At 41.2% G+C, this 72,089-nt stretch overlaps 3 protein-coding genes across 3 annotated transcripts in view; all 3 read left to right on the top strand.

Annotated features, from left to right (window-relative positions):
* Nucleotides 1-16,948: 16,948 nt before the first annotated feature.
* On the top strand, nt 16,949-18,184 carry LOC111961096 (transmembrane protein 250-like). The gene is made up of 2 exons (XM_023983215.2): nt 16,949-17,272; nt 17,570-18,184. The coding sequence occupies exon 2, from the start codon at nt 17,765-17,767 to the stop codon at nt 18,182-18,184; it is 420 nt and encodes a 139-aa protein (XP_023838983.1). The 5' UTR covers nt 16,949-17,272; nt 17,570-17,764.
* Nucleotides 18,185-48,385: 30,201 nt separating this feature from the next.
* On the top strand, nt 48,386-63,701 carry LOC111961586 (nucleus accumbens-associated protein 2). Its single transcript, XM_023983978.2, has 5 exons — nt 48,386-49,244; nt 52,973-53,149; nt 53,733-53,838; nt 54,172-54,269; nt 54,674-63,701. Exons 1-5 carry the CDS (start codon nt 48,386-48,388, stop codon nt 55,192-55,194), a joined length of 1,761 nt encoding a protein of 586 aa, XP_023839746.1. The 3' UTR covers nt 55,195-63,701.
* A 5,606-nt stretch (nt 63,702-69,307) lies between these two features.
* Nucleotides 69,308-72,089, top strand: part of nup214 (nucleoporin 214) — a 99,187-nt gene continuing 96,405 nt past the window's right edge. The window contains exon 1 of the mRNA XM_070443266.1: nt 69,308-69,478. Within this exon, the coding sequence (XP_070299367.1) occupies nt 69,437-69,478 (42 nt within the window). The 5' untranslated portion in view covers nt 69,308-69,436. The remainder of the gene's footprint in view (nt 69,479-72,089) is intronic.

Raw genomic sequence — 72,089 nt, 5'->3', positions numbered from 1 at the left:
AGTGACAGAGCGGAGTGCTCGGGTTGAGGTGTAGGGTTTGAGCATAGCCTAAAGGTTGGTGTGGGGGCATAATGAAAAAGCACCATGGTCTTGTAGCGGATGCAAGCTTTGACTGGAAGCCAGTGGAGTGTGCAGAGGAGCGAGGTGACATGGGAAGGTTGAAACCAGGCAGGCTGCAGCATTCTGGATAAGTTTCAATGGTTTGATGGCACAAGCAGGGAGCCCAGCCAACAGCGAGTTGCAGTAGTCCAGACGGGAGACAACAAGTGCCTGGATTAAGGTCTGCACCTGCAGGAACTAGTCACTGCTTTGTTGTTTGCAGAGAATGACAGGGTGTTGTCCAGGGTCACCCCAAGATTAATTTTCACTCTGGGAGGGCAACACTGTGGAGTTATCAATCGTGATGGAGAGGTCTTTGAGCGGGCAGGCCTTCCCTGGAGGAAGAGCAGCTCTGTCTTGTCGAAGTTGAGCTTGAGGTAGTGGGCCGAAATCCAAGCTGAGATATCTGTCAGGCACGCAGAGATGCGTGTCACCATCTGGGTGTCAGAAGGGGGAAGGYGAAAAGTAGTTGAGTGTCATCCGCATAGCAATGATAGGAGAGACCATGTGAGGATATGACGGAGCTGAGTGACTTGGTGTATAGAGAGAAGAGGAGAGAGCCTAGAGCCGAGCACTGGGGGACACCAGTAGTGAAGGTACGTGGTGCAGACACAGATCCTCGTCACCTGGTAGGAGCAGCATGTGGAATTATAAACAAGTTGTTGGTGTGTCAAGACTTGGCCCCTCACTGGCCGATCAGAACATGCTCCATTGCTAAATATGTGGTTGCTTCAGGTTGTGTATTTACGGTCTTTTATGTATACCGTTGTCATCAACTCCATTTTGATTGTTAGTCCGTTATAGCCTAGTTCAAAACAACAACTTGATTTAAATAGGCTATGTCTAAATATAGTTACAGACAGACACCATAATTGCTCCCAGTGGGCATATAATACAGATAGGGCAACATACAGTTGAAGTCAGAAGTTTACATACACTTAGGTTGGAGTCATTAAAACTTGTTTTTCAACCACTCCACAAATTTCTTGTTAACAAACTATAGTTTTGGCAAGTCGGTTAGGACATCTACATTATGCATGACACAAGTATTTTTCAACAATTGTTTACAGATTATTTGACTTACAACTCACTGTATCACAATTCCAGTGGATCAGAAGTTTACATACACTAAGTTGACTGTGCCTTTAAACAGCTTGGAAAATTCCAGAAAATTATGTCATGGCTTTAGAAGCTTCTGATAGGCTAATTGACATAATTTGAGTCAATTGGAGGTGTACCTGTGGATGTTTTTCAATGCCTACCTTCAAACTCAGTGCCTCTTGGCTTGACATCATGGGAAAATCAAAAGAAATCAGCCAAGACCTCAGAAAAAATTGTAGACCGCTACAAGTCTGGTTCATCCCCAGGAGCAATTTCCAAARGCCTGAAGGTACCACGTTCATCTGTACAAACAATAGTACACATGCATAAACACCATGGGACTTCGCAGACGCCATACCGCTCAGGAAGGAGACTTATTCCGACTCCTAGAGATTATCGTACTTTGGTGCGAAAAGTGAAAATCAATCCCAGAACAACAAGTGAAGATGTGAAGATGCTGGAGGAAACAGGTACAAAAGTATCTATATCCACAGTAAAACGAGTCCTATATTGACATAAACTAAAAGGCCGCTCAGCAAGGAAGAAGCCACTGCTCCAAAACCGCCATAAAAAAGACAGACTACGGTTTGCAACTGCACATGGGGACAAAGATGGTACTTTTTGGAGAAATGTCCTCTGGTCTGATGAAACACAAATAGAACTGTTTGGCCATAACGACCATCGTTATGTTTGGAGGAAAAAGGGGGAGGCTTGCAAGCCGAAGAACACCATCCCAACCGTGAAGCACTGGGGTGGCAGCATCATGCTGTGGGGGTGCTTTGCTGACTGGTGCACTTCACAAATAGATGGCATCATGAGGGAGGAAAATTATGTGAATATATAAAGCTTGGTCACAAATGGGTCATCCAAATGGACAATGACCCCAAGCATACTTCCAAAGTTGTGGCAAAATGGCTTACGGAAAACAAAGTCAAGGTATTGGAGTGGCCATTACAAAGCATTGACCTCAATCCTATAGAAYYTTTGTGGGCAGAACTGAAAAAGCATGTGCGAGCAAGGAGACCTGACTCAGTTACATCACCTCMGTCAGGAGGAATGGGCCAAAATTCACCCAACTTATTGTGGGAAGCTTGTGGAAGGCTACCCGAAATGTTAGACCCAAGTTGAACAATTTAAAGGCAATGCTACCAAATACTGATTGATTGTATGTAAACTTCTGACCCACTGGGAATGTGATGAAAGAAATAAAAGCTGAAATCAAATCAAATCAAGTTTATTTTATATAGCCCTTCGTACATCAGCTAATATCTCGAAGTGCTGTACAGAAATAAATCGTTCTCTCTACTATTATTCTGACATTTCACATTCTTAAAATAAAGTGGTGATCCTAACTGACCTAAGACAGGGAATTTTTATTAGGATGAAATGTCAGGAATTTAAATGTATTTGGCTAAGGTGTATGTAAACTTCCGACTTCAACTGTAGACAATGGAGGGTTTTACGTACGTCCAAACTTCTCACAGGAACTGGATAAAGATCCAATATAAAGAAAAAGGGGGAATGTCCACTCACCATTATACTGCTTGCAAATATAATGTTTTACAAACATCATGGAACCGTCTTACAGATCATATTTTCCCTTCTCCAGAAATAACAGACAAAATGTAATTGCATTCGAGCCATGTACGTTCTTACCATAAACCCATGGATGGTCAATCTTTTTAATACGTTGGGTTTTTTAATCAAATTAAATGAAAAAGTTACTGTTTTTTAAACTAACAACAATATTTCTAAATAGGATCGGGTTAGAAGCATAATATCATAAATCACTTCTCGTTCCATGGTCTAAATGTCTTTATACATAACATTCGCACATCTATACAAAATACTAGGCTCCTGTCAATTGTGTTGTTGCCTATATGCGAGGCAGATTCTCAAAATAATCTGATGTTTATACGGCATTATAAGAGGACTGTAYTTTATATTTATATTTTATTATAGTTTGGATGAGCAGGTCTTTGGTAATCAGATGAAGGGCACTGTTTGAAAATGGGAATGGATAGCTTGCTTGAACAAGCGAAATGCAGGTATGTGAATTGTGAATAATGAAAAAGCATGAGGGCAAAAACCTCCATGGGCACTGTGTGTCATGGATGGTTAGGCTGCGCTTCTGCTCTGAAAATCSATGTCATTTTGTGAGTCTTAAAATATCCTATTTGTGCTGCATGAAATTGTCCTTAAAAGCAAGTGCAAAATGGACACACCTCAAATATAGCCATCCCTCCCACCTCAGCGCATGCGAGATGATTTTGACAGGTAAATTGCAGAATCTGGCGTTAGGCTGGGAAAATGCCAGTGTGACAGTTTTTACATGACAAAGTTGCAAACTAACGTGCGTTGGAAAATTGTGCCTCCATAGCGGCAGCCGAACAGAGCCATATATGGAAACTGTGCAGTTTCATGTTGGGCAAAGATACTGAGTATTGTCTAAAAAACAAACAACACAAAAGCATCACTTTCACAATGCAAAAACAATCATATATCTGCAGTGCAGGTTGGGTTGGATTCCAGCCCTTTATATGAGGAAAACAAGGACCCACAGGACCAGCATGAAGTTGACACCAGGACTTGAAAGCCTCCACTCCACAGGTCATCTCCTGCCTGCGGGATGTGGAGGGAGCACTAGTTGGCGAGTGGTGGAATAAGGCTGGTAGGGTGTACTGTAAATCCCAGTGATTTGGGTTAGYGGAGGTGGTGGTGGAGGAGGAGCTGTGTGGCTGCAGGCTGGAGGCTTGGGAGGAGGATTAGCCACTGTAAGCTGCACACTAAGTTTACTGATCTGTCTTCTCTTCCTGAGCCCTCCAGCCTGGCAGGCGACGTGTCAGAGGCGACTTTAAGCTGTCCAAGTGTGGGACCAGCTGCGCAGGTTATGATGTTGTGTCGTGTGTGTGTGTGTGTGTGTGTGTGTGTGTGTGTGTGTGTGTTCCCACATGTATGTGAATATGCGTGTGTGGTGCATCAGCCCCACTGCAGACACTCACACACAACTGCAACGCACCACCCACCCACAGCCTCCTCACCACTCTCTCACGAATGTCTCTTCCCTCGTCCCCCCCATCCTTCTTCGCTGACATCCACCTAATGGTCCCAAAGCTGGCTTTACTCATCATCACACGCACCAAAACAAAAAACCTTTCTCTCTCTCCACCAACTGTGTGTCTGTGTTGCTGCATGCCAAGAGAGCCTTCTCCGGCTATACAGACTATGTCAACAGCAATAAATTGCACATCTTTTCCAAACAGAGCAATTTCTCTGCCATCTGCTCCGCAACGTAAATCAGGTCTTGTGGATGCAAACCTACAACGGCAGCCAAAGTCTAATCCCCATGTCCCCCCTGGCTTCTAAATCATCCTGAGATATGAATGGCTCTGTATATTATCTAGAAAATATGAATATGTGCTAAATGCTACACTAGCGCCTGCGGTGTGGTCTCAGTATAAACCAGCAGTTTCTAATTAATCAATTGTGGATATTGTGTTCTTAGCAAATGGTCCTACTTCAAATGGTGTATTTTGTATGTAAATTGGATTGTGTTCTGAGAGTGGGGGCTAGTGATTATGTCCAGACTATTATTGTGGGACTGGATTAAGCAAACAAAAAGTCTGGATGTGGTACACATTGATCATCTTTTGAACTAATATTTTGAAGAACAATATTTTTTTTATGTTCTCCGTTACCTACTAATGTAGGTGAATACAGGTTACCATACCAGGTGAAATTAAGGTAAAAAAAAGTTTTTCAAAATAATTAACAATGACATTCTGAAGGTACACCTCAATAACAATCCATAGACTGTACAGAGATCTTTCTCTTAATAAACAAAGACTCACGGGGATCCATCATAGCTTAGAAATATGTTTTGTGTCATTTTGTTTTTCTTCAGATTCAATATAGTAAAACTATGATTATTTAAAAGCCCAAATAAAGATTTATGAATTTTAATAAAATTGCATGCAAGGGCAGTCATTTACTCTGTCACTTTCATACCACTTTCATTACTATTTTCATACAAAAACCGAACCTGCAAAATACAATACATTGCACCCCCATTTTAAATATGCATAAATATATTTATTGATTATTGCATTAAAATACTGAAAGTATTATAACAAATATTGACATGTCAAGCTCAACAGGTCAAATGTCAAAGATATCCAGCTGCCCCCCACCCCCTACCACACACACACACACACACACACACACACACACACACACACACACACACACACACACACACACACACACACACACACACACACACACACACACACACACACACACACACACACAACACACACACACACTTTGACCATGTGAACTGCCAAGCAGGTTGTTGAATGAATACAGAAATAGATCCAGGCTGTAATTCCTGACGATATAGACATCCCCAATATAATTGACATCCTAGGAAATCCAGGATATCTTGGGCTCAAGCCCCCCCCTTCCTGTCACATCATAGCCCCAACATCCACACAGACACACCCCTGCTCCCCCCAGGCCCTCTCCCTGCTAATCCAGCCGCCATACAGATGTTACCACATCAGCTTCTAATCTAGCCAAGGCCCCTTATGCCAGGGATTAACACCAGGCCCAATCTGGTTGATCCAAGGGGACAGAAATGGAGAGAGGAGTCAGAGAGGAGAGGAGGGAGGGGTTGTGTCTCTGCACCCGTTCGCCCCAAACCAAGGCTGTTCTTGTCCAAAAAAACAAAGAAAAGATAGATTTTCTTTTAACAACTTGACATCTATCTTGTTTTCTACTCAAATGAAAAGTGGGTAGAAAAATAAAGCAAGTAGGCCTACAATGTATTATTTCTCATTAATCAATTACACAGGATATTTGCAGGAAAAAGGAATTAATTCAATCATGAATAATGTATTTACCCCTAAACACATATTACTTATTGCATAACTTTTTTGGTGCTATAACACTGTTCTGAAAATTGCCAAAATTTGATCACACATGAAAACAATTTCACATAGTGTACATTTTTCATTTAAGCTACACAGCTCCATTATATGCTAAAAAAAAAACATGCAGCATTTAAAAAGATTGGCTGATATAATAGCAATGAATAACATCTGGAGATGAGAACAGAGAGTCTTATTTCCAGTAGTGCCATGCAGGTTTTAATGACAACAGATGGTGTTGTGAGTGTGTGAGTGATTGAGTGAGTGATTGAGTGAGTGAGAGAAAGAGTGAGAGAGGGCGTAATAATTGGTGAGGGACAGGCATGCTGGATTTAGGACTCAGTGCTCTATAATATCAAGATATTCCTGATTGTGTCCCCAAAAAATCCAATATGTCATGGGTAGGCAGAGCTACACACGGAAGAGCAATTCAAATTCCTGCAACAACAAAAAAAGATCAGTGTGTTTTTAACCTATTCCCAGCTCCTAATTCCATGGACAACCACCAGCCAAGATTGTGGGATAGTAGAGGAAAGGAGGCAACATTAAATCTTTCAAAGGGAAATTACGTTTTTTTTGTTTAAACAAATGGTAAATTAATTTGTTTTTTTGCCCAAACTAATTGTTCCCCACACACACACACACACACACACACACACACACACACACACACACACACACACACACACACACACACACACACACACACACACACACACACACACACACACACACACATCACTCTGCAAAGCCCTCACTATGGATTTATTCACTACAAAACGGTAAGACGTGTTTTTTATTCTGGTGCCACTCTGCACACACAAGCTTGTTAGCTAGCTAGCTCAAAGGACATTCAAAGTTCCTCCATAGAAGCCACTCCTCCAAGGTATAATTCTGTGGACCTAATTCAGATAATGCATGTCATAACAAGATGCCCAGTGCTTCAAGCCTCATCTCCAACCTTCTTTTGCTCTCTCCCCAAATACAACATTTCAGTCACATCTTGCGCCATAGGCTATACTTGTCTGTCCATCACACATGTGAACAACTATACTGAACAAAAATATAAATGCAACATCTAATGTGTTGGTCCAATGTCTCATGAGCTGAAATAAAAGATCCCAGAAATGTTCCATATGCACAAAAAGCTTATTTCTCAAAAATGTTTGTTTACAACCATGTTAGTGAGAATTTCTCCGTTGCCAAGATAATCCATCAACCTGACAGGAGTAGCATGTCAAGAAGCTGATTTACACGGCATGATCATTACACAGGTGCACTTTGTGCTGGAGACAAAAGGCTACTCTAAAATGTGCAGTTTTGTCACACAACACAATGCCACAGATGTCTTAAGTTGTGAGGGAGCGTGCAATTGGCATGCTGACTGCAGGAATGTCCACCAGAGCTATTGCCAGAGAATGTAATGTTCATATTTCTACCATAAGCCGCCTCAATTCTCATTTTAGAGAATTTGTCGGTACGTCCAACCGGCCTCACAACCGCAGACCACGTGTAACCAAGTCAACCAAGGACCCCCCATCTGGCGTCTTCACCTGCGGGATCAACTGAGACCAGCCACCCGGACAGCTGATGAAACTGTGGGTTTGTACAACCAAAGAATCTTTGCACAAACTGTCAGAAACCATCACAGGGAAGCTCATCTGCATGCTCGATTTCCTCATTGACCTGACTGCAGTTTGTCGTCATAACCAACTTCAGTGGGCAAATGCTCACCTTCGATGGCCACTGGCATGCTGGAGAATTGTGCTCTTCACAGATGAATCCCGGTTTCAACTGTACCGGGCAGATGGCGTCATGWGGGCGAGAGATTTGCTGATGTCAATATTGTGAACAGAGCGCCCCATAGTGGCAGTGGGATTATGGTATGGGCAGGCATAAGCTACAGATAACAAACACAATTGCATTTTATCGATGTCAATTTGAATCCACAATGATACCGTGACGAGATCCTGAGGCCCATTGTCATGCCATTCATCCACAGCCATCACCTCATGTTTCAGCATGATAATGCACGGCCCCATTTCGCAAGGATCTGTACACAATTCCTGGAAGCTGAAAATGTCCCAGTTCTTCCACGGCCTACATACTCACCAGACGTCACCCATTGAGCATGTTTGGGATGCTCTGGATCGACATGTACAATAGCATGTTCCAGTTCCCTCCAATATCCAGCAACTTCGCACAGCCATGGAAGAGGAGTGGGACAACATTCCACAGGCCACAATCAACAGCCTGATCAACTCTATGCAAATTAGATGTGTCGTGCTGCATGAGACAAATGGTGGTCACACCAGATACTGACTGGTTATCTGATCCACGCCCCTACCTTTTTTTTAAGGTATCTGTGACCAACAGATACATATTTATATTCCCAGTCATGTGAAATCCATAGATTAGGGCCTAAAGATTTTATTTATTTAAATTGACTGATTTGCTTATATGAACTGTAACTCAGTAAAATGTTAGAAATMGTTTTTATTTTTGTGTAGTGTAGCTTGTTCTATCCACACTGATTTGTGAAGTCATTGAAAAAAATGGCTGATTTCACAGGTTCAAAAAGGAACAGAAAGGAACGATATAAACCAGTACTTTTTTTTTTAGTTTGAACTGGTCAGAACTTTATTTTCTAAACAAATAGTGGTTCTGTTTAGAAAAAAATATTTCAGTTCCAACCCCTGAGACACTCTTCACATCTTTACACTATAACAAACTAACAAAGCAAACTCAACACAAAACTCAAAACAATTTGACAAAAACTGAAAACACAAATACAAATTCCACTTAAGACCACACCCAGGTTTCTAAGGAGACAGCCAATACACCTATACACAGAACAGTAGATGGCCTCATGGTTCTTTAGAGGGAGATGCATCTAGAGGGAGCAACTAGCTCATAGCACCACATCCCCAAACACACTTTTAATTAAACTTCCTCTAATTAAAGTCTCTCTTCTAATTAGGCCATCCTAATTGATTTAATTTGTCTTTCCTCAACTATTGGCTTTGACCTCTACTTAGTTAATTAATTAATTGATTTACCCCAAGTGTATTTGGGCTTTCTAAGAGGATTCTGACATCTTAACCCTTTAATCTTATGCATGTGGTCACTCTGGGGCTGGACAGCGATGTATTGGGAAATTCCGCTGGGATTTTGCTGCAGATTTAGGCCAACAGTGCTCAACGTACAAGGCCATATTCTCAGGCCTTTCACACAACTGCAAACTTCGCATCAGGAAAAGTAAAGATATCAGCAATATAAATATAAACGTATTTGTATGTGATTCGGGGTTGAAATCGGAGTGTTGTGAATGTGAACAACTTCAATCCCAAAGAAAACGCAGTAGATGGAGGCCTATAACTTTGGAAAGAGGCAGTAGCCAGCAGAGAACAGGGAACAAAATGTGACGCTCTAATAATTCGATAATTAATGTCTAGGATCAGAACACCTCCGTATGAAGAGCTTGGGAAACCCAAATCACCAACACTGGTTTATGGAAGTCCTTTTTCTTGATAACAGTGTGGCCACTGGACTTCCACAGCTAAATGAAGTTGCTGTAGAAGGAGAGGACATCAACTCTTGGCACCATTTTAGTACTGTTTGCCTTAAAGAGGTAGAAACTCTAATGGTTGCTGAATCTGATCAATTATCAAAGGAGATGTTGTTACTACTGTATAAACTGGACATTGTTCAAATTTGCCCTCTAACATGAACGAAGGCAGTTTGCTGCCATGACCTTAGAAGAACTCTTTACCATTGACCCAAGTATGTGTGGGTGCATTCGTTTGTACGTGAATTAGTGTGTGTCTGTAAGTTAGTGTGTGCATGGATGGGAATGTTTTAATTGTAGGCTAATTAAATAAGTTATGTTATTCCAAAAACAGACCAGAAAGCAAAATGTGAAATATGCTACACATAGAAGCAGTGAGTTATAATGTCCATTCGTATAAAAATAAGAAAGTGGAGCTCACCATAAGTCTCTCACTGCACATCAACGTCACATTCTACTCACTGAAAGAGATCAGTGGACAGAAAACCTGGACAAATAGCTCTCTCTAGTGGTGAAAGTACACACAGACAGGGTGTTGTTTCTCTTTTTCCAGGTGTGTGCTCCTCCTATGGGGAAAAGAGCAGAAAATCAACAACCCATACTGCACAATACACAACCCACGATGTAGATGTATCACACAAGGCCTTAGAATGAACATGTTAAGGGCCTTCAGGCAGGCTAAACTGGTATACTGTAGGTACAGCTACAGGGCAATGTCAGACTAAGCAAATGCAGCAGGCCTTCAYGCTATAAAGTTTGTAGGTGGTGTATGGGGGTGAACTATTCCATTACTCTATCTATACTCTCCACATAAGATTATCTTCATAGAATGTGTAAATGCCAACATGTGACCACAACACTTGCTAAATTATCTGTATGAACCTAGTTGGCCATAGCTTTTCGATGAGACAATGCCTAGCTGTTAGGACTATAAATGTCCAGACCCAATGTTGCTTACATATAGTTTCAGTAGAAGAGCAGTCACATTGATTTTACAGCATGCCTTTGTCGCTCTCTTAGGCCTAAATCTGGGGTGTATTCGTTTAGATCAAGACCATAGCAAACAGTTGCAAACATTTGTTTTTATTGGACAAATTCAGGTAGATCCCTCCCCATTTCGTTCTGTTTGCTTCTGTTGGCTTCCGTTTGGTTTGTTTGGTTCTTAGTGAATACACCCCTGATGCATCAGATAAAAGTAGCCTACTAGAAATGTAGACCTAAAAAATAGTTGTTCTCTTCTTTACTTTCATACTTTGTGGAGAAACCCACAGCTGTCCAAATTATCGGTAGCTGCAGCAACGGGTTAGCACCTGCGGCATTGTTTATTTTGCTTATTTGTAGAAGTTTAGTTCATTAAACAGTTAGCAACTCTTGATATTTATTCCTGTTTGTAATACATTCATTTATTTTTTCTAACATTAGGCTACCATTAACTTGCATTTTCTCTCCAGGACAGAGTGGTGATTGGTGAATAAAGGGAACTGTTGGGGTAGGGGCGCAGCTAATTTAGCATATTTCTTCTGCGCAGCTGCTACTCTGTCCTTGGAGACGGAATGGTATTTTTTGGGTATCTGTACTTTAGTTTACTATTTATATTTTTGACAATTTTTACTTTTACTCCACTACATTCTGAAATAAAATAATGTACTTTTTACTCCATATATTTTCTCTGACACACAGAAGTACTCCTTACATTACATTTCCTTACAAATAATCCCTACATTTAGCAGGACAGGAAAATGGTCCAATTCACACACTTATCAAGAGAACATCCCTGTTTATCCCTACTGCCTCTGATCTGGCGGACTCACTAAGCACAAATGCTTAGTTTGTAAATTATTGTGTTGGAGTGTGCCCCTGGCTATCCGTAAAAAAAAWTGTTCTGATTTATTGAATATAAGAAATGTGAAATTATTTATACTTTTACTTTTGATACTTAAGCATATTTGAAACCAAATACTTTTACACTTTTACTCAAGTAGTATTTTACTTCAGTCATTTTCTATTAAGGTATCTTTATTTTTATTCAAGTATAACAATTAGGTACTTTTTCCACCACTGCTTTGGTAACTTCCAGGTATCGGCAGGGATACTTAAGCAACTATCTGGCATGGACACAGATTCATTGTGGCAGAAGTAGACGAGAAGTGGAGAGGGAAGATGGCAGAAAACGGATGTTCTGTTTGAAACTGATTGRGGGTCGGGTGAAGATGAGAGTACAGAGAGTGAGAATGAGCCAGCTACAGTCATGAAAAAGAAAGGAAACAAAATAAGTAAAGTTGTGATGAAACTAAGAAATCCCTAGATTAGATTATAGTCGGAGTAAGGGTTTTGGATCAATGTTACCCGGGGGTTCCATTTGAAGTCACGAGGAGTGAGGTGGCGTCAGTGAGAGTCACAAGAGCTGGTCATATTCAGATCTTTTGATGTGTCTGCGGAACAGAAGAAGCATTTTTTTTCATGTATATTTAATTTTACCTTTATTTAACTAGGCAAGTCAGTTAAGAACAAATTCTTATTTACAATGACGACCTACCCTGGCCAAACCCTAACACGGACGACGCTGGGCCAATTGTGCGCCGCCCTATGGGACTCCCAATCACGGCCAGTTGTGATACAGCCTGGAATCAAACCAGGGTCTATAGTGACGCCTCTAGCACTGAGATGCAGTGCCTTAGACCACTGCGCCACTCGGGAGCCCAATAATATTTGATGTAATGTTGTGTATGGATTTCCGAAGCAGGGTGCCTGTCAAGAGGGTTATTTCTGGGGTTGCGCATGATGTGGATGCAGATTATATACCTGAGGAAGTAGGTSAAGTGATTGGTGCAAGTCAACTGACCTGTATGGTGGATTGAGTAAGGAAATCCACTTCATCCATATTGTTGTTTTTTGACGAGTCTCTCCTTTCTCATTTAAAGCTAGGCTTTATGAGACACTGTAACTTGTAAGAGCCTTTGTGCACAAGCCCCTCCAGTGTTATAAATGCAAAGGATTTGGGCATGTATCAAGTGTATGGAGACAGGAAGAATATTGTATGCCAGCTGAAGTTATATGCTGCAACTGTGGTGGCGAACATGCACCTGAGCACCTGGATTGCCCTGTTAGGATGAAGAAGGCCGAGGTAGCAAAAATAAGGGATGTCCAGCGTGTCTCCTACCTGGAGGCGGTGAGAAGAGTGGAAGGAGCGAGTGGCGTTGAAGATGCAATGGTAAATAAGACTGCACCAGGGAATGTTGCTCGGCAATCAAGGGAACCTGATATGTTACATGTGAAAAATATGGACTTTGTAGCATTTATTGCAATGATCATAAACTGCACAGCACAAACAAAGAAGAAATCTGAGAAAATGTTAATTATTGTGAGTGCAGCAGAACGCTTTTTGGGACTCAGTGAGTTTACAGCCAAGGCATTGCAAGAAATCCTGTCAAAGGATGTTCTGGCATCACAGGCCCCTGAGCCTGTGTAGGGATGTGACTGAAGGAGTGGGATTCATTTTTTTACATGTCTATTTTTGTCTTTTGTATTATGTTGGTCTTTCCCCCTTTTTTCCTACAATGGATATTTTTTCTATAGTTTACCACCCGTACAGTAGGTGGTGGCATGCACCTCTAACAGATTGACAGACAGGTTAACACTTTTTGGATTGGCTAGCTAGCTAGCTGGCTAATGTTTTTGTTTGAAAAATGAATCTGGACACAGTACCAGCTTTTTTGTTTCACCTGTCTGCCAATTCCTAATCTTCTAAGAACATAATTTGAGGAGTTGCCTGACYCGTGAGAGGAATGGGAGAGAGAGGAATACAGCAGTGCTGAGACAGAGTGTTCCTAGTGAAGATGACAAARTCAAGCAATGACCCTCTCTATCTTCTGAGGATGCAGCTTTAAAAGAATTGGCATCTATTGGTTGACCTGTCATGATATATTGCTTGTTTGTTAGTTTTTTTGCCCTTGAAACGCTTTGAGATTCTATGAAAAACACTATAGAAATGTTAGAAATGATTATTAACGCTTGCTTGCAGACCGCCATAATACCATAGAAGAAGACAGATTCAGAATCTGATTATTGTTGAAGTAGTTTGACTACAGAGCCAACAGGCCAGTGTTCCCCTGTGTTCATAACCAAGTGAGAAGGTGGTATTTACCACATACGGCTGGGAAAAATCCACTTGAACGCCCCTCGAACTAGTGGGCAACTTTAGTGGGCAACTATCATCCCTGAGCTCCGATTTCTTCCACATGCTGACCTCTTACGTCACCTACTAAAGGATAACAGTATTTTCGTCAGTTAAATGCAACAACAAAACATTATCTATAAAAAGCTATTTATTAATATGGTTTTTGAACACTATAATTTGTTTGCGAGCATGATAGCTGTACTTTTAGTTTATGGCTGATGCAGCTTGTTTGCCATTAACCAATCAGCATTTCTGAACAAGTTCAAAGCATGTGAATGTGTCCAAGTGAATGCAGGCTTATTGTAGGCCTACTGCAAGGTTATAATTGTCATTATTTAAACCAGCCGTTTACTTAGATTTTCTTTTTGTGCAAATACTTTATTCATTTACTAAAGTTCCTGCAAGACTTTAGCCTTTTTCTCTTTGGAGTCCTACAAGAAAAAAATTAACTAAACTTGGATTCCTGGTGCCGCGACTCCCTCCTTCCACTCCACCACCAATTTAATATATTAAAATATATGATATAAAAGCAGCCGCTTTTATCCAAAGTGACTTACAGTCATGTGTGTACATATGGGTGGTCCCAGGAATTGAACCCACACTATATTGACGTTGCAAGCATTATGCTCTACCAACTGAGCTGGGCTACAGACACCTTCTAGTCGCCAATGCCATCCATTAGGCCTAGCCTACAAATCTGAGGCACTAGGTCTCTTTCTTACAATCTTTCATGGCACTTCTCTTCATTTGTACAGTTGACATGGTTTTGTTACTAAWAGGCTGCATGACATTGTCACAACGTTGCAAATAAGCTGTGAGAAGGTTGGTTGTGATGTGACCACGTGACAATGTGGTGATAACCTAATATGATTAGTAGAGACCTCCCTACAAAGCTGCTCAGTTGGGCGACAATGGGACATGTAGAGAAATAAAGCATTTTGTTATGGATGGAAGAGATGCCTTCCTGTTTTTAATCATCCTCACCAGAGGTCTCAGCAGAAGTCCTTATATCTGTTTTCCKAAATCAGACATCAGATCAGCCACACTCAAATTATTACACTGTTGATTTAATTAGTAAAAGCAATCACAATCTGGAAGCAAGTTAATTGGGAGAATTTATTCAGCCCTGGCGACAGCTTTATGCATGTTTGATCAAGTATTATAAGGTTAGTGTTTCTGATTTTGCATAATATACCTTTAAATCCTGCACAAAGTGATCCGGCGCACCATTAACGACTGTAATAAACTCTTTAAAAACGCTTCTGTTTATGATTTATCTGCGGCTGCCTTGTCTCTCCCCTGGCCGTCTGGCTGGTTGACAAATGGCCAGGATGTAATCKTTCGACCACCTCGTAAATCTGCCCAATGAAGGTTGCTTGATCTGCTGGAAAAGTTATAGAGAGGTTAGAGCAAGTTTACCGGGGTGACACGTGCCCCCCTCCAGGACCTAGTGACGTCAGAAGCTGCAATGCTTCCTAAATGTGTCTCAGTGCATTGAAATACTGTATTGWCTTTGAGGATCTTATGGCTATGTAGAACTTATGGTTACTGATCGTAAGCCATAAGTTATTTTTTAGATAAACTTTAAAGTAGGCCATATGTGTCAAATTCATTCCATGGAGGGCCAAGTGTCTGCAGGTTTTAGCTCCTCCATTCTACTTGATTCATGAATTAAGGTCACTAATTAGTAAGAAACTCTCCTCACCTGGTGGTCTAGGTCTTAATTGAAAGGAAAAACCAGCATACACTAGGCCCTACATGGAATGTGTTTGACAGCCTTGAAGTAGGCTATCATTTATGAAACATATTTAGGTATCAATTTGATACATTTTAAGGTTTCAAAACACACTTACTAGGCCTACATGTTTTAGGAATGACTGCAATGGGCTGGCTATGACCAAACCTAGAGTTTAGGCCTTTTATGTTTGAGTGACACTATCAGTTCGCTGTCTCCCACTATTCCAATGACAGATTGGGGGTAATCTTTGTCTGTGAGGCTATCACATGAGGTGGCCATGTATTTTACCTCCAATCTCTCTCAAATACTAATTTCAAAATCATATTACAGTTTGGCTTGATTTCTTTAGTTTTCACACATTCATGAAAATTATTAGCCTGTCAAGTTTAAAACAAATGTAACTTTGGGGAGGTAGCCTGGCGTGCCCATTTCTCACAATAACATGTTTATTCATCACAATGTTTTTTTTCCTGTTCATAATTTACAGTTGTTTGGTGTTGTAGAATTCGTTGCAATACAGGTAAGAGAACCAAGAACATTTTTAATAGAGACCCACAGTGGAGGTGTCATAATACCCATAAAACATAGCGGTCAAACAGAGAAATGGTTCCAACCGTTTTTACACCATACATTTTTCCCATAGCGGATTTTAGAAACACTTAAAATAAGTGCTGTGTTTCGTGTAGGCTTGCATGCTGACCAGACCACTTGCGTGCGTGCGACCGCGTGTGCCATCACACGTATGTTGATTTTGTTCACCCAGACCAGACGCGATCAGGACATGTAGGTTGAAACATCAAAACAAACTCTGAACCAACTATATTCATTTGGGGACAGGTCGAAAAGCATTAAACATGTATGGCAATTTAGCTAAATGTTGCTAACTAATTTGTCAATTTAAAGAAATGTTCCCAAGTTATTCATTACTACATTTAGCTAACATTAGATAGTTCATCCAGAGATACTTACCATTGCCTCGATTTGTCAGTCTTGTCCAGATCACCATGGTATTTGCAGTTCTTTATGATAGCCCCATTAGCAGCTAATTAACATTTCATTTTTTGCAGTTAAATATATTGATAGAAGTCACCTTGTCCTAGAGAGATTTACACGGTTATCAAAAGGTCACACCAGGGTAAACGTACACGAAACACAGAGCATATTTTATGTGTTTCTTAAATTCCCTACGGGTAAAACGATTGGAACCATTTCCTATTTGACTGCTAGGTATTATGACTCATACTGTGGTACTCTATTGGCTACAGTAAAATCCCAAATAATTAGAGCTCTTCTCCTTTAAATTTCAGATTTTGTCTTGAGAAGAATGACAAATATTTTACGACAGGACGTATTCACCGGTTGTCAGAGCAACACCCTACCGCCGCTGTTGAGTTACATTAGCAAGTATAGCCATTTATATCAATGGAACGATGTATCCGAGGGAATTGCTGCAACTACTCAGTTTGTTACTTTGGTATATATCTTTGTGCAACGAGCTATAACATGTTGACTTGCATCAGTCGTTTCAGAGCGCACCACTACCATTGTGGTGAATAGGAAGACGTTTGAGAAAGTCATGCAGCATCGAATCGATTGCTGAGAATTCAGTGTTCACGACATCTTTCAAGAAAACTCAATGTCCATTTTCTCAACGAACGGTGTGTACAATTTGAGCACATTAGGCCTAGTGACCAAGTCTAGGTTACATCCATAATAGAGGTGTGTGTGTGTGTGTGTGTGTGTGTGTGTGTGTGTGTGTGTGTGTGTGTGTGTGTGTGTGTGTGTGTGTGTGTGTGTGTGTGTGTGNTGTGTGTGTGTGTGTGTGTGTGTGTGTGTGTGTGTGTGTGTGTGTGTGTGTGTGTGTGTGTGTGTGTGTGTGTGTGTGTGTGTGAGAGAGAGAGATGGAGAGCTCCTTGTCCATGTGTATTTGTAAATATGTTGTTCCCTCTTTACAGAGCCCTGTTGCCTTTTGGATGCACGTAGCAACATACACCAAACAGGCCTAATCAGAGACCTACATTCCATGCCTGTGGTCCCATGCTAAGCGCTAAAAGCCAGCCAATGATGCTAACCTTCACCACCCCTGAAGCAGAGGACGAGGCCTGTTGCTGGGACTCCCCGCAGAAACCTAGACCTCAATTCACCCACTCATGCCTGTGATCCCTATCCCTCGGCGAGTGCGCAGCTTCCATGGCCCCCACACCACCTGCATGCACTCGGCCTGCGGGCCGGCGCGCACCACCCAGCTTGTGCGCAGCAAGTACAACAACTTTGACCTGTACCTGCGCTCGCGCTGCATGTACGGCTTCCTGCGCTTCCTGCTCTACTTCGGCTGCAGCCTTCTGACCTCCCTCCTCTGGGTGTCGCTGTCTGCTCTCTTCTGCCTGCAGTACGTGAGCGCCCGCGTTTTCCTGCGGCTGCAGTACAAGCTGTCCGTGATCCTGCTGTTGCTAGGACACCGGCGCTTTGACTTTGGGGTGCTCAACAACCTGTTCATCTACAGTATGCAGGTCACAATGTTCCTGGTGGGAGGCCTGGGCTGGTGCTTCTTGGTGTTTGTTGACATGTAGCGTCTGGTGACAACAGACCATGGATCAATGTTTTATGCCAATGTCAGACATCCACCTGAGTGACTCACAGCAGCCATTTTGTACCAAAACACTACACACAGCAGCAGTTGTGATGAAGGCGTGAGGATGTCCAGGAATAAAAGGTGGACAGATGATATAGTGTAGGGATTCTTGAAAGACCAGACAATCATACTTTTTTTCACAAACACACACACATACACACACAGAAAAGTATGTGAACAGCCCTTCAAATTAGTGGATTTGGTTATTTCAGGATCACCCTTTGCTGACAGTTGTATAAAACCAAGCACACAGCCATGCAATCTCCATACACAAACATTGGCAGTAGAATGGCCTTACTGAAGAGCTCAGTTACTTTCAACGTGGCACCATCATAGGATGCCACATTTCCAACAAGTCAATTCGTAAAATTTCTGCCGTGCTAGAGCTGCCCCGGTCAACTGTAAGTGCTGTTATTGTGAAGTGGAAACGTCTAGGACTTAGCCACGAAATGGTAGGCTACACAAGCTCACAGAACGGGATTGCTGAAGCGCGTAACAAATCATCTGTACTCGGTTGCAACACTCGCTACCGAGTTCCAAACTGCCTCTGGAAGCAACTTCAGCACAAAAACTGTTAGTTGGGAGCTTCATGAAATGGGTTTCCATTGCCGAGCAGCCACACACAAGCCTAAGACCACCATGTGCAATGACAAGCGTCGGCTGGCGTGGTGTAAAGCTCGCCGCCATTGGACTCTGGAGCAGTGGAAATGCGTTCTCTGGAGTGATGAATCCCGCTTCACCATCTGGTAGTCCAACGGACGAATCTGGGTTTGGCGGATGCCAGGAGAACGCTACCTGCCCCAATCGTGCCAACTGTAAAGTTTGTTGGAGGAGGAATGATGTTCTGGGGCTATTTTTCATGGTTTGGGCTAGACACGTTAGTTCTAGTGAAGGGACTTCTTAACACTACAGCATACAATGACATTCTAGACTATTCTGTGCTTCCAACTTTGTGGCAACAGTTTGGGGAAGGCCCTTTCCTGTTTCAGCATGACAGTGCCCCCATGCACAAAGCGAGGTTCATACAGAAAAGGTTTGTCGAGATTGGTGTGAAAGAACCTGCACAGAGCCCTGACCTCAACCCTATAAAACACCTTTGGGATGAATTGGGACGCAGACTGCGAGCCATGCCCAATCGCCCAACATCAGTGCCCGGCCTCATAATGCTCTTGTGTCTGACTGAAAGCAAGTCCCCAGCAATGTTCCAACATCTAGTAGAAAGCCTTCCCAGAAGAGTGGAGGCTGTTACAGCAGCAAAGGGGAAACCACTCCATATGAATGCCCATGATTTTGGAATTAGATTTTCATTGAGCAGGTATCCACATACTTTTGGTCATGTAGTGTATATTAGTATTAGCTATCAAACCATGTAAAGAAACAACCTAATTCTGTAAAAAAAAAAAAATCGTTAGCATTTTGGCATGTTTTTCCTGATTTAAAACATAAAACAACGTTTATAAAGCAAACATTATCCCTTAGGTCCCTTAGGTCTAGTGTCTATGTGTCAATAGTTGAAGCATGTGTTGCAGAACAGTGGTTTAAAATATTTTTTCAGAATATTAACACAAATCGATTTTAAAAGGACTGGCCATCATTGACGGAGTTGACAAGCCACTGACGGAGTTGACAAGCCACTGACGGAGTTGACAAGCCACTGACGGAGTTGACAACAAATACTCAAAACAGACATTTTTGCTTCAATACAAACATTTGTAAAATGTACAAAAATGTTTTCTTTGAAAACCCCCAATAGTAATATAACCATTCTATCAGATCTTTCAGCACTCTGACGGAGTTGATGTTAGACAAAAATCTGACCGAGTTGATGTTTTACGGAGTTGACAAAAAACTATTTTTTCGTCTTCATTAAAGTGCTATACAAAGTAGCAAAATTGTTCTTCCAGAGTTGCTTTATGACTCTAAAATCTACTTTAATCTAACGTATCCAGGCTGTATCACAACCGGACGTGATTGGGATTGTATTGGGCGGCGCACAATTGGCCTAGTGTCGTCCAAGTTTGGCCGGTGTAGGCCGTCATTGTAAAGCAGAATTTGTTCTTAACTGACTTGCCTAGTAAATAAAAAAATATATTTGTTCCAAAATTAACATCCTATCAGGCAGATGGAGTTTATGGTTGTGAACTTGTCACCATGGTGATTTCAATGTTTGTTTAAATCTATCAAAAGTAGATAACTTTACAGACCATGAGTGGTCTTGTTGCACTACATGTAATATGGACATGAATATAGGGTCCTTATGGTGGAGCTCATTCCTGATTCATTTAGGATATTAAACGTGACGGAGTTCACAACATCGCCGGACACATTTTTTAGGAATTACAGTTTTTGAGAGAAATACTCTTTAATCTCAAAGGGCTATTGCAAGAAACTACATAAGATCATTTTTCAGTTAACATTAATTATTGGCTTTTTTTTTTGAGAGAGTTTCAATTTGGGATCCTTTGCTCCGGACAAGGGAATTTCCAGTTACAGAGCCGATATGGAAATGTGTAATATTGAAAATATTTTATTTTAAATTCCCCTTTATAAACTATAAAACTATAAAAAATAAAGTTTCCCTGCCGGCAAGGATTGTCCTGACTTTCAAGAATCCCTGAGTGACACGCCTTGGTGCTATTTGCCTGCAAAATGTGGGTGCGTATATACCATATATACCATATCACTAAGACTTCTGTAATAATAAGCCTTACTTTAGTTTGGCGCATGAGGGATAGTATGCCCCTTAACACCCTAGAAGGAAAAAAACATGCTGTCTTGTATGACTGGAGGAAAACAAGTGACAATGTTGAATTCTAAAAATAAAGGATATATTCAGTATATGTGTTTAAATTGACTCCCCAGGTGACAGACATTATTTTTGTAGCTAACATTATTATTTTATACATACTCTGTTGAGGAAAAAAAAAAGGTAATGTATCATGCTGTAAAATATATGGATAAGTCTGTGTACATATTGTCTTATTGATGCTAATAATATCTGCCATGGACATGGCCTGTTGCTGGGGCTGTGTCATCGAGTCTGTAATGCAAGTTAGTTATTGTGAGTGGCTTTGGGTGAAGTGCTCATAATATCAAAATATAGTTCCTCACATGGTCCCAGAATCCCTCTCACAGAGACAGCGCTCTGTTCTGCCTCCCTGAGAACACAGTAGCCAATCACAGCCAGACACCTTCGGTCTCTGCCAACCATAACAATGGCCATGGCTGTGTCCCAATGGCCTTATATAGCCTCCTTTCCTCATCTTCTTTCCTACACTAGGACTGATCTGATAAGGACAGGCTGAAATTATTGAATGAAAACCTATTCATAACGTTTATCTATCAGTGACCATAACTGTGTCTCATTGTTCATTTTAAGTACCAAGATCCTGCTTAATTTCTCCTTAATTATTGTCTTTTCCTTGTTCCCTTTCCTGCAACCCTAGGGCCTGTCCAGGAGAAGGTCCGTGCCCAATGCTGCATTCGTAACCAAGTGGGAGGTGTGAATCAACCAGTTGTGAAGTCGTAAATAGCAGTTGGATGCATTCACATGCTTTGAACTTGTTCAGAAACGCCGATTGGCTAATGGCCAACAAACTGTGTAAACCATAAACTAAAAGTGCAGTTATCATGCTTGTAAACAAATTATAGTGTTCAAAACCATATTAACAGATAATTTATAAAAAGCAATGTTTTTGTTGCATTTAACTGCAGAATATTCTGTTATCCAGGTAATTTCCGAGGTAAGTGACGTCAGAGGTGTGAGCTCAGGATGATGGACGAGTTTCCCACTAGTAATTACCAGTTAGAGGCCATTCAAGTGGATATTTCTCCAGTAGTATGTTGTAAATTCCCACTTCCCACTTGGTTACAAACGGAGCACTAGTTATAGTCACAGCTTCTGTTTCAGTACTTAAACGGTAAGAGYGCTGAGTTTCCACTGTACTGCTTTCTCTAGTCAGTCTGTTTCAGATCAGCGCTCAATATTAAGGAAATGAGTTAAGAAAACCATTTGAATGATTTGGGACATGCCCAACACTTTGGATGAACCCAGCTCCACACCAACTCATTCAAGGGTTTTTCTTTATTTTTACTCTTTTCTACATTGTAGAATAATAGTGAAGACATCAAAACTATGAAATACACATGGAATAAAAAAAAAGTGTTAAAACAAATCTAAATATATTTTATATTTGAGTTTCTTAAAAGTAGCAACCCTTTGCCTTGACGACAGCTTTGCACACTCTTGGCATTTTCTCAACCAGCTTCATGAGGTAGTCACCTGGAATGCATTTCAATTAACAGGTGTGCCTTGTTAAGTTCATTTGTGGAATTTCTTTCCTTCATAATGCATTTGAGCCAATCAGTTGTGTTGTGACAAGATAGGGTTGGTATACAGAAGATAGCCCTATTTGGTAAAAGACCAAGCCCATTTTATGGCAGGAACAGCTCAAATAAGCAAAGAGAAATGACAGTCCATCATTACTTTAAGACATGAAGGTCAGTCAATCCGGAAAATTTCAAGAACTTTTTAAGTTTCTTCAAGTGCAGTCATGCACTCGCAAAAACCATCAAGCGCTATGATGAAACTGGCTCTCATGAGGACCGCCACAAGAAAGGAATACCCAGAGTTACCTTTGCTGCAGAGGATAAGTTCATGACAGCTTTGCATACTCTTGTTAAAGGGTGGCCACTTTGATTCCATAAGTGTTATTTCATAGTATTGATGTACTCACTATTATTCTACAATGTAGAAAATAGTAAAAATTAAGAAAAACCCTTGAATGAGTAGGTGTTCTAAAACCTTTGACTGGTAGTGTATAGACACATTTCCCTATTGTGTTGTAATAGTTATTTTACAATATTGACTTGTATAAGGATATACTGTACATTAGGATACATTCTAAAATGTATACAGTAATAATGACAGTGACATTTGAACCATTACCAATGACTGTATATAACCAGTGGGCATAGTATACACTGCACCCTCAGTGTTGATATGCACACATTCAAATATGTTTAATGATTTGTGGGACTATTTACTGCCTCATTTTAATTATCAATCAGACATAGTTAAGATCAACTGCTTTTGGTTTCGAAAAGCACAGTTAGTTAAGGCTTAAGGGCATGGCTTACAAACATTAAATATATCAGATTTTATGGAAATACAGTATATACTGTAGTCATGGATAGACTGAGGCATGTCAGTGAATGTAAATCAATGTTGTTTTCAGACATTAGGGGGTGGTATATGGATTCACTACAGTAAAACGGATACAGTAGTTAGGGGACAGTTGACTTGAGGTCATGTTATGTAGCCCGCAGTTGGTCCCCAAAGTTATGAGCTACACACATGCACGTCATGCAACAGTCGTCGCATAGGCCACGTGAGTTAACCGTGCATGTAAATGCACTCCAGAGCGCACCCTTCATAGAGTAAAACAATTCACTTGGTCAAGTATAGCTGCTTCCTTTGTCCTGAATTCTGTCATATGAATACAATTTGGTTTGGAAATACGCATTTAAGACTCATCAGAGTGTATCGAGTTCATGTAAAGGTGTCAACTAAACGGTGAGTAAGCCTACCACATGCCCAGTATGGCAACTGTTTATTGTATTTACAATAAAGTACAGTAACATCTGAAAGACTATACAGTAGCCTCTAGACGCCTAGGCTGTTTAATGAAAGTATATCACATGTATAATGATGTCAGTCTGCGCACAATTCATATAGCGTCCATGTGATCGGAATTCACACCATGCACAAGGACTAGAGGCACGCAAAGAAAGAGAGAGATGGGGGGCGATCGTTCAAGATAGGAGAGCGAGCGATACAGTCCTTGGAGCTAGCAAACGAGGTGAACTCGGGGCCTGCCTGTGCTACAGACGGCCACGGACCCTGCAAACTTTACATCTGAAGAAATAACGCTGTGCCGACTACTGACTGTACCCTTTTATGGAGGACCGACATACCGGGTAAACATTCGCCTTCATCTTGGTTTGATATACACGCCTATAGTGCTTATTTAACGCATATGTGTTTGCCATGTTTTATTTCCTCGTAATGTAGAGTTAACCTACCCATCTTTCATATCCATCGCTTGATAGCCTACATTAATTATCGGATGACATAGCGACATTGACATAGGCTAAACAGATATTTCACTTTAATAGTTTTGTAGAATAACAATTTCGTAGATTTTGAGGTTTTGTTAGAACCATGATGTTGATTTAATGCAACAGAATTTCCGAAAAACATAACCCTCAAGTAGACTAGAGGAATTTGTGCAGATGTTTTGAAATGTTATGATACTTTGCCAATTAACTGTATGAAATGTAACACTTTTTATTAGACAACCAGATATCCTGCAATGTTTCAAACAGGATGAGTGGCGAAAGTGAAATGATATCGGTCATTGCGTCATTATCAAGTTCAACCAAAAACGCACCCCTGTAGGCTATAGGCATTATACCACACATGTAGCCGCCTAACCATAGACCCACACATATGTTGCATACCATGTAGCCTATTCATAGCTGTGGATCTTAAAGTTATGGTATCCAAATGAGAGAGGCTACAGTAACTCACTGCAATCAGACCGGCATATTGTGTGCTATTAATATAGACTTCAACCACCTTATCTATATTAGTACTGTTATGTCCTCATTGCTAACTTAACATGTTAAGTCATAGTGTACAGAAAATCTATCTATACCTGTCAAAGCATTAGGAGTAGACTATAAAGGTTTCAGTTTAGAGAAGTGCTTATAAATGTATCCAAGATGTTTTCTTGTAATTCTGTCTAATACTGTATTATGGGTCTGTACTCGTTTGAATGTGCCTGCCTTATTCACGTGTCTCCATAGGATACTTATGAATTATGTTGTTTGTGAATAAATGCATAGTACAGTTTATATAGTCCATTATTGATTCGATGGAATCAATAGGCTACATCCTTGCTGTTTGTTGGCTAAAAATTACAGAATTTTGACAGAGTCCCTGATTTACAACCATTTACTCTGACAGTAACATACTGGATCAGTGCTTCTCCATGACCTGAGGTCTGACTCTGTGTTACTGTCTGCATCCCATGAAACCCCTGACATGTGACTACACACAATGCCTACTGTATTGTTTGGGCCTTGCATGTAGCTCGTGGCAATTTCTTCATTTCCTGCTCTCTTACTCTCTCTTGCTTTCTCTCTCTCTCTCTCTCTCTCTCTCTCTCTCTCTCTCTCTCTCACACACACACACACACATACGCACGCACGCACGCAGGCACACGTCTGTTGTTTAGTGTTTCTAGTTTAGATATTAATCATAACCCTTAGACCAGTACATTGCAAGATGGCCCCTCTATTTTATCTTTCCAAGATGTTAGGGTCTCGGCAGTTGTTTTCATCAATATGAGGTGGAATGGGCGGTGTCGGGTTAGAGGTTGGCCTCATTTGCTTCTTGTGTGTGTGTGTAGCTTTAACTAACATGGCTGACATCCAGCACTCCAAGCATACAGGTTTGCCTTTCACACACAGCTCTCAACACTATGAAATCCATCTCAGCTGTCATACCAAACAAGAGAAAGATATACAGACAGAGAGACTCCCAACACTCTGCTTATGATCTCAATCTAAACCTAAAGGCTCAGTGTATGCTTGTGTGTAGGTCTGTACGTGCCTGCCTGTCTATAGACTCCACACGATGACACCTCTTTCATAGTTCTTTGCTTTATTGCTGGGAAGTCAGTGAGGGCCACGAGGTGTACTGCCAAGTTCTTATCTTTAATGTTTAACAACAACATACATGGAAAGAGTGTTCTTTTTTTTCTCAACCCGAGGCCTTTACCGTCGCCCATCTTTGAGTTGGACGGCTGCCAAACGCTGTGATGGCGCCCAACAGCTGTATTTGTGTATGCTGTGTCCTGGGATGCCCTTCCTCCATAGGCTCCACACTACGAAACATTCCACAGGGGGCAAAGGGGGGCGGTGAGAAGAGAGAGAGACACAGTTAGAGACACGTACATGGGGAGAAAGGGTAGAGAAAGAGAGAGAGAGAGAGAGAGGGAGAGAGAGAGGTTGTAGGGTTCGCTCAACTGGCTTTACCCTTCATCAGACGCTTGGCTGAACAGTATGGACTCTTTATCATAGGGGCGATCAACTGTAAAGGAAATGTTTAGGGTTACTGTCACCTTCCACCTCTGTGTTTATTATCCAGCATTGTAGGACCCACCCACTATGTTGATCTACCAGTACATATTTTTGTTCTACTGTAGCTACTGTACTGTGAATATTCAACCTTATAGTTATGTCTTGGTGCTTGGAGTGCGAGAAAATATTTCACTTATAGTATGTGGGAGTAAATGTTATTAATTTGACAACCAATATTTGAGATGAGATTCTAATTCTTTGTTTACAGTGCTAGCTGAAAAAGAACGCCTTGATTTCTGTCTCTTTGGCTCCATGGTTTAACTAGTGCACTTGACGAGAGGGAGGGAGGGAGTGACTACACTACAAATGCTCTGTGTAAAAAGGCCCTTCCCAGTGTTCATCTGGCTTCTTTCTGTGAGGCCATCTAAAGATGATGATGAGGCAATGGGATGGCAGTGTGCATGGTACGTGATACAGGGCAGACATACATTATTTCCTCATCATCTTTACTGTATGTATGTACGGTTGCTCTGGGCCAGCAGTGTTGTCACAGATCCCATCATGAGGTCAACTGAGTCCAGTACACAGTTCCTGTCATTTAGATGTGAAGTGGGTTCTGTCATACTGTGCTGCCTGATTCTGTTTGACGTGTGTGTGTTTAGTTATTGGTATGTTTTCAAAACTTTTTTTATTTCCATTTTCCCCACTTTTTCCCCGTATAATATGTGTCTTGGGATTATTGTGTGAAATGGACTGAAAATAAAGTTTGATAGATGTTTATCTGGTATGGTGAGACAGAATCTGTAGAGATCTTTCAAGAATCTTCAAGAATTCTGAGAATATCTAGTCAATTAATTTGTAGTTATTCTGTTACCAATACAGTACATTTGGAGTAGCAGTGTTTGATTTGATATGTTGATTATATTGTTCATTTCAAGTCATTTCTAAAGGGCTTAAGGACATTCTGCCTTCTCAGATTGTGTCTGGCCTTAGCTACAGTATGGGTTGTCCTACCAATAGAGCCTAACTAGCGAAGTTGTATGTTGCATTATATGAACTAATGTTGGCATATTGGATGGAAGATTAAATTAAACTGTAGATGGTGTAGCATGGCATTGGTTCTTGTTTGGTCAACAGTGGATTGTTTGTCAGATATATACAGTACCAGTCAAAGGTTTGGACACACCTAGGTTTTTCTTTATTTTGACTATTTTCTACATTGTAGAATAATAGTGAAGACATCAAAACTATGAAATAACACATATGGAATAATGTAGTAACCACAAAAGTGTTTTAAAAAAGTCTTCAAAGTAGCCACCCTTTGCCTTGATGACAGCTTTGCACACTTGGCATTCTCTCAACCAGCGTCACCTGGAATGCTTTTACAACAGTCTTGAAGGAGTTCCCACATATGCTGAGCACTTGTTGGCTGCTTTTCCTTCACTCTGCGGTCCAACTCATCCCAAACCATCTCAATTGGGTTGAGGTCGGCTGATTGTGGAGGCCAGGTCATCTGATGCAGCACTCCATTACTCTCCTTGTTGGTCAAATAACCCTTACACAGCCTGGAGGTGTGTTTTGGGCCATTGTCTTGTTGAAAAACAAATGATGGTCCGACTAAGCGCAAACCAGATGGGATGGTGTATCGCTGCAGAATACTGTGGTAGCCATGCTGTTTAAGTGTGCCTTGAATTCTAAATAAATCACAGATAGTGTCACCAGCAAAGCACCATCACACCTCCTCCATGCTTCACGGTGGGAACCAGACATGCAGAGATCATCCATTCACCTACTCTGGATCTCACAAAGACACGGTGGTCAAAATTTGGACTCATCAGACCAAAGGAAAGATTTCCACCGGTCTAATATCCATTGCTCGTGTTTCTTTCCCTAAGAAGTAAGTCTTTACTTCTTATTGGTGTCCTTTAGTAGTGTTTTCTTTGCAGCAATTCAACCACGAAGGCCTGATTCACACAATCTCCTCTGAACAGTTGATGTTGAGATGTCTGTTACTTGAGCTCTGTGAAGCATTCATTTAGGATGCAATTTCTGAGGTGCAGTTAACTCTAATGAACTTATCCACTGCAGCAGAGGTAACTCTGGGTATTTCTTTCCTGTGGCGGTCCTCATAAGAGCCAGTTTCATCATAGTGCTTGATGGTTTTTGTGACTGCACTTGTTTAAACTTTCCAGATTGACTGACCTTCATGAGCTGTTCTTGCCATAATATGGACTTGGTCTTTTACCAAATAGGGCTATCTTCTGTTTACCACCCCTACCTTGTCACAATGCAACTGATTGACTCAAACACATTAAGAAGGAAATAAATTCCACAAATTAACTTTTAACAAGGCACACTCTTAGCATTCTCTCAACCAGCTTCACGAGGTAGTCACCTGGAATGAATTTGAATTAACAGGTGTGACTTGTAAAAAGTACATTTGTGGAATTTCTTTCCTTAATGAGCCAATCAGTTGCGTTGTGACAAGATAGGGGTGGTAAACAGAAGAGTGTATAAAACATTAGGAACACGTTGTCTTTCTATGACATAGACTAACCAGGTGAATCCAGGTGAAAGCAGTGATCCCTTGTTGATGTCACATGTTAAATCCACTTCAATCAGTGTAGATGAAGGGGAGGAGACAGGTTAAAGAAGGATTTTTAAGCCTTGAGACAACTGAGACATGGATTGTGTGCCATTCAGATGGTGAATGGGCAAGACTAAAGATTTAGGTGCCTTTGAACGGGGTATGGTAGTAGGTGCCAGGCGCACCAATTTGTGTCAAGAACTGCAACACTGCTCGGTTTTTCACACTCAACAATTTCCCGTATGTAACATCAATGGTCCACCACCCGAAGGAGATCCAGCCAACTTGACACAACTGTGAGAAGTATTGGAGTCAACACGGGCCAGCATCCCTGTGGAATGCTTTCAACACCTTGTAGAGTCCATGCCCCGACGAATCGAAGCTGTTCCGAAGGCAAAAGGGTGTACATCTCAATATTAGGAAGGTGTGCTTAATATTTATATATGTTTTTCTTCYGTTTTCCTCAGAAAGCCCTAGCAGTGTAATTCCTTGTACCAGGAAGGTTGAAAAGAAAAGTAGAGAAGATAAGTGTGTTTTCTTAACTGTTCACCTACTGTACAATATACATAAACTCATGCACAGACACACACACACAAACACACACACAACCCTCTCACACACACATACAAACTGACAAACTATTAACCTACACATTCACTGAAAGCGAGAGAGAGAGAGAGAGAGAGGGCTATTAAGATTCTTGAAAGGTAACTGATTTGATTGCTTTGGCTCATTCTGTGCTTTAGAGGAAGTCTTCCAAGAACTGAGACAATGGGCAGTAAACATGCTCTCCATATTAATTTAACATAAGAACTAACTAATGTGCTCCTTTTTACTTGGAACCTACTGCCTCAAGAACATTGACGATAACAGAGAAATGTCATAATGCTTCATATGCTTTTTCAGTGTTCCATGTGGAGAGGTTTGACAAGTAGCTCTTGCAAAACTAAAAGCTATTTTCTCTCCCTCCCTTTCTTTCTCTCCTTCTCTCTTTCACTCTTACACACACTCTCTCTCTTACTCTCTCTTTCTCTCTGTGTGAGATTTCTGGTAAGTGACATGGTTGGCCTTTGGCATAACGCCTGGCAAGATCACATGGCATGGATGTCACGCCAGTTTGTGTGTGCGTGTGTTAGAGGAGGAGAATGAGAGAGCGGCAGAGAGCATGTGTGCCTTTTACTGTTCTAAGTGTTTCACTATGAATGACAGCACATAGACATTACAGCAAATGAAGAGAAGTACTGGGGGGTGGGATGATTATGGAATTCGAATGACATTTTGATAGCATCACGAGTCCAGTTTCCCTTTACAATGTATACTAAAACTCAAGAGTAGATTTGTCTTGGTTTGGCTGAAAAGAAATCAGTAGAATCTATTTGCACTTTTCCTAAAGGTTTACTTGTAAACCACTTATAAAACCATCAGTAAATAGTTTGTAGACCATGAATAGTTGTGTAATCATTAAATCATTGTTCATGTAAAGTATCATTAGAATTTGTGAATACATACAATACACTACATATTAATCATTTATTATGAGGACTTGTCATAGTAAATTAATTTACATAGGTTTTGAACAAACTATAGTAATATGTATAAAACGTATAGCAGACCTTCGAAATTAAGTGTTCCCTACATTACCTATAAGACTTGGCTATACAGAAGCACTCTGTCAATGGTATCACTTTTGTGTAGCCTATCTGTCCATAGACCTTGAGGTGAAATGTAAATTCATTTGTTCTAAGGCGGAACACAATACAATGGGAGTCATCTCTCCAGCGATCACCAAATGGGTCTTGAGGTTGTGTGGTCTTGACAGCATTTTAATTGACCTCGTCTTTTTCTGATGGCTCAATTGCATGCTAAGATATCTCAATTATCATGTTATTCACTCCGCACAGTATCTTAGTCCCCCTTAAAACGAAGTACAACTTATAAATGCTTAATATAGTATACGCCAGTGGGGAACTGTGACTATAGGACCCCCTTCAGAGGGACCAGACATTTTCCAATATGTTGTGTCAAACAAAGAAATCTAGAAAAGAACAGAAAACATAACATCAGTTAACGCGGCCAACATTTTATCCACTGTAGTTGGACCATTCTATTCCTAATGGAGGAAGAGCAATGCTTTTTGATTACATTATGAATGAATCACACAGAGACAGAACTGGCACCGACAAAACATTTGACACACAGCATAAAATAATGCGACCAGCGAAACAGAAACCACACTTTTTAAACAACCTATGGTAGCCTAAGAATAGCGACAACAAGTGACACATCAAAGGTGTCAGGCTCATGGGGCTGAAAGGACAGCGATCATAATACCTGTCCACTCCGTGGCGCTGAACAAGAGACAGTTTTGGTCAAACACTTAGACACGGCTGACAGAAAGGCGACAGCAGTCACACACAGCATCAAATAATGTTGAAGAATAAGCAGCCCATTCACTCCAGTTGTCCCCATGCAATCATAACAATACAAAAAGATAACAATTTAATTTTGAAAATGAACAAAAATGGTTAAGTGGTTTTAAGTAAGGGTTATGGTTAGGGTAGGGGTTAGGGTTAGGGTTAGGGTAGGGATGTCCCAATCTGTTCCCAAGTATTCCCACGCATAAATAGAGAGGCATATGTGATCGTATCCCAATGTAATCAAGGTTTGAAATTATTCTGTTTTTGTCAAAAACTATTATCTGTTTGGGATTCTTGCAGTCATTTTTTAGTGTACAAATATTTAGAACTATGTTCCGGCCCCCCGACCATTCGCTCAAGGAGTAATCGGCCCACGGCTGAATGTAATTGGGGACCCCTGGTCTAGGCCTTTATTTTACTTGGCCAGTTTACTGTTAGCTGTTATAGCCTTAGTTTAGCATAAAGCACACTGTAGGCCTCACATGACTGTTACACCTGCCCTGCTCCAGGCCAGAGCACGAGGTAAGCACCAAGTTTATAGGGCACATAATGTCATGTGTAATCTCACATGTAATATCAGCAATTGCATCTTAACAGGGCTCTAGACTAACTTTTTCAGTTGATGGCCCCAGCACATGATTTGGTCGCACCAATTATTCGCCACTGCGCAACGATAGTGGCCTGACCTGGGTCGCATAATGTACCTGCATTCTATACAGAACCAGGCAAATAATGACTAGACATCTTTTAAAATAGCATGCCCTTTTGTTCTTACATTGATTTGGATAGATTTACAAAGGGTTCAACGGTAACTTTTTTTCTCACTGGCAGTTTGTAAATGCATTGGAGTCATGCATGCTTTCTCTTTATATCTTTGCATATTGACCTAGGGCACTAGGCTATATTATTCACCACCTGAGGAAGTGGGAACGCAAAACACTAGATTGCTAACTCTAAATATGATCATGTTGCTAGATAGCCATGTAGGCTAATTGATTAATCTTTCAGTAAATGTAATGTCCTACAAAACATTTCCAAGCCTAGGCCTATATAGGCTACTTGATGTAGGGCTATTCACCGCAAATGGCGCGCTCCGCAGGTTCAACAAAACCATATCCATAGCCTACTCTGGTCGTAAAGTGATGCCATGAACTCAATATTTATTTGTCAATACAGGTGCAAAATAAATGATATACTCACAGAAATCTGTAACTTTCTGTAACTAGGACAACCGTAGTTGCTTTGAAAACTGTATTTTTCCCGCAATTGCATTTTGAGCAACAGTCATAAGCTTGTGCTTATTAGGATGCATCTTTCTCTTCTCCATGTGCACAGTAGTCCGACAATAAAATAGGGGCAGGCAGATACTTTCATATGGTTTATTTTTGGTCAATTGCACATTACTGTTAAATCATGATAATAAAAAAATGTAATTGTGAACAAAAAAATAACGTGACCAGCTACATTTTGTTCACTGGCACCCTCGCGATCATTAACAAATTAGTGTCGCACTGCCAAGTCCAACGATCGCAAATGCGAGTGTTTTGGTCGCAGTTTTGAGCCCTGCTTAATTAGCATTTATTTTAAAGCACAGCTTTTGGGAGGAATTGATATAGTGGGTTATGTCACATTAGGCAATGCTCCCTACATAGGGAGCTCTTATGTCACCCGTCATACACCCTTTGTAAAGTATGATATAACCTTATAGATGATTTGTGAACCATCTATGTCGTTCTTATGAAGACTTCAAGTATGATACAGTGTATAAAGCCTTTATATGTAGAAGTTATTTTTGCAGTTGGACCCTCACAGTCATGATATTATTATGACATTGTAACAAACGCATTTCTCTGAAGAGCAAATGCTTAACCTAAATCAAACCTCTGTGAGAAGTCAGACCTCAGCAGGAGTTAGCACCAGTAACCCTCTCTCTGGAGTCCTGCCCTGTATGTACTCTGTATGTTCAATCTGTGCCAGAGAGCTTGGTGGACTGCCAGTGCAGGGCAGTGGAAAAGCCTGGAATCTGAGTCGGCCACAGTTTCTGCTACACAGCCCCCTTATACCACTGCAAATTAGCATAGCATTATCTGATGCTCCGAATGATCCTGTCATGGTCATTGTGTTGCTGGATTTTTTAAAATGATGTCTTGACTGTTAACTGTGCTGGATTAGTTTCGAAAAATGATTATTATTTATTTTTGTGTAGCATAAGATTAATCAACTAATGAATATACATGCAAAAACACATGTATTGAAATAAACACTTCTGAAAATCAACCTGTAATAGAGCATGCTGGGAAATATGATAAGGATGGGTGTGGTTTTCAGAATGAATTTGTAATTTTACTCAACAAGCTTGTTCAAATTCAGCTCACTTCGAGCAGAGTTTGTTGAGTTAACAAACTTTAACACATTAGTTCAAATTCATAAGTCRGGTCAACTCACAGAATAACACTGATTAAGCAATTGGTTGGCTTTTTACAGTTTGTGTGTAGCGTCATTAGGATAGGAAACATGTTATAGAAATATAAATGAAATGTGCAGTAACACTTTAGAAGTAGTATACACTGAACAAAAATATAAACGGAACATGTAAAGTGTTGGTCCCATGTTTCATGAGCTGAAATAAAAGATAATTTTCCAGATGCACAAAAAACTTGTTTAGCTAAAATTTGGTGTACAATTTTGTTTACATCCCTGTTAGTGAGCGTTTGTCCTTTGCTTACATAATCCATCCACCTGACAGGTATGGCATATCAAAAAGCTGATTAAACAGCATGATCATTACACAGGTGCACCTTGTGCTGGAGATAATAAAAGGCCACTCTAAAATGTGTAGTATTGTCACACAACACAATGCCACAGATGTCTCAAGTTTTGAGCGAGGGCGCAATTGTCATGCTGACTGCAGGAATGTCCACCTGAGCTGTTGCCAGAGAATTGAATGTTAATTTCTCTACCATAAGCCGCCTCCAAAGTCATTTTAGAGAATTTGGCATTACGTCCAACCGGCCTCACAATCGCAGTCCATGTGTATCCAAGCCAGCCCAGGACCTCCACATCCGGCTTCTTCACCTGCGGGATCGTCTGAGACCAGCCACCCAGACAGCTGATAATTTCTGCACAAACTGTCAGAAACCATCTCAGGGAAGCTCATCTGCGTGCTTGTCGTTCTCACCTTTGACCTGACTGCAGTTCGGCGTCGTAACAGACTTCAGTGGGCAAATGCTCACCTTCGATGGCCACTGGCATCCTGGAGAAGTGTACTCTTCACGGATGAATCCCGGTTTCAACGGTATCGGGCAGATGGCAGACAGCATGTATTGCATTGTGTGGGCGAACGGTTTGCTAATGTCAACATTGTGAACGGAATGCCTCATGGTGGCGATGGAGTTATGGTATAGGCAGGCATAAGCTACAGACAACAAACACAATTGCATTTTATCGATGGCAATTTTAATGCACAGAGATACTGTGATGAGATCCTGAGGCCTATTGTTGTGCCATTCATCCGCTGCCATCACCTCACATTTCAGCATGATAATGCACGGCCCCATGTCGCAAGGATCTGTACACAATTCCTGGAAGCTGAAAATGTCCCAGTTCTTCCATGGCCTGCATACTCACCAGACCCATTGAGCATGTTTTGGATACTCTGGATCGACGTGTACAACATCATGTTCCAGTTCCCGCCAATATCCTGCAACTTCGCACAGCCATTGAAGAGGAGTGGGACAACATTCCACAGGCCACAATCAACAGCCTGATCAACTCTATGTGAAGGAGATGTGTCGTGCTGCATGAGACAAATGGTGGTCACACCAGATACTGACTAGTTTTCTGATCCACGCCCCTACCTTTTATTTGAAAGTATCTGTGACCAACAGATGCATATCTGTATTCCTAGTCATGTGAAATCCATAGATTAGGGCCTAATATATTTATTTCAATTGACTGTACTGAGTTCATTGAAGGAAGTCAATCTTCAAAATTGTTGCATGTTGTGTTTTATATTTTTGTTCAGTGTATTTATTACTACAATATGCTACTGCTACATTGTATTTGAGTTAAAACAGTGATTCTACACTTTTTGAGAGATTTAAAAGTGCTGCCACAACCAATTCTCTTTATATGAATCCTACCATGTAACATGGAGACTAATCTCTCTTGGACAGACTGCATAAGCATCAAGCATCTGGCCAAATTACGCAAAACCCGTGAATCTCCCTCCTTACCTTAACTAAGCTCACTCGAGGTCGATCCCATGTAAATATAAGGAAATCTAATGTAAAAACATGTCCAGTTCATTGTTTGTCTATGCTGTTTATTTGCATAGTGTTTAGGCAACCTTCTCCAAGTCTATAGGAAAAGACACCTCCTATGATTGGACTGGCCAGGGGTGTCCAGTAATACAGGTTATTTAAGGGGACATGTAATTTGAGTACACGTATATGTGGAGTATGGAGGGGTGTAACTGCTACAGTACCTAGCCAAGTCTGGTAGTCCGCTGACGTGAAATTCTGTGTGTATGTGTACGTGTGTGCGTGCGTGCATGCGCTTGTGTGCTGTCGTGGAAATATTCAGTCAATAATATTTCTCAAATACCGGAGCCTGTGAGTTCAAATAGACTTTTATTACAATATAATAAAAGCCGAGCTGTTTCATGAAAACAACTCCCTTTCCAGTCTTGGCACACACTCTTTATACAGGTTATATCCTTACGTCACATACATAGTAACTCCTCTTTATGATTCATCCCCTCTGGCATTTGGCCACCGTTATCCTTTTTGCCTTGCACTAATTTTAGTTTGGTTTCATATTAGGGCATGGAAACATTAGATCCATGTTCTCTCCTAAGACAGGTGCATGAATGTAGGTCATAGACATAACCATAGCAACCGTAAACATTAGGCTATAGAAATGGTACAAAAACAATCAGAAATGTCATCCTGCTAACTCCTCAGAAATGAACACACATGTTCTGGAAAAGTTCCAATAGGCGTAACCACAGCAACAGTAAATATTAGGCTAAAYCACTAGTACAGAAATAAACAGTCATGTCCACTCCCCAGACAGGTGCATGTCTAATGGTGTCTAATGACCCAGAGCACATGTAGAGTGCGATATTCTTGCTGGCCCCTCTGAAATGTATAATGGCCACACATGTTCTGGAAAATACGCAATAGTGCCTACATATCGATCTATGTGCTCGTGGAAAGCGGCGTGCTTGTGTGTGTATGTGTGTGTCCGTGGAAAGCAAGTGGAAGCAATAAAACTATTTTTAGATGGACAGACCCACAGCAAAGTACAGCAGAAGTGTGCCAACTCCTTATCATGGAAGTTCTGTAGGTTATATGATAGACCTTGCTGGATGTGGAATTCAATATAGTCGTTTCCCTGTAACCGTTTCTCTGTGCCCCAGTTCAGAAGTATACTGAGGGTGTTGTGTAAGTTTTGGTGTGACGGGAGTGCACTGACAGTGACCGGGGATGCTGAATGATATGTCCTCCTTTCACTCGGTGCTTCAGCAGCCATGTTGCCCCACTGATGTCAGACATGCGTCACATGATATAATTCACTGACTAGTATTTCTTTTACTGTTTTATTTTCCAATTTTGATATGCATATAGCCTACTACAGTTTCTCTGATTCACATTCTCACTGTTGCCTCCTCTCTCTCTCTCTCTTCTCTCTCTCTCTCTCCCTCTCTCTCTCTCTCTTCTCTCTCTCTCTCTCTTCTCTCTTCTCTCTCTCTCTCTCTCTCTCTCACTTTCCCTGCACATACATGTACTGTAGCTCTGTGTTTCAAATCTCGTTTCTCCACTCTTTCCCTTTCTCTCTCCCCTCTCTTCTTCTGACTCATATAGAATCAGGGAGGTCGCGCTCTTAAAAACAGGTGACTCAATGGCACAGGAACACTGCAGAGGATAGTGTACGAGCTCTGTCCTCCACACACGCATGCACACACACACACACACACCACAACACACATCAACACCACACACACACACACACACACACACACACACACACACACACACACACACACACACACACACACACACACACACACACCACACACACCCGTCTACACTTGTCGCTCTCTGTGTGTCATATATTACACACACAAGCCAACACTCTCTCTCCCCCTCTCTCTTCAAGCTACACACCACTCACTCTCAAGCACAAGCAACAGTCTCTTCTCTCTCTTTCAAATGCACACACACTCATTCTCAAGCACAAGCCAACACTCTCTCTCCCTCTTTCTTTCAAACTCACACACACTCACTCTCAAGCACAAGCCAACACCTCTCTCCTCTCTCTTTCAAACTCACACACACCTCACTCTCAAGCACAAACTAACACTCTCTCTCCTCTCTCTTTCAAACTCACACACACTCACTCTCATGCACATGCTACACTTTCTCACCACCTCTCCACACACATACACACATACACTCACGCGCACACACACACACACACATGCATACACCCCCCCCCCCCCCCCATTACCTCAGACTGAGCGGAAACTACATCCCTGTATGAGACAGTGACATTCTGCCTGCCTGGGTCTGTTGATGACCCTACTGTCCTGAATCACAAGGTCACACCATTGGCAGTATGCATGTAAATGACAATGACACATTTGCATGGAATATTTCTAGAGGACGAGCCAGGAGAGCAAGCAGTGAAGGGAGCCGTGTTACAGCACTACTCCTTTGATTGCTGTGATTGATCCAATGCTTACAGCAGACTTTGTGTCCCTGGCTAGATTGATATTAGGGGATACTGTTGCTACATCGTATTGTTACTGCAGTTTTATGATCACTAAGAGCTGGTTTCAATCCATATCGCAGAAGTTCCGCATTACATTTTAATGGTCATTTACAATTGAGCCGACATACTGTATGCAGCGTTTACCATGAATGCAGTCTCCTCGAACGCGGGAACATTGCCTTTAAATTTAATTCAAGCTAGAACACGGATATTCCACGATACGGATTGAATTGAACCCTAAGAATACATAAGCCATCTTTGATGATGTATGAATATGGATCTTATAATACAGATACTTCCTTTGAAGGTCTCTCAATGAATGCCCTGTGTATTTGGCCAAAGAATCATGTACATATCTGTTGTGTTGATTGTTACACCGGATTCTCACAGGGTATATGACATATACTCTATGTGACTGTCATCTTACTGTAGCTGTTATTAGGATTGACTAGTTCCATTCATTTTTATTGGTCGTTTACACATATTTTAGGTACACCACCCCATTCATGAAAATTGATCACTACAACAGACAGTGAATCAGGTGGCCGTGGCTTGCTATATACAGTGGGGCAAAAAAGTATTTAGTCAGCCACAAATTGTGCAAGTTCTCCCACTTAAAAAGATGAGAGAGACCTGTAATTTTCATCATAGGTACACTTCAACTATGACAGACAAAATGAGAAAAAAAAATCCTGAAAATCACAATGTAGGATTTTTTATGAATTTATTTGCAAATTATGGTGGAAAATAAGTATTTGACCACCAACACTTGAGGAGTGGAAAAACATTGCCTGGTCTGGCAAATCCCGGTTCCTGTTGGGTCATGCTGATGGCAGAGTCAGGATTTGGCGTAAGCAGTATGAGTCTATGGACCCATCCTCCCTGGTGTCAATGGTACAGGCTAGTGGCGGGGGTGTACTGGTGTGAGGAATTTTAGGCCCCATGATACCAATTGAGCAACGATTGAATGCCATACCCCCCAAAATTCAGGCTGTTCTGGAGGCAATTGCTCCGACCCACTACTACAGTGAACAAAACTATAAACGCAATATGAAACTTACAGTTAATATAAGGATATCAGTCAATTTAAATCAATAATTTAGGCCCTAATATATGGATTTCCCGTGACTGGGAAAACAAATATGCATATGTTGGTCACAGATAACTTTAAAAAAAGGTAGAGCCTTGGATCAGAAAACCAGTCAGTATCTGTTGTGACCACCATTTGCCTCATGCAGCGTGACACATCTCCTTCTCATAGAGTTGATTAGGCTGTTGATTGTGACCTGTGGAATGTTGTCCCACTCCTCGTCAATGGCTGTGCAATGTTGTTGGATATTGGCGGGAACTYGAGCATGCTGTCGGACACGTCAATACAGAGCATCCCAAACATGCTCAATGAGTGACATGTCTGGTGAGTATGCAGGCCATGGAAAAACTGGAACATTTTCAGCTTCCAGGAATTGAGTACAGATCCTTGCGAAATGGGGCTGTGCATTATCATGCTGAAACATGAGGTGATGGCGGTGGATGAATGGCATGACAATGGACCTCAGGATCTCGTCACGGTATCATTGTGCATTCAAATTGACATCGATAAAAMGCAATTGTATTTGTTGTCCGTAGCTTATGCCTGCTCATACCATAACCCCACCGCCACCATGGGACACTCTGTTCACAACGTTAATATCAGCAAACCGCTCGCCCACACGACGCCATACACGCTGCCTGCCATCTGCCCGGTACAGTTGAAACCGGTATTCATCCATGAAGAACACACTTCTCCAGCATGCCAGTGGCCATCGAAGGTGAGCATTTGCCCACTGAAGTCTGTTACGACGGCGAACTGAGGTCAGGTCAAGACATTGGTGAGGACAACAAGCACACAGATGAGCTTCCCTGAGACGGTTTCTGACAGTTTGTGCAGAAGTTATTTAATTGTGCAAACTCACAGTTTCATCAACTGTGCGGGTGGCTGGTCTCAGACGATCCCGCAGGTGAAGAAGCTGGATGTGGCGGTCCTGGGCTGGCGTGGTTACATGTGGTCTGCGGTTATGACGCCAGTTGAACGTACTGCCAAATTCTTTAAAACGACATTGGAGGCGGTTTATGGTAGAGAAATTAACATTCAATTCTCTTGAGAGTATGTGAATAGAAAAGGTGTGTACAGCAGTAGTTATATAGGATGAGCCATGACTAGAATACAGTATATACATATAAAGTGAATAAAACAGTATGTAAACATTATTAAAGTGACCAATGTTCCAACGACTATGTACATAGCAGTCTCTAAGGTGCAGGGTAGAGTACCAGTGGTAGCCAGCTAGTAACAGTGACTAAGTTCAGGGCAGGGTACAGGAGGACGGCTAGTGGTGATTTTTTAACAGTCTGATGGCCTGGAGATAGAAGCTGTTTTTCAGTCTCTCGGTCCCAGCTTTGATGCATCTCTACTGTCTCCGCCTTCTAGATGGTAGTTTATTGGTCACATGCACAGAATACAGGGTGTAAACGGTATTGTGAAATGCTGACTTGCATCTTTCTTTAACACACACACAAGTATTAAGTGCACACTTACATCACAGTGACTCCACACACACACACACACACACACAACACACACATGCACACACACTAGGGTTGGGAGGTATCCAGATTTTCATACCGTCATACCATTTCATACCGAGGTAGAGGTATACAGTATTACCGGAAGGGGATTTAATGTCTGTGCTGTAACCAAGAAGCTTGATTTTGACATCTAGCCACTTAGCTAGCAAGTAAGCAAACAAAATGCATAGCTGGATATAATTTATTTGACATGTCTCAGATTTCTTATAGTTATACTTAACTTATAGCTAGTTATAAGCAGTGGCATAGCCCACACTCTAATGCCTTTTCTCTCTCTCTCTCTCTCGCTAAAAGGGCTTTATTCAAAGGGATTTATTGGCATGGGAACATGTTTACATTGCCAAAGCAAGTGGAATAGATAATTAACAAAAGTTAAATAAATGTATTAATCAGAAATTAACTTTAAACATTATACACAACAGTAAAGTTTCAAAAGAATAGAGACATTTCAAATGTTAGATTACTGGCTATGTACAGTGTTGTAAAAATGTGCAAATAGTTGAAGTACAAAAGGGAAAATAAATAGACAGATAAGTACTGGTTACTCTCTGTTAAGGGCCAAATAGTATTCCAGTTTGCTTTGTTTTTTGTTATTTCTTTCRTATGTGTCAAGTAATAATTGTTCTGTTTTCTCATGATTTGGTTGGGTGTAATTGTGTTGCTGTCCTGTTTGTGTTTGTGAACAGAGCTCAGGGACCAGATTGCTGTGCCGACGTTTCTGTGGGTTCATCTCTCTGTAGGTGATGAAGGTTTGGGAATCGCTTCCTTTTAGGAGGTTGTAGCATGTAACAGCTCTTTTCTGCATTTAGATTATTTGTGGGTATCGTCCTAATTCTGCTCTGCATGCATTATTTGGTGTTTTACGTTGTACATGGAGGGTGTTTTTGCAGAATTCTGCATGCAGAGTCTCAATTTGGTGTTTGTTCCATTTTGTGAATTCTTATTTGGTGAGTGGACCCCAGACCTCAGAACCGTAGAGGGCAATGGGTTATATAACTGATTCAAGTATTTTTAGCCAGATCCTAAATGAGATGTTGAAATGTATGTTTCTTTTGATGGCGTAGAAGGCCCTTCTGACCTTGTCACTCAGATCGTTCACAGCTTTGTGAAAGGCAGAGGTAGATATCGTTTTTTGTGTGCTCTAGGGCAACGGTATCTAGATGGAATTTGTATTTGTGGTCCTGGCAAATGGACCTTTTTTTGGAACATATTTTTTTTTGTCTTAATGAGATTCACTGTCAGGGGCCAGGTCTAACAGAATATGTGCAGACGAGCTAGGTGCTGCTGTATTGATATATATGTTGAAAAGGGTGGGGCTCAAGCTGCATCCCTGTCTCACCCCTGGGGAATGAAATCTGTGTGTTTTTTTACCAATTTTAACAGAAACACTTCTTGTTTGTGTACATGGATTTTATAATGTCGTATGTTTTTCCCCCAACTCCACTTTCCATCAATTAATATAGCAGACCCTCATGCCAAATTGAGTCAAAAGCTTTTTTGAAATCAACAAAGCATGAGAATAATTTTGGGTTTGGTTTATTTGTTTGTCAGGTATGGTGTACAGGGTGAATACGTGGTCTAAAAGCCAATTTGTCATTTGCTCAGGATGTTGTTTTCACTGAGGAAATATAGGAGTCTGCTGTTAATGATAATGCAGAGGATTTACTTGAGGTTGCTGTTGAAGCAGATTCCACAGTAGTTATTGGGGTCAAATTTGTCTCCATTTTTCTGGATTGGGGTGATCAGTTCTTGGCTCCAAATATTGGGGAAGATGCCAGAGCTGAGGATGGTGTTAAAGAGTTTAAGTGTAGCCAATTGGAATTTGTATGTGTTTATTATATAATACATTTTTCTCACTCTCTCGCTCACTTTCCAATTTCGATATGCATATAGCCTACTACAGTTTGCATCTAATATCTGTCACATTCCTCACTGTGCCTCTCTCGCTCTCACTCTCTCTCTCCCCCTCTTTCTCATGCTGTATTTCTAAAAGCCCTGATGTCCTGCTGTCATTGTCAGTGGGGCTGACGCAGCTGCTGTGACTGTTTGTTTGTTTACCTCCTACGCCCACTTGGAGTCCATTAGTCTAACACCAGTCTGCCTGCCTAGAACTCACTGGCAGTCCCTCTTCTGAGTCTACCCCCTCATCTCTGCTACTGAGGGATAGAGACAGGTACCACTACAGGAGTACACTGTCAGAAACCTGTGTAGAGGGACTCAAGTGGAGGGTGGTTGAAATGTTAGTGTTTAGGTTGAGGGAATTGACGGTAGTTAGTTACTGCAATAAGCATATGCACCAGACGAGGTAAGAAATATGTGGATGATGCATTGTATGATAAATATGTATTATGCACTATACGTTTACACTGTATGTTGTGCTGTATATGTTCCCATTGTGATTACAACGAGAGCTTGGAGACAGCTAAAAAACTTGGAACTTGGCTGTTTCCATCCAATGTTAGACAAAACCTTCCATCCAGAGTTTTAGTCTAAGTGCACTGCTTCAGATTAGAAAAAAAATCTAGACAATATCATATCGCCAACAAATAAATCACTATATCCATATTACATAAGCCGGTGATTCATAAGCCGATTCCAACGACAAACAAAAATGATCTGACATTGACTTTGTATAGACAACTTATCCCAGGGGAGAAGTCAAGCAAAGCCTGATGTTGCGTTATAAGCAGCTATAAGCACTCAGACATCTCTCTCTTTCTCTCTTTCTCTCTTCTCTCTCTTCTCTCAATGCATCAACGAGAGCCGTGGCAGACGCTCTGTCAGTCCGTCCCGATTGGTAGAACTGTTGCCAGGGAGTCGGCCGTCTCAACAACGTGGATGGAATCTGTTGTCTGTTACACTTTAGACATGAGAACAACTGCAGTATCTGAATATTTATAGAGATGGATTGTTCATATTGAGATTGTATAGCCTCACTGTTATAGCAGTGGCTATAGACTTTGCACTGGAAAGCTTTTAGCATATATTGCCTCAGTTTAATATTGTATAGAATTTGAATGGACTCATCAAAGGGACATAGAATCATCACAGGTTTAAACAATAGCTCCCATTACAAACATTGAAAAGTGCTGCTGTGCTTTAAAACATGTTTTGTGTTATATTGTCACTTTGTGCATATTCTCTAAACGTGTATAATTTCAGTGTTGTGTGTGTGGAGAGTAGGGAGTAGGGTTGACCTATACCATCTGGTCTATAAGCCTGCATTGCATATTAAAATACTCCAGCCTGCTATTACAAATAATCAGCACCAGCAACCAGAGTGCAGCCCTGATTAACACATTCCAATACCGTTGGTAGGAGCAGTAACAGCATTCAATTCTCCCGTTCCATAAACTACACCTACACACTCATAACTCACAGTGACACATAAAGACATGATTATAAAAACACACCTAGTAAAAAAAAAAGAGAGAGGGAGCTGTCAATGAGGCTTTGACGTACAGCAGCGCACGGGCGTGGACACACACACACTTGCTCACACACAAACACACACACACACACACACACACACTCTGACACAAGTACTCTATTTGTTTCTCTCTCTCTCTCTCTCAAATATATATATTGAAATATATATATATATATTTATCTCTATCACGCTCCCTCTCTCAACTTCACAGACACAAACAGACACACACAGAGCACATGACAGCCAAACATTAATCTCTCGTGGACAGACCACGTAAACATAAATCTGACTAAATTACATGAGATTTTAGTTCTGGGTTAACCAAGATTAGCCAGACAGACAGCCGGTTGATTTAACCAATATTAGCCAGACATAGACAGCCGGTTGATTTAACCGAGATTAGCCAGACATAGACAGCCGGTTGATTTAACCAAGATTAGCCAGACATAGACAGCCGGTTGATTTAACCAAGATTAGCCAGACATAGACAGGCCGTTGATTTAACCAAAGATTAACCGAAATAGACAGCCGGTTGATTTAGCCAAGATAGCCAGACATAGACAGACGGTTGGATCATTAACCCAGATTTAGCCAGAAATAGACAGCCGGTGATTTAACCAAGATTAGCCAGACATAGACAGCCGGTTGATTTAACCAAGATTAGCCAGACATATACAGCCGGTGTGATTAACCAAGATTAGCAGAATAGGACAGCCGGTTGATTTAACCAAGATTAGCCAGACATAGACAGCCGGTTGATTTTTAACCAAGATTAGCCAGAAATAGACAGCCGGTTGATTTAACCAAATTAGCCAGAACATAGACAGCCGGTTGATTTAACCAAGATTAGCCAGAAATAGACAGCCGGTTGATTTAACCAAGATTAGCCAGAAATAGACAGCCGGTTGACGGAGTTCATTTCTTTATATTTGTTATCAGAGATGTACAAAGTCTAAATTTAGTGGGCTGTTTCAGAGCTGGTGTGCTGTGCGCAGTGCTGTGTCCTCCCATCTGCCTGACTCAACATATTTCTCGATCCCCCTCCCCCTCTCTGCCCAGGCTGGCACGTACATGCATGTCTGTAGACTCTATACCCAGCATGCTTCACTTCTCTCTGTGCTGTGGCGCGCGTGGGACTCACTGCATTGCAGCCCTGTGTGCATTAATTGGCAGAAAGACAGCAGCTCAGAGGGAAAGTGTCGTGATATGAAGAGAGGCAGGGGGGAAGAGAAAGGGGGTGATGTCTTTCCCTGTGGGGATGTAAAGTGAGAAGTTTGCCCAGTTTGGATATCTCTATTTGCATTACATTTGGCAGGCTGGGTTGTTGTCTGGCTGGAGGGAGGAAGGGAGAGAGAGAGAGGGAGAGAGGGAGGGGAGAGAGAGAGGCCGAGAGAGAGAGGCCGAGAGAGAGAGGAAATACCACATGACAAGAATAACAAGATACTTTTATCTAATTTCCGATTATCTGTAATTTCATGTATTTGTGCCATCATTGCGCCTACACTGTGTATTCTAGCTGGTGTTGTTTACATTGCTAAGCAGTGAGTAAATTACCAGTGAATCTACAAGTTTTCATAATATGCCAAATGTTAAGAGGGGAAAAAGGATTGGCACACACACACACACACACTTCATGTTGCCCACACACTACACTCTCCCTCTTTCCCTCTCTCTATCCCTCTCACTCAGTTTTCCCTTTCATCTCTCCCTCTCTCAGTCTCTCTCTCTCTTACGTGTGTCAATCTGAAAATCTGTGTCATGGTTGTTTTATGTTCACAGCTTCCTTCACAGTCCTTAGCAGAGACACTCTCTGTACAGTAAGCTGCTGTCTAACGTTTCTCTGGGCTTTCCTCTGTCACACTCAATGACGTCTGGGGTCCTTTTTCCCGCTTTAATCCACCGACAAACAGCAGTCCGGGAGACCTGCTCAGTGCCTGTCCAAAAATGCAACCAGACAACAGAGGGAGCTGTCTACCTGAACAAGCTAACATAGTGAACTCAGTGACATCTCACTTGGAGAACTCACTCACTCATGTTTAAAATCCCCCAAGAGACAGTCACAGAGTTTTAACAGACACTCCCAATGTGATACTTGCACAAACGCTAGCAAGTTTAATCTTTTCCGTCATTCAGAATCAGTAGTGGTATGAGCTGTTTAAGTATGAGTCACATTCTCAATATGTTCTTGCATCAAACTGGAGATTTCAGGGTGAATGACAGGGCTACTTTCAACTGCACATTTCAGACATATAATTAACTCCTTTTCTCTCCTTCCTTTTTTCTCATTCAACTCTCATTTTATTAACTTGCTATTTTTATGACGTTTTCTATTTTTTGGCAATTGCTTAGGTTCAGATAGGAGCTGAAGTTGCTACAACGCAATTGCCTTTCTTTGCGACGTTCCCTCTGTCTCAACTCCCCCCACCCCCCTCCACCCAGTCTCCGTCTCTGTTTGTCTGTAACTCTACCCTGTTTTTTTCCCCCGCTCCATCCCTCCCTCTCCCTGTGACATATGTATAGATGCTGCATTGATTGCACACAGAGAGCCTCCCACTCCTTTCATCATTGATGCGCTCTCTCCAGCTGCAGCAGCACTTGTTGAATTCAGCCCTGGGAGAGGGAGAAGGTGAGAGAGACGGAGAGTAAAAGGAGAGTGAGAGAGAAAAGAGCGAGGGAGAAAAGCTTTGACAGGGAGAGAAAACGGAGGGACGGAGAAAAGCTTTGAGAGAGAGAATGAAAACCGAGGGAGGGAGAAAAGCTCCGAGCTCTAAGTGAGGCAGAGAGCAAGATAAAGTCAGAGAGTGAGGCTTTGAGAATAAGAGAGAGCAACAGAGTGCTTTTTTCTCTCTCCTCCTGCTTTCTTTTCTGGTGCTGGCGCGTGAAAGCTTCATGGTGTGTCCACTCTCCTTTCCTGAGGATTGGGATGTACAGGTCAGAGCTGTCTGCGATGGATGGGATGTGTGTGTGTGTGTGTGTGTGTGTGTGTGTGTGTGTGTGTGTGTGTGTGTGTGTGTGTGTGTGTGTGTGTGTGTGTGTGTGTGTGTGTGTGTGTGTGTGTGTGTGTGTGTGTGTGTGTGTGTGTGTGTGTGTATCTATGTGTGTCCATCCATGTGTGTGCGAGAAAGAGGAGAAGAGAAGAGAGGGATGTGCGTGTGTCTGCGGAGTCAGGAGAGAGGGATGACACTTTTCAGTTTGTATTCCTGGAAACCTTTCTGCAGCATTGCTCAATAATGAAACTGGCGAGTGAGTGGGGAAGCAAAACACAAAGATAAGGTTCATGGAATGAAGGAGCATATGCAAATACATCTGGGGAGCTTGTATTCCTGTAACTGGTTGTTATTGTAAAGGGAGCTATCAAAGTTATATTTATTTGTGTCTCCGAAGTTATGTGTTTCCAGGGATTATGCATGTGTTTCCTTGCTGGCTACAGTTTAGTTTATACAGTCAAAGTGAAGGGATCACACTTACGAGTCTGAATAATATGTGTCAATTATATCATTACACTGGTTATATTGACTTCCTTTTATCACTGAATTCTACTACTTTGAATTCTTACTTTGCATATTAACGGAACATTATTTATTCATTCATTTTTTTATACAATATTTCTGCAGTTTCTATGTTTTCAGCGAGGTCTGCCAAATGATGACATCATTTAATTATTTCATACTTTACAGAAAATTAGATTTTTTTAGTATTATTTTAAGAATTTCAGCTTTTTATAGTTCTGTGAAATCAAGCCATCTTAACTAAAATTGGTATTTTACAATGCCCTCATTCAAATGAATTGATGTTCATGTGTTTAAATAGCTTCCTCTGCCTTTTTCTCTTTCTGTCTATTTCCCACATTCTTTTCTCTCTCTCTTTGTTCACACACTCTTCTCTCACCTTTCTTTTCCTGATCTCTCTCACACTTCACTCTTTCTTTCTCTCACCCCACCCCACTCTAGCCTCTCTTTCACACATCACTTTCACTTGTCTGTCTCACCTCTCTTTTTGCTGTCTGTCTCTCACACACTGAACTGTATCCTCCTTTCTTCTCAACTTTTCCAATTTGTCTAATCCATCCCTTTCCTTCTACAGATGTCCCTCTCACTGATCTTGTCTGTGGTGACTCTTTAAAGCCTCTCTTCCTCCTCCTCTTCCTCCGCCACCATGTCCCAGATGCTCCACGTGGAGATCCCCAGCTTCGGCAGCACCGTGCTGGGCTCCCTCAACGAGCAGCGCCTGCTGGGCCAGTATTGTGATGTCTCCATCCTGGTTAAAGGCCAGCCCTTTAAGGCCCACCGGGCTGTACTAGCCGCCAGCAGCCTCTACTTCCGAGACTTGTTCAGCGGCTCATCCAAGAGCCAGTTCGAGCTGCCCTCATCGGTGACTCCCGCCTGCTTCCAGCTGATATTATCCTTCTGCTACACGGGCAAGCTGACCATGGCAGCCAGCGAGCAGCTGGTGGTGATGTACACCGCCGGGTATCTTCAGATCCAGCATATTGTGGAGCGGGGCATGGACCTGATGTTCAAGGCCAACTCGCCCCACTGCGACTCCCAAACGGCCGCTATGGAGGAGCAGCAACCAGGCTCAGAGCCCCAGAGTCCCAGCAACAACACCCTGGCTGGGGCAGGGACCTCCATCCTGGGGCCGCAGGGCTGGTCCCCCTCCCTGGTGCTGCCCACACGGAAGATCAAACTGGAGGGATGCGATCCGACCCCACTGGGGTTGCCCAGCCTGAGTCATCATAAGAGAGGGTCCTCTTCATCTGAGCTAGGGGGGCGGCTCTCCAGGGGGAGCTCATTGTTTTACACAGGGTCGGTCGGGACCACCATCTTCCCGGGGATGCAGCCCTACCCAGTGGCCGGGGGAGAGAGGTCCAGTCCTGGGGCCTCCAGCCTGCCCACCACAGACAGCCCCACCTCCTACCAGAACGAGGATGAGGAGTTTGAGGAAGAGCCGTACGACGGGATCACGGAAGAGGCCTACAGTCAGATCTATGGGCGCTCAGCTAACCCATACGGAAGTAAGTATCAACTGTTGCTTGATAATGCAGTTGTCTGTTACTGTATATCTTTTACCTGGTATTTACCTTAGAACTACATGCTAAAAATTGTGGTTTTCTAGAAAATACTTTCCAGGACTGCATCACATAAAGTGCTGCCCAATTCTCTGATAACCTCTTAGCATGAGAATATCCTTTGATGTCAAAGCGAAGGTTCCCTTGCAATATCTCACTTCATGAATCAAATGAAGCAATATTCCTTTCATTTTGAAATGTAAGAATCAAAGAATATGTTGCATATTATACAGAAAAAAACAGCCATGTAGAAAAATGGTTTTGGGGGCAATATTTAAGAAACGTATTACTAAATGTTGCATGTGAGCTGGAGAATGGATCAGGTTAGTACTCTTGTATCAGGTAACACATTTGATATCCAAGCGTGCCAGTTTTGTAGGCTGTCCTATACATTGTTCTTACAAAATCATGAATGGATGTGTCATAAATAATGTCACATGTGGCTTCATAAAATGGGTTTCATATAATGCATCTCATAGCATGTCATAAATGATATACATAATTTAGGCCTGCTTAACATTAGCATTGCATCATGTCATGCTTATAGTCAGTGGTGATTTTAGCATGTAAATCTTGGTGGGGAAAACAAAAAACAATGTTGGGGGATGCATGCCAGCAAAGCCACTACACAACACTAAACAATAGATTAATTGCACTATAACGGTGACAAACGGTGCCCACAAACTGCTAGGGCCTACATAAAGCTGTCCCAACAGCAGAGTCCCAACAGCAGTCCCAACACCTTACCACTGTTTCACCTGGCTATCGGCTGAGCCTTGTTTGGCAGCGAAACAGTTCAGCCACATTTACTGCCTTTAAAAAAAAACATAGCTGATATGGCTGACTTGCTTAAACAAATGTGGTTTCTACTGACAATTGAGATGTACAAACTATGGCATAAGGGGACAACAAGCAGATAAGAGGCAATCTGTAATTTCGATTAAGACATTAATGAGCGAGTTAGGACGAACGTAGTCAATATTTAACTATTTGTTCAGCACTTTTGAATGTACAGCTACAGAATTCAGAACATGGGCCGTTCTTACAGTGTTCTCCCTTTACACCAAGTCAGAACCGTAGAATAAATAAAGGGYGCATATAAGCAGACAATGAAAGCTCTTACAATATTCAATGATAACATTTCTCTAAAACAGGTTATAGGCTACATGTGCACCACCAAGTCAGAACAGTAGGCAAAATTAAGAAGGGAAAATAGACCAAATTATTAGGGTGAGGCACATGGGCTACTGACAGCTTACTACACAACATACACTTGGTATTACTTTCTTATCTACAGTATACATATCTCCCTGGCATATTACATAATTTATGCAGCAGCATACAATACATTTTTGGACTTACCTTGTTGTGCTGGGCTCACTTGGAACAGGAAGGTGGCGCGACAGTCCTTCGTGGACTAATTTTGTCATCAAACTTTGTCATCAAAGTCTGGCATTCTCTGGATTTATGGTGCTTTCAAGACAACTGGGAACTCTGGGGGGGGTACAAGGAAGAATCATGATGATGTCAGTGATCTTCAGGTCGTAGCTCTAGAAAGAGGCCTGAGTTCCCGACTTACAATTCCGAGTTGGATGACCGTTCCAAACTTATTTTCCCAGTTGGAGCTCGTTTTTTCCCGAGTTCCCAGCTGTCTTGAACTCACTTAAGTCTGATTTCCCAGTTCCGAGTAAACAGTTGTTTTGAGAGAGGCAGAAATCATGCTGGATTGACAGTATGGCTAATGTTGAATGTGTATCATTTTAAGCTTGGAAAAGAGACCCTTAAACCCAGAATCGGGACCATACACCCACCCCACTGAATTGCAGGCCAGTGATTGCTTTCATAGTTGAATTTGCGATTTAGAACTGGTTGTGTAATGTTTATGTCCAATGCCGAAGAGCATTGTTTTATCTAGAATTTCTTTCCATTATTTCTCTTCATATGACAAGGATAAAAAAGGATTTGCCAGTAGATTTGACTTGATTCATGATGATGACTGCTAGCTAAGAATTTGAATGTATGATGTTGACATGATCAGTCCAAACAAAGCTACTGTATATATAACTTGATTTTATCTGTGGCCAATGATCTTGAGCCTTCTTGGATGGGCACTTCTAATGTAACTCTATGGCAGCACCCAAGGGACTTGAATRTTCGAGCTCTACCCTTAGATTTGGCAGTGACGCAGTGTCATCATGAGTGACAGAACACTGAGCCAATCACGGCGCAACTAGAGAACATTACCAACCCCACGCTCCGTATTTTCCGCTGGCTGCCTCAACACCACAGAAAGCACTGAGCTAGGCTGAAACCCCTGCATTTTGGAGCTGCCTTACTCAAGAAAGCATAAAAAAGACCATGTTTGTATGGAGGGTATATTAACTCAATGAAATGATTTAGATTTTTTTTTTTACATTGATTGCAAACTGATATGTGACACGTATTAATGGAAAAATTGTGTTGCTAAAAATGTGGGGCTCAAAACAGGCACTGAATGACAGGTTGCCACTGCTTATGGGACTTTATATAGGCATTTGGGAACGCTGTATGAAGTTATACATTTCACTGTACATCGTGACCAACAACAGCTTCTTTATCACAACTCTAATGCACACACACAGTTCACTGTCCCTACTGCAGTGCTTCATATTTGTTGCTGCTCAAGGCATTGCTATTGGKCAGGTTTGTCAAAGTCTAAAGTTTCAGCATTCTATCTGCAATCAGTCAGAGCACCCCAAGGTGACATTGTGGGATATTTGAGAGTGGTGTGTGTGTGTGTGTGTGTGTGTGTGTGTGTGTGTGTGTGTGTGTGTGTGTGTGTGTGTGTGTGTGTGTGTGTGTGTGTGTGTGTGTGTGTGTGTGTGTGTGTGTGTGTGTGTGTGTGTGTGTGTGTCGTGTGCATGCGGGTGCACATGCGCATGAGCGTGTGTGTTTTTACTATCCTTGTGGGGACCAGAAGTACAACTCAGACAAGTGGGACATTTGCTGGCCCCATAAGGAAAATTGCTATTTTAGGCTTAGGTTTAGGGTTCGAGTTACAATTAGGGTTAGAATTAGGGTTGGGGTTAAGGTTAGGGTTAGGGGTTAGGGTTAGGTTTGGGGTTAAGGTTGGGTTAAGGTTAGGGGTTAGGTAAGGTTAGGGTTAGAACTAGGGTTGGGGTTAAGGTTAGGGTTAGGGGTTAAGGTTAATGTTAGGGTTAGGGTTAGAACTAGGGTTGGGGTTAGGGGTTGGGGAAAATATGATTTTGAACTGGAATCAATTGTTTGGTCCCCACAAGGATAGAAGAAGAAACGTGTGTGTGTGTGAGAGCACATCTGGTGTGTGTGGACGTGTCTGGTGTAAGTGTTTGTATGTACAGTATCTTGAGGTTAATGGGAAGTTTTTGGGAGGGAATCCAAAGTTTGAAACCAGTAACTCTCTCTCCTGTGTCCCTCAAGATGATGATACAGCACATTGCTTATCTGGAACTTAGAATTTATTWAACACCCTCACGACTAGATAGTAGTGTGTGTATGTGTGTGACTCTCATTCTCTTTGTCATTCTGTCTCTCTGTATTTCACGTAGGGTGAACGCCTCCCTCTCTATAGAAAGGGTTTATAGTTCTATCCATAACTCTTCCCTATGAATTCCTACACTACAGATTTAACCCTCTCCTCACCTGTCCCTCTCCAGTCCAGGACAAGCCAGAGATGGCAGCCATGCCCCTGTCCCTGGAGAACCGCTCCTGTGTGCTGGTCCGTAGGGACCTGGTGGCCCTGCCCGCCAGCCTCATCAGCCAGATCGGATACCGCTGCCACCCCAAGCTCTACACTGAAGGAGACCCGGGGGAGAAACTGGAGCTGGTGGGAGGTATGCTGCAGGAGAGTAGAGGGAGATTGATGAATAGTGGTTAAATGTGCAAGGTCCCTGTTGGTCTTTGGATAAAGGGTTGAGGTAAAAGGAATGGAAAGGAGGATACCTAGTCAGGTAGAGATTAGATCAAATGCTGTATGAAATGTTCAAGTTCAAGTTGATTTTCCATTTGCTATAAATACTTTGGAAATCGTATTCATAAGAGTTGTCACATAAGTGATGGGAATAAAGGGATACAAAATAAGTGATGGAGTGAAATAGCACTGTCAGGGTGATAGAGTACTTTTACAGCATAAATGTTTCATGAAAGAAATGAGAGGCTGGCAGAGTTGGGTTGTAAAGTAGCGATAGAAACACAGGGTAATGGAGTAGTGATAGAAACAGGGTAATGGAGTAGTGATAGAAACAGGGTAATGGATTAGTGATAGAAACACAGGGTAATGGAGTAGTGACAGAAACACAGGGTAATGAAGTAGTGATAGAAACACAGGGTAATGGAGTAGTGATAGAAACACAGGGTAATGGAGTAGTGATAGGGAAACCTATTTCACTCAGGGAGCTCTCTATCATACCACCCAAGGTACATCTGTGTTCATGACACGGGGCCAGCTGATGAACTGTCACCTGTGTGCTGGCATCAAACACAAAGTCCTACTGCGTCGCCTGCTCGCCACCTTCTTCGACAGGTAAGTCAAAGCTAGTCTAAAGGTATTGATTAATAATGACATTATATACATGTTTTAGGTGTGACTCAGATTCAGAAGATGTTAACCTTATCAGTATAGATTTATAATGATCTGTTTCATGTGGGGTCATATTCATACTCAAAATCCATCCACATATCCAACTTACATTTACATTCCTTGCTTTCAAAGTGTAATATATATGTATGAATGTATATTCTCAAGTCAGCATAAATCTATGGTTTGGAGTGCAGCACAGTCAGTCGTGTTGAGACATGTAATCCTATGGGTTTGGTGTTACCGRTACCCTCTGGTGTTGGCTCTGTGTGCCTGCAGGAACACCCTGGCTAACAGCTGTGGAACTGGCATCCGTTCCTCTACCAGTGACCCCAGTAGGAAACCTCTGGACAGCCGTGTGCTAAATGCTGTCAAACGTGAGTCTGGCGCTGGTCAAATGTTGATCTTACATTGTGAAATATCTGTTTGTTTAGAAAGGAGGATAATGGTTCATGGGGATGGCAGCCTCTGTTAAATGATTATTGTTTAAGAGTCAAACTATTGTAGATGGTTTATGAGATTATGACTGAAGAGGCGTGAATTCATGGAAGTTCAAGTACATTTTAACATCACTTGTTTAAGTGTAATATTTGTTTTATTATAATAAAACAACAATCATATACATGCATATATGCATATACAGTTCCAGTCAAAAGTTTAAGCACAACTGCTCATTGAAGGTTTAAAAAAAAATATATTTTCTAATTGAAGGCAAAACGGCTACTGATTTTCAAAGCTGAATGTCTTCCAACCCCCCCCCCCCCCCCCCCTCTCTCTCTAGTCTACTGTCAGAACTTTGCGCCCAACTTCAAGGAGAGTGAGATGAACGTGATTGCCGCCGACATGTGCACCAATGCGCGGCGCGTCCGCAAACGCTGGCTGCCCAAGATCAAGTCCATGCTACCCGACGGCATGGAGGTCTACCGGGCCGGTGTGGGGGTGGCCGCTGGCGTTGGTCTGGGCCTGGCCCTGGGAGCCGCCGGACCCGGGGTGGTGCTCCCCTTCGAAACCGACTTCAAATCCCTGACCCCCTCTAGCCTTTCCCTGGACCAGAGGCTGTACCCGGAACTCAAGGACCCGCTCAGGACTCACGCCCTGTTGGACATGGGCAGCCCGGGATCGGGGGTGGCTATAGGGGAGGACGTGGACGCGGAGATCGTTGGTTCCCAGGCAGGGGGGGATGAGCAGCAGGAGGAGGAGGAGGAGATGGGGTTGGATGGTGTGGAGGGAACGATGATGCCGGGAGGCGAAGCCGGAGAGCGGGGTGACATGGCCCCGGGACAGGAAGGGGAGGAGTTTTGAGAGGGCCTGATAGTGAACGGGCAGTGAACATCCCCTGACTACTGTCTCCGATCCGCCACACTTTGTCTATCGCTTGCTATTTCTTTTCTCCTCCATCTCTTGTCCTCCTCCACGCTCTCCAAAGGGAACCTCTCAGCACGAGAAGCCACGCTTGCAGAACTTACAGTACTGTGCAATGAACAAACACACACACTGCAGTGTATTCTTTAGCAGGGCAGGGAGTACAAGAAGTACAAGATTTTTTATGCTGAACAGACACAGGCATTGCTGGGGAACAAGCAGAATGACTTAGCGAATATAAGAAATCTCTCATTTAAACATGGAAAAACATTACTACTATTTCTCCAGATTATTTTTTGTGTTCTGGTTCATCTTCAAGACCCCATTGTAGAAAACTCAACAAAGTAACGCTGTTGTGTTATCATTCCTGCATAGTAGTAGAACTTGCTACGTAACAGTTTACTGTACATCTATGGAATGGATCAGATAAGACTGTAAAATTATAGCCCTCTTTCTTGGAATAGATAGATAGATGTATTTGATCATTTAAAACACAATACAACCACACATGTGGATAATGCATTTAAAATCATCAAGTTTGACACAAAAAAGTTTGAAAACATATCTCCATTGTGATTATCTTAAATAAATGGTTAAAACATAAACATAGTAATCCTAGGGTAAACAGTAGACCTAAACTACTAGGCATACTTGGGTTACAGATATAATAATAATTAATACATTATTATTTAACCTGTATTCCGTTTTTCAAAGGAAAGCAGAATGGGTTCTGAAAATAACCTCAGTAACGCTGAAGCAGCTTACACTGCACTGGCTGTGTGAGAGACTGAACATACAGTTCTCTACAGGAACAACATGGATCAGTGTATTTAATACAAATGACCATATTCCTTCTTTAAGTGCCACACAAATTCTTGGAAGAAATCATATCATCTCATCTCAACATACAGAGCAACAAATCAGTTGAACAATTGCATGTGGGGTAAAACCAAGCATGTGATTTTGTGGCAGAGAAGAGAAACTTTTAACCTCTCATCCTGTTGCTTAAGGGTTGTGGTTTTCCAACTGATTGAACAAGTGATCTGGAAATATGAAGGGCTTTTTTTGTCTATGGATCATCCTTATACAAGATGATTTCTTCTATTAGCCAGTCAATGCAATGCCTGTGACTTTTGGCGGATAAACTCACGTATATACACACACTGTTCCCACACACCTTGTGATTTTAACATCTGATACAGTACAGATGCATCTGAGACACTGACCAACCAGCTTAACAGTGTTTGCATCATTTAGCATACCTTTACAAAGAAACACACAATATCACAATGCCAGAGACACAAACATGCACTAACACAAAGCTTGCATGCAAAATGAATACAGAGACTCAACAACAACAACAAAAACAGAGCCATTTATGAATCTGCATACAGAAAACAATCAGCAGTTGCCTGAAGATAGATCATTAATAGGAGAGACTAGTATACGTGTTTCTCTTCGGAGTCATGCGTTTGGCCTACATTTGGCCTACGTTTGACTCAGATTAGTGTAACCTGGGTTTGGCCTTGGCCTGGGGTGGAGGCATGCTAGAGACATGCTGGAAAGAAAGGATTAGCACTAAGACTACAGCACCCAGCCTACAGCTTCCTTTCATCCTCCGACAATTTTTGTTGTTGTAAATTATTGAATGAAACTAATATGAGGCATTTCTGCTGGCTTATTTGAAGAGGTTATAGGGAGGGATTGATGGTAAACTTATGGAGCTGCTGAGATATGACTGTTCTAAAGAAGTAACTGACATTTGCCCCCTTATCTTGGAAGGTTTGAGGTTAGTGGACTTGGACGGCCGGTCATGCTGACGACGACAGTTAGGGAGATGAGAGACAAAATGTTGCACAGCGGCATTTACTTGTTTTGTCGCACTTTTTATTTTTATATATTTAGTCTGTTCTAGCTGTTCATTTTTGCCACAAGTAGGGATTCTAAATGGAAGGGTTGCTTGGGGTAACATATTGATAGGCCTATCAGACACCCACACTGTATGTATGTTATAGTTTATGAATGTGTACTTAATCTAAAACCTGGTTAAAAACATGAGGTTTCAACAACTCCCAAAACAGTAATTTGAATGAACAGCCTTTTTTTGTTGTTTTATAATTGCATGATGGGAAAGCACATCATGTTTGTTAGATATTATTGTTCTGGAAACATCTATATTTACTAAAAAACAAGATTGATCTGGTTTCAGAAACAAATCTATTTTTGTCCCCAATGTCATTCGACTTCAGCTTACACTGGGCCAACTTTCAAAACGRTGGCATGCTTTGGATAACATAACAATGAAACAAGAGAGAACAAACAAGATCACATTTCCTCTTTCCAATGCTTTACTATATGTGCCATTTTCAAGATTGGGCCAGTTGTGTTGTGTTTAATATATATATATGATCCTGTCATATGGTTATTTTGGGTAAGCTTTAGTGTGGTGCTGTTTCTGTAATAAGGAGCCCAGATGTATAATTGCACTAGCTAGGAAATGAGAAAAAATACGTTTACAAGAGTATTGTTGGAGAAATGTGACCTGCAAGGAAGGGGGATGAGTGAATGGTTGTTTGAGACTGTGGGTGAATGTAAACTGTAGCACTGCTTCAGCTGGTTTCTAGCCTTGGTAGAGCATAGGAACAGTACTGTACATTAAAGTACAGGATCTTGATGCCACAAGATACAATTATTTTCTAGCAGCTTGTACAGTGTTGTATCTGCTCATATAAAGTGGGCCGGAGAATGGAATAACATGAAGTTATTTGAAAGAAAGGGTGACTGACTTTCCGTCTTAAGTGCACTGGAGCTGCTGTGTGATTTCAATAAAGAAGGATTGTGAAGATGTCTGCCGATGTCGGTGAATACCCAAATATACAGTCAAACTTGCCATGTTTGTTGGCCTATTGATAGGTTATTCACTTATTCTATCTACATCCCCAACAAGAAACCAATTATGTTCCTTGTTCTTTATCTCATCTATAATTAAACCTGCTTGTTGCAACTCATTAATAAGATAGAACAGATAGACGGTCTGAATACCAAGCCTGTAATATAGGTAATAACTGCTTTCTCCTTTGGTCGATTTGCATGTGCAACCACTACTGGCTCTAAGGGGAAGTGAATTGGCGTTCCAGTGCAATACTGTCATCAGGTAGGGGGTTTCCCTGTGATGGGAAGTGTTGATACGTGTCCTGTTCTGAAGAAGGGGCGGGGATCAGTGCCTTAATCGAGACTGCAGGGAAGAGTGTATTGTGCTTAATCATCTGTTTGTTTTGGGACTTCGACAAATAATTAAACTAGCTTTATTAGAGTCATGATGACAGAATGGAGAGCCAGGTATTGTTTTTTATGTACAGTTCTGAATGCTAAGGTAAAATAAGTGCTGACGATAAATAGGCTTTGTTTTCACAGAATACATTGGCAGGCGAGGTTAGAATGTGGGAGGGGACTTGCTTTTTCTTAGAAAATTACCCCTTTACTGTGTGCTCCTGTAAGCAAATAATACAAATATTAAGACTCTGGTATGGAGCGATTTCAGTGTCAACAGAAATTGTATTTGAATTCCAGCATTTTTTATCCGTATTAGGATATTACATTTGAATTTAATATTTTTGAATTTGTAATGCACAAATGCATAAATTGAACTTGTATTTCATGATTTGAAACTGAATTGAATGAATATTGCATTCAGTTTAAAAAATGTTTTTAAATTCATTCAGTTTCAATATGGTAGATATTGCATTTATTGTCTGTTTATAAAGTTTACAAACTATAATTTCAAGTTCATCAAAGTTTCAAATATTCAATTTCTCAGATGAATTCCGATTTAGTTTTCAAATTAAGTTCTCTAAATGTAGATTCAAAACTACAGACAACATCCTTGTACTATACCAGGAGAGGTATAGGAGAACAGATGCTCTCTGTGGTAAACCAAAGCTTCTGGCGGTTTCTAAAGCCAATTTTCTTCCTATGAATTTGTCTCAGCCGTTTTGGCTATAAGCTATTATAACCTCATTCCAGGAAGCTAAGACCCTCTGGAACATGGACATGTCTTCTGTTCCCGTCTATGATGATCACAGGTGCACAGGACACATTAGAAGGGAGTGTCACAAAAAAATGCTATTTGGTCCCCATAAGAATATAGTAGAATAGCCCTGTCATAGCCCTTCTAAGGATAGCCTTTCCACTCCCTATTTATTATTGTTCTTGTGACTGACTGGGTTAGAACCAGCTCTCGTGCATGTCACAAGACTGTGTTAGCACTCTAAGCTAAAGCTCAAAGGGATGAGTTCAGGAAGCTAACACAAGTCTTAATGTGTTCAGCAAGGTTACTCATCAAAAGAGCGTGGTTCATCGAACCACCTCAGTTACATTTCACCCCCCTTTGACCTCATACTCAGAGATCACGGCACCAATATAGCTAACTGGGTTCGAAATCAGGCCTACTGCACAACACATTCTGTGGCAAACAGAAGCAGAAGGATCTGTCCACCCCATTTAATGAGAGTGTAGCAGAGTTGGTTTGGTGATCCATGCATGTGATGAGCAACCTTGCCTGAGACCTGAAGACGTGTTAGTTTGACTGATGGGGTTGTAACCCAGGGCTCCTATGCGCCAGACAATGCAACTTTTCAGGTCTCAGACAAGTTACTCATCATGCGAGCGTGGTCATCGAACCACCTGTCTTACACTTCACCCCCCTTTGACCTCCTCCTTGAAGAGACCCTTCCAAGTCACAGAACCAATGTCTAGGCTTTAGCTCAGCAGGCTAACACAGTCAACCCAGTAAATCACATGTTACTCTTGTAATGACTATCCTTGCCAGAGACTTGAAACTCACACGTCTAACACAAACTCAGACATGTCAAACTAACACATCTTTAGGTCTCAGGCAAGGTGGCTCATCAAATGAGCATGAACCACCAAACAGGCTCATTTCATGAGTAACCTGAGTTCGAGTCTCAGTATGTGCTGAATCATTGGGAAGCAGTAACGTTAAAGGAAAAATCCACCTAAGAACGTTATTTTTGTATTTTTTTTCATTAATACAGTCCCAAATTGTTTTGCATGTCAGCTGTTAAGTTTTCAAGATATTGGACTTTCAAGAAGTAAAGTGTCACTTGCCACATCATCATGATGATGCAAAATGCATCATATGACGCAAAATGCATCATATGACGCAAAAGACATATGGCAAGTGACACTTTGCTTTTTGAAAATCCTATATCTTGTAAACCTGACTGCTGACATGCAAAACATTTTGGGATTGTATCAACAGTGGACAAAAAAAATAAACGAAATATTTTGGGTGGAGTTTTCCTTTAAGCAAGCAGCGAGTCATCCTTTACATGAACTTCTTGAATTTATACCTATAATCAAATCAAAATGTATTCAAATTTCTAGGCTTTAGTTAAATGGGCTAACTCAGTCTTGTGACATGCAGGAGATCTGGTTCGAACCCTTTCACTCACAAGAGCAATATTAAATAGAGAGTGGAAGGCTATCCTTAGAAGGGCTATGACCGGGGCTATTCTACTATATTCTTATGGGGGCCAAATTGTGTTTTTTTGTGACACTCCCTTCTTACGTGTCCTGCGCAGCCTGTGATCATTATAGAGGTGAACAGAAGGCACGTCCATGTTCCAGACTGTCTTAGCTTTCAGGAACCGGCTCATTTGAATGTATGAAACTTGAAATGCTACTTTGTCAAATTGATTCACATACAATTAATGCAATATCTACCATATTGAAACTGAATGTATAAATATTGAATTTTAATATTCAATTCAATTGAAATAGAATTTAAAACGGAACGCAATATTCATTCAATTCAGTTTCAAATCTTGAAATACAAGTTCAATTTATGAATTCAATGATTCAATTTGTGCATTACAAATTCAAAAATATTAAATGTAAATATCCTAATACAAATACAAAAGTATGGAATTCACACAAAATTTCTGTTGACACTGAAATCGCTCCATATTCTGGACTTTAGCTCCAATCCATTTGCCTTCTTGAATTGCAGCACAATATGTGTTAACACGAGAAACACTATACTGTGACGTTTTGCATTGGCATGCTTCTATAGGTCTAGCGATTCTGACAGGCTAGAATAGTGGCATATTATCACATACACAGTAGATTCGAAACCTTTGTTAGTTTCATGCTACTTGATCAAATAACGACTAAGTTTACTCCACTTCTTGTCAGTAGTGATTTATACTGCCTGAGTAGCAGAATATTTAGTTATTGGTGTCACTTTGTTATTTCAAAACCACCTGAATAACATGTAGACTTGATCAATCTGAAATATATATCACACACTCAACAGTTATCACCATGAATGACCAGACTGGAAAGGCTTCAAATGAGCCATGGAGTAGGCTACAGTAGTACAAACTTTACCCATAGGAACCCTTGTTTTTATACATTGTCTTTGTTTAATGCTTCAACCTGTTTATATCTGATTCACTTCCTGCCTGCCTTACTGCATCTGTTGTACCTAAATCTTTCCAAGCCACACAACAAAAAAACAACTTAACCCCACTTTTTGTGGTGTCGAAGTTAGAAATGAAATGATGCTGCGCTAGAAAACTGAGTGAAACTCAGAGAATGTTGTGGCTAACCTAGAGAGTGAGCTCTGTTTGTGGTGGCTGAAAAGAATGCTGTCCCATATGTATGTAGCATAATATAATGTTCTAGTTTACAATGTTTACTTAGTGTAGCACTTTGCTATTTCTTCAAATAGAGGCCTAATCTGAAACTGCATTTTAGTCCAACTTGTCCAACAAAACTGTATGAACACAATGAGCAGGAACGATTGTGGGATTGTAGCGAGTGGGTGCTGAGGTCCACCAATTTGACAACGCGCTGTGGAAGGTCTGCACACAATAGCCTACACTGAGCTGTTAAGTGTTCCCCGTACCAACTGCTTTGTGTGCCATTTGGTTACCCAATTCCTACAGAACCCACTTATACAGTGCTCATTCCTCTAGTGTGGTGGTCATGGAAGGAGAGGTTCTACACTAACTACAGGTCCTTTCGTATGGATTGCCGATATGACGAAATCCATCAGGAAATCCCTGTGTGTTTCTTCTTAGGATCAGTGACGAAATAACAACAGGTCTTTGTTCAATGACTGTAATATAATGCATGCTGAAACATTGAGACGCCCATTAAATTAGTGCTACGTAACTGAAGTCTATGATCCAGACACACCATGCAATTCATTTCAAAGGTATATCAGGCTCTTTGCTATGGTCAGCTCTGAGCCTAGGACAAAGAAGAAGACCATATTTGAGTGCATTTTGTCTACCGATACAAAACCCCCTATTGACCATTTGCATAAACCCACCCAGCTTACAGAAATTGTAATAACTACAGTAAGGCTTGAGGTATCGTAAGACTGACTACTGTAATGGATGTGCATGTGAACCTATAGACAGACTCGGAAAATAACTGCACTAAGTTTGTTTGTTTGTCTTTGAACATAATGCCAGCACTTTAGAAATAATAAAATAAAAAGATCTTTCAAAATGTAAGAGTGAAGGTTGGAGGACAGTCTTAAGTCTCTGGGAGCAACCTTTAAAGCCATGTTCTTAGAGCGCTGACAATCAGAACAGGGAAGACCCACCTGCACTATGGGAGATGTGTCATCAATAGCTGGGCTCCTGCTAATTCCTGCCTTGTTGCTTCCAGCTTTGCTATTGGTCCATGTGAGCTACCTACTCCAGAACAGAGACCTGTGGCAACTCTGGCCCTCAGGGTTGCCTAGGCAACTGCATGTTCTCGGTGCACCTCTCTCAGCTACTGTAGATTTGACTGAGAACCTGATTGATCCAGGACCTGCTGTGTTTTTTACTCCTAAATGTCATGGTCAGAAAGAGGATGGTTTAAGTTTATCCTAGAGCAGCACTTTGGGGTAACTTCGCTTACTTGACAAATCTAGGCCTTTATGACAACCCACAGGGCATACACTGCTTGAATCAACGTTGTTTCCACATCATTTCAATGAAATTAGGTTGAACCATTGTGGAATAGACATTAAATTGATGCTTGTCCCCAGTGGGAAGTGACTTTTGACATTTGTCGATGTCTGAGAGATTGAGTTCCATTAAGCTGGAACCTGTCAAAATGGGACAGGAGAATGGGAGTGGTTTTAATGGGGGTGGAACTCTGTGACAGCTTTATATTTGAAAAGATAATGATTAAAATGTATATGCGCCTTCTGACTCAAGCATCAATAATATATACAAGAGAAACACAAGATGCTACTTTTGATGTTGCATAAAGAATAAACAAATCTCCATTCCAAATATGTTTTTTCCTTCCACCGCCAGTTTTAGTTGAGGTTGACATTGTGTAGTTCACGAGTAAATTGATTTCTTTCAAATGCAATACTTTGAAGTCTGCCTTCTAATAAAACTCCTTACTTCAACATATATTCCAGTCTTCTTGTTTTATATTCCCTGTTTGTCATTATTATTATTCTTTAAACTGTCCACTTCAACATGACCAGTCCTTGTTGAACTGGTATCAACATGAATAGAGCAATTGGCATGGTAGTCCAATACAGTGTTCAGAAAACTCTGGAAACAAATAGAAAAGGTTTCTCAAAATGATTAGTAGTTACTCTAGGTCCCTCAAATTATAATCTAGACCTCGAAGCGGTTTCACTGCTTCTTTTATTATTCGTATTCCTTCCCTCTAATCAAGGTCTGATTTAGACCTGGGACACCAGGAAGGTGCAATTCATTATCAGGTAGAACAGAACCAGCAGTAGTCCCCACCTCGATCATAGGGTAAGATTGGAATACCCCTGCTCAGGTGTATCACTTTTAGTCACACAACAGTATGGAAAATAAAAAGCTATTGGGACAAAGCCAAGGCCAATGGGGAACATGATAGGTTCGATCACCCAAACCAAAAAATAAGATAAGATTGCCCCATGGTAATATTGGTAAAATTACAAGAAATTTGCTCTAAAACAGCAAAATTCCCCACTGGGCATACACTTGTTGATTCAATGTTGAAACAACGTGGAATAAATCAAAAACATTTTTTTTATTGTCACATGCTTTGTAGACAACAGGTGTAGACTAACAGTGAAATGTTTACTTAGGTGTCCTTTTCCAACAATGCAGAGTTAAAGATACATATAGGAATAAATACAAAGTGAATAGCAAATAAAAATAACAAGTAAAAATAACATGGCTATACAGTGCCTTCAGAAAGTATTCACAACCCTTGACTTTCTCCACATTTTGTTGCGTTACAGCCTGAATTTAAAATGGATTCAATTGAGATTTGTTGGTCACCGGCCCACACACACAATACCCCACAATGTCAAAGTGGAATAGTTTTTTTTATTTTTTTACAAATTAATTAAAAATGAAAATCTGGAATGTCTTGAGTCAATAAGTATTTAACAACTTTATTATGGAAAGCCTAAATAAGTTCAGGAGTAAAAGCATGAGATGACTACCTCATCTCTGTACCTCACACATACAATTATCTGTAAGGTCCCTTAGTCGAGCAGTGAATTTCAAACACAGGTTCAACCACAAAGACCAAGGAGGTTTTCCAATGCCTCACAAAGAAATGCAACTATTGGTAGATGGATAAAAAAAATAAAAGCAGACATCGAATAACCCTTTGAGCATAGTGACGTTTTTAATGACACTTTTGATGGTGTATCAATAGAGTCAGTCACTACAAAGATACAGAAATCCTGGCCTCCCGAGTGGCGCAGCGGTTTAAGGCACTGCATTGCCAGTGCTAGAGGCGTCACTACAGACACTGGTTGATTCCCAGGCTGTGTCACAACCGGCCGTGATCAGGAGTCCCATAGGGCGGCGCACATTGGCCCAGCATCGTCCGGGTTAGGGGAGGGTTGCCGGAGGAAGGAAACCGCTCAGTGATTATACCATGAGGCCAATGGTGATGTTAAAACAGTTAGAGTTTAATGGCTGTGATAGGAGAAAACGGAGGGTAAATCAACAACATTGTAATTACTCTATAATACTAACCTAATTGATAGAGTGAAAATAAGGAAGCTTGTACAGACTACAAATATTCCAAAACATGCATAGTGTTTGCAACAAGGCACTAAAGTAATATTACAAAAGACTTGGCAAAGCAATTCATTTTTTGTCCTGAATACAAAGTGTTATGTTTTATTGGATTTGCCACAAACATATCTCCATATTTTCAAGCATAGTGGTGGCTGCATCATGTTATGAGTATGCTTGTAATCGTTAAGGACTAAGGGAGTTTAAGGATAAAAAAGTAACGGAATAGAGCTAAGCACAGGTAGAACACTAGAGGAAAACTTGATTCAGTCTGCTTTCCATCAGACACTGGGAGATGAATTCACCTTTCACCTTTCAGTCCAGAAACAGGAAAGGGTCAAAACTGGGAGGACTAGCAAAAATAGAATAGAAAAGCCAGGCGCACAGGAAAACCACGCTGGTAGACATACAAGACGAACTGGCACAGAGAGACAGGAAACACAGGGAAAACAAGGGGACACCTGGAGGGAATGGAGACAATCACAAGGACAGGTGAAACAGATCAGGGTGTGACACTAACAGTATTTTATCTGTAACTTCCATCCTTCTACCACTATTTGTGGATTGTTTTTCTTGCTCTTACAGACTCAAGGTTGGTTTGCTCCATCAGAAGCTCCTGTCTGGTTTGGACCACAGATTATTTTTTATTCATTATACAAAATTATCAACAATTTACATCCCTGCATCAAACAATATACTAAATACATACATATATATAAATATATATTACATTTTTTAAATATGATAATTCCAGTGCAATTGTATTCACTCAGAAAAAATCTCATTATAATTATTCAGGAATATGTTATTATTTTTGTTATTCACTCTGGGTAAGTCTTTACAAAATTGTTAAATTCAATAAAAAATATTTGGTATAGAATTCTGGAATCATTGTTTATGTATAAAGTATTTGGCAACAACAATAAAAAACATGGGTAGTGTTCAGAAAGGTAAATAAGTATTCTGCAAGGTTTTTCCAAAAATCTATCACAGATTTACATTCATAGAACACGTGAGTCAGATTTTCACAGAAAACGCAGATATCATCAATATCAACAAATTTGGAAAAAGAATTACAAGGTTATATCTTATGTAGAATCTTAAAGTGCACTTCCTTAAATTTGTTGCATCAAGAAAGCTTTTTTCCAGAAAATGTCAGGAATAAGCATGTTCCAGAAATGTTTTCCTCTKGGCGTAAATTGATTCTGTGAATGGAAAATGTGTCTTATGTATTTGCTACAAGATTTCTCAAGTACGCCCACGCCTTCCAAACTGAGTTCTGGATAAGCTCTGTGATCATCACCAAAGCTAAGATGAGTTTTCATTCGTGTAGTTAGACCACTGGGAATGGCTTTGATCACAGAAATAAACTCTCTGAAAGGTATTGGAAACCCATTCAATGTTATAAATTGTTTATATGCAATAATATTACCCCTGTTGTTGAAAAACATCAAGAACAAAGTCAATATGCCGGAAACACATTTTCCAGGACATTAAAGCTTGTTGGTGAAACCTAGCCAATTTAGCGGGTAATCTTTCAGGAATGTAATTACTTTTCAGTAAAAATTGAAGACCTCCCAATTTATTAAATATTGTTTGGAATGAACTAACAAATTGATTCAAACATATTTTCAACCAATTGAWRTTGAAAGTGTTATTTATGTGAACAAAATCCAACACTTCCAGACCTCCTTCAGATCTTTTATTTGAGAGGACTGACTTTTTTAGTTTGAGACTTATTTTTCCAGATTATTTACAAATAAAGATCATGAGGGGTATACAAAGTGAGACAGTCCCTCTGCCTTGGACAGAAGCACTCTCCCAAGTATAGAAATATCCCTTTGTAGCCAATTATTAAATATATTCTTGGGTTTCTTCGATTGACACATGTGAATTGCGACCTGAGTGTAAATCATCCTCAATTTCAAGGACATAAATCTGAATATGGCAAATGTAGCTTTCACAAGCATCTTCCTGAAATTGTGAGTTGTAAAACCTTCATAAAAGGAATTGACCAATGTTGATATTGTAATGGGATCCTTGCATAATACATCATTAATTTTGAGTGCCGTTAGATTTTCTTTTGTAGCTAAAACAAGTTATAGTTAGTTTCTTGCTACATTGATAGCCAATATTAGACTGTTAATAACCTAACCCCCAAAATTGGTTGGACAAGCGAGAAAACAGTCCCTCTCACAGCAAAGCCATCTTCGCTTGAGATCATTTCTTCTTCTTCTTCTTCTTCTATGAGTTTTATGGCGGACTACAACCCAAAAAGGTGTATTGCCGCCACCAACATTACCAAAACTCCCACTTCTTCCTTCTTTTAATTCTCCATATCTCCCTTCTCAGGCTCTAGGACCCGAGAGGGTGGTATGGCTTATTCCAATATTCCATGTAACTCCTATGCTGAGAAATCTTTCAGCCCCAGGAACCGCTCCGCCGCATCCACTATGATTTCTATCTTCCTGGACCTTCTCTCCCCCTTGGCAGTGCCATTAATTACCATAGCTATAAAGGCCACAAAGTCCACCGTCTTAACCTTTCAAATGTCAGGATCCTGATGGTGAAAGGCAATCCCTGCAGCCTGTAGTGTAGGCCTATCCACCACCATGGACTCTTCTGGTGCACCATTCAAACTCCCAATCCAACCCAGCTGCTGCATATGAAATGCTCTGTACAACCKTGACTTTGGCCACCTCATTCTCTTTCACCCTTGTGGGGCATTTGAAAGAAGTGGCTTCATGGTTCCCACCACAATTGCAACATGTCACATATTCATCACTTTTATAACACATAATATGATATTTTCCACAGCTTGGACATCTTGGCTTCTCCCTTCAGCAAACACTTGATACATGACCAAAAGCTTTACAATGATCACACTGCATTGGTCTTGGGATAATTGCTCTGACTCTGTAGTTAATATACCCTAACTGTACTTGAGTATTTTTATAACCTATATTTAACTAGGCAAGTCAGTTAAAAACAAATTCTTATTTACAATGACAGTCTAACCCAGCCAAACCCTAACCCAGACGACGCTGGGCCAATTGTGCGGCGCCCTATGGGACTCCCAATCACGGCCGGTTGTGATACAGCCTGGACTCAAACCAGGGTCTGTAGTGACGCCTCTAGCACTGAGATGCAATGCCTTAGACCGCTGCGCCACTCGGGAGAGACTCCATATCAAAAAACAAAAGAACAGATAGATACTTCACTTTTTCACCATTCACCACACAATTCATCCGACATGCTTCAATCACTCCAGGAACATTTTTCATCTCTTCAAAATTGACTTCCCACGAGACGTCAGATATAACCCCCTTGAGGGGTAGCCTGACACACGCGACACGTCAAACTTATCAAATCGGTTAAGACACAATGCACGTTCCTTCTGATCCGCAGAAGCACAAACAATCAAAACAAGCCCACCTCTCGTGATCCTCACAGCCTTCACTTTACCCAGCACTCTCTCCGCCCGTTTGAATAACTCAAATGGTTTCTTTAAGATTGGTACTCTGCTCAGCTGCTCCTCATTATGAAACCGTACTAGATACGAAGGATCATTCTCATCACTGTACACTACTTTGCTTCGTTTTCTATTCCTTTGGATAATACTCCAATTCTCCTTGATTCTACAGCCATTGTATTCAGAAACCACTTATCCACTTCATCATCCGATTCCGCCATCTTTCCATCGGCTCTACTGATTGACAGTAATGTTATGCTGTCCCGCTCGTGGTGTATGTAGCACTTCTAGTCACCTTTCCCCAGTAAACTGACTGCCAAGTAAACTGACTGCCAAGATAATTTCATGTTGGATCATTGATTTACACTTCCAAATTTGAAATAATTGACGTCACGTCACATGTGAGTRTTAGGCCGATTTCTCTCGTCTGAATTGAACAAGCAAGCCAATCGCTCTGGGATGGATTATTCTGCCTTGCAGATTAATTTTGTGCGTCACTTCCTTATTATATTTCGCAAAATTCGAGCGCGGTATGATTTCGTTTCATGTGGAAAGGAAAGGCTAGAACCAGCCCGTGTATATTTCGTAAAGTTCTGTTGTAGCTAAAATAATTATATCTGCTGTTWATTTCAAAATGAGTGAAGACCCTGACTCTCCTCCCGAAAGGGAAATGAAGGTAGGCAAACTATTGTATCTACGTAGCTAGCAAGTTTACTAGCTTGTAGCATTAGCTTGCTAACTATCTTATTTGCGCAGCAGGTAGTTTGTCTGTCAACCAGCTAGTGTTTATGCTAGTTAGTTAGTTCGCTAGATAGCGATCTGGGGATAACGTTCCAACTGAAGTACGTTATTGTCTGTTTCTTACTGCCCAATTCCCATAATGTTACTAGCTAGTAGCTATCCTATATTTTAGTCAAAGATGGCTAGCTAAGCCAGACTCAACTAGCTAACAACAAAGTCATGAACATCAACCAACTAAACGATGTATGGATTAACAACAGTGTATAGCTAGCTAGTTGTATACATTTGAGTGTCTAACACTGACTTTCTTCAACAGTAACTAGCTATGTCAGCTAATTAGCTACCTACAAACTAGCTAGTTAGATACATCCATTTATGAATGCTATTGTGCTCTACCTAAATTAATCTTGTTTTTGCTATTAGTAGCATTTATTCTAGGAGGCATTCATTCAGCTGCTAGCTTTCCCAACGTAATTTATTTCCAAATCCACCTCGTCCTGTCAACAATATCTTGTTGTTAACATAGTCAAAATGGGCTTTACAGATCTTAACCCTTGTGTTGTCTTAAGGGTAAAAAATGACCTATGTTTAACAGATGAAAAAAAAAAAACTAAATGATATTTTTTCAACTTTTCCTAGAGTGACCCCAACATTAGAAAAAGTGAAACATCGCCTTTGTTCATATTTCCATGAAAGCTGTACACCACCAGGGTAGGGCTGGGCGATATGGCCAAAATATTATATCACGGTATTTAAAAAATAAAATAAAATGGATGGTATGACGGTATTTTAAGTTTTTGAATAATACAAGTTCTACATTTGCTTTATGAGTAGTGAGTGATCCTAGGGTGGCAACATATACATTCTAAGTGATTTCAATGAGTCTTGCTCCATTCTGATTGTTTTATACTGTTCAATTAAACTTCAACCAAAACAAATTTCAGCACTTCTTCATTTCTGCATTTCCTGCACTATATTGCAGTGGTGGAAAAAGTACCCAATTGTCATACTTGAGTAAAAGCAAAGAAAGAAAATTACTCAAGTAAAAGTGAAAGTCACCCATTAAAATAGTACTTGAGTAAAAGTTTTAAAGTATTTGGTTTTAAATATACTTAAGTATCAAAAGTAAATGTAATTGATCAAATGTACTTAAGTATCAGAAGTAAAAGTTTAAATAATTTCAAATTCCTTATTAAGCAAACCAGATGGCACCATTGTCTCTTTTTTTTTTACTCCCCTTTTTTCTCCCCAATTTCGTGGTATCCAATTGGTAGTAGTTACAGTCTTGTCTCATCGCTGCAACTCCCGTACTGACTCGGGAGAGGCGAAGGTCAAGAGCCACAGAAGTCGCGAGTGCGCGATGAGACAAGGATATCCCTGCCGGCCAAACCCTCCCTAACCCGGGCGACGCWGGGCCAATTGTGCGTCTCCCCATGGGCCTCCCGGTTGCGGCCGGCTGTGACAGAGCCTGGGCTCGAACCTAGAATCTCTGGTYGCACAGCTAGCACTGCGATGCAGTGTCTTAGACCACTGCACCACCTGGGAGGCCGGCACCATTTGTTTATTTACGGATAGCCAGGGGCACACTTCAGCACTCAGACATAATTTACAAACGAAGCATTTGTGTTTAGTGAATCCTCCAGATCAGAGGCAGTAGATGACCAGGGATGTTCTCTTGACAAGTGCATGAATTGGYCCATTTTCCTGTCCTGCTAAGCATTCAAAATCTAACGAGTACTTTTAGGTGTCAGTAAAAATGTATGGAGTAAAAGGTACAGTATTTTCTTTGGAATGTAGTGAAGTAAAGTACAGATACCAACAACAACAAAAATTAAGTTGTACTTGAAAGTATTTTTACTTAAGCATTGTTTACTAATGGGGAAAGCATTGTTTACTAATGGGGAATGCAGTCAGAGGCTATAAAGGTGCTTCTGATGACAGTCCCCCCAGTTGTCTCTTTGCTGAAGCAATGAGTGCACAATTCAGTGCCCAACAAGTCGTAGATCTGATTTTTTTCAGATGTCCAGGAGGAACAAGAGAACAATGATTTAGATGAGCTGGTGGTATCTGAAGATGGGGAAGAATACAACCCAGAGCACGATGCATCATCTTCCGATGAAGAAATCCCCCAAGCTGAAAGAGAGACGTTTCTGTCAAAGAAAAGCAAAATAACATGGTCCTTGTCACCATATGACAACCAGGGCAGGGTGGCAGCACAAAATGTCATAAGGATGACGCCAGGACCCACAAGACATGCAGTTTCCCATGCCCAGGACATCGCCTCTACATGTTCATCACACAAGCCATCGAAAAAAATTATCCTGGAGATTACAAATTTGGAGGGTTTCRGTAAATATGGAGACAACTGGAAAAGGATGGATGAGATTGACCTGCATGCCTACATAAGGCTGCTAGTCTTAGCGGGTGTGTATCGGTCCCGAGGCAAGGCTACATGTAGTCTCTGGAATGCAGAGCGTGGAAGGGCGTTTTCTTTTTTTTTGTGCCACGATTCTACTGAAAGTCTTTCACACTTTCTCAAGAGTGCT

The sequence above is a fragment of the Salvelinus sp. IW2-2015 genome, linkage group LG4q.1:29 (assembly GCF_002910315.2).
Source record: "Salvelinus sp. IW2-2015 linkage group LG4q.1:29, ASM291031v2, whole genome shotgun sequence".
In the NCBI taxonomy this organism is placed as follows: domain Eukaryota; kingdom Metazoa; phylum Chordata; class Actinopteri; order Salmoniformes; family Salmonidae; genus Salvelinus; species Salvelinus sp. IW2-2015.
This window is presented reverse-complemented; position numbering and strand designations above follow the sequence as displayed.

Bases quoted from the DNA above. Each gene is read 5' to 3' on its own strand.
- LOC111961096 (XM_023983215.2), top strand. From the start codon at position 17,765: ATGCCTGTGATCCCTATCCCTCGGCGAGTGCGCAGCTTCCATGGCCCC.
- LOC111961586 (XM_023983978.2), top strand. From the start codon at position 48,386: ATGTCCCAGATGCTCCACGTGGAGATCCCCAGCTTCGGCAGCACCGTG. The intron at 49,245-52,972 runs GTAAGTATCAAC...GTCCCTCTCCAG, and splicing joins CTCAGCTAACCCATACGGAA to TCCAGGACAAGCCAGAGATG. The intron at 54,270-54,673 runs GTGAGTCTGGCG...CTCTCTCTCTAG, and splicing joins TGTGCTAAATGCTGTCAAAC to TCTACTGTCAGAACTTTGCG.